The 72,089-nt window shown below is 41.6% G+C and overlaps 1 protein-coding gene and 1 pseudogene across 1 annotated transcript; one reads left to right on the top strand and one right to left on the bottom strand.

Annotated features, from left to right (window-relative positions):
• The first annotated feature begins 30,842 nt into the window (after nt 1–30,842).
• On the top strand, nt 30,843–42,981 carry LOC148778709 (uncharacterized; annotated as a pseudogene).
• A 10,737-nt stretch (nt 42,982–53,718) lies between these two features.
• Nucleotides 53,719–70,011, bottom strand: MRPL39 (mitochondrial ribosomal protein L39). The gene is made up of 10 exons (XM_055421865.2): nt 69,878–70,011; nt 68,911–69,117; nt 67,000–67,139; nt 65,198–65,297; nt 63,697–63,764; nt 60,432–60,544; nt 59,089–59,154; nt 58,047–58,200; nt 55,810–55,857; nt 53,719–53,821 (listed from the first exon to the last, which is right to left on the bottom strand). Exons 1-10 carry the CDS (start codon nt 69,939–69,941, stop codon nt 53,774–53,776), a joined length of 1,008 nt encoding a protein of 335 aa, XP_055277840.2. The 5' UTR covers nt 69,942–70,011; the 3' UTR covers nt 53,719–53,773.
• Nucleotides 70,012–72,089: the final 2,078 nt, after the last annotated feature.

Genomic DNA, 72,089 nt, shown 5'->3' with positions numbered 1-72,089 from the left:
AGGGCAAGTCGGTTTCCAAGCTCATCCAGGCTGTTGACAGAATTCAGTTATTTGGGCTGCTGACCTGAGGTCTCTGTTTCCTTGCTGGCTGTCGGCCAGGAGTCTCTCTCACCCTGAATTCCTGTCATGTTGCCCCCTCCACTTCAAAGCAGCAACTTCCTGTTAGGTCCTCCTCATGCTCTGAATCGCTCTGAGTTCTCTTTCTGCCTCATCCCTTCTGCCTCCAGCTGAAGAAAGTTCTCTCTCTTAAGGGTTAGTGGGATTAGATTGGTTCAAAGTAGTCACCCTGCTTTATGGTCAGTAACTCTAATTATATCTGCAAAGTCCCATGTGCTATGTAACATATTCATGGGTTCCAGAGATTAGCACATAGACATCTTCAGAGGCAGAAAGAGACCTTCCCCCATACCCCAGATCTCAAAGGAGCTAAGTGCAGAAAGGTAGAGGTCTTATTTTTCCCCTCTTATGATTCTGGTTGTTGTTGTTTAGTCGCTAAGTCATGTCTGCCTCTTTTGTGACTCCATGGAGTGTAGCCCACCAGGCTCTTCTGTCTGTGGGGATTCTGCAAGCAAGAATACTGGAGCAGGTTGCTATTTCCTTCTCCAGGGGATCTTCCCAACCCAGGGATAGGCAGGTGGATTCTTTACCACGGAGCCACCAGAGAAGCCTCTCTAACTCTAAAATACTACAAATGATTTGTAGAGAGAAACTGGTTTAAAAAAAAAAAAATCGAGGCAATAAGATCAAGAGTTACACATACCAAATTGGGGATTCCATCTAAAATGCAAAGACGTTGTCCCCCAGGAATGGACTATAATCCCCAACTAAGTAGAGTGGGTCTTGGAGTGGCTTCACTAGTTTACACAATCTTGGAAGAGACAACAGAGCTCAGGTCTTCCAATGACAATGGCACATCCCTTTACCCAAATTCTTCCTCTGGGGCACCACTGTGCTTTAGTGCTACAAAAAGTAGACGGATCACCAAAAATTCACCATTCAAGAGGGTGGGACAAATGGAAAGAGTAGCGTGGAAACTTATGCTAAGTTGCTTCGGTTGTGTCCAACTCTTTGCAATCCCATGGACTGTAGCCCAGCAGGCTCCTCTGTCCAAGGGATTCTCCAGGCAAGAATACTGGAGTGGGTTGCCGTGCCCTTCTCCAACATATACACTGCCATATGTAAAATAGATAGCCAGTGGGAATTTGCTGTATGATTGAGGGAGCTCAAACCGGTGCTCTGTGACAACCTAGAGGGGTGGGATGGGCTGGGAAGTGGGAGGGAGGTCCAAGACAGAGGGGACACAGGTATTCCTACAACTGATTCCTACTGATGTATGGCAGAAACCAACACAGTATTGTAAAGAAATTATCCTTTAATTAAAAATAAATACAATTTAAAAAATTTCAGCACTCAAACTGTGAAGCAGTGGAGTCAGGAAATAAGTCAAAGGTGTGGTGGAATGGAAGGTAAGAATCTTCCCACACTCAGATCATATAAAGTTTCCAGGCAGAGCCTCCAAGCATGAGTAAAGCTAGAAAAATGGAGTGACATGGAAAGAATGCAAGCTGTATGGAGACAGAAAGGACAAAAGGGAAGGAGGGAGGGAGGCAAGAAAGGACTGAGAGAAAGAAGGAAATATCCACAACCTAGGGCTGCCCAGGTGGCACTAATGGTAAAGAACCCATCTGCCAATGCAGGAGACGTGAGACGCGGGTTTGACTCATGGGTCGGGAAGATCGCCTGGAGGAGGGCATGGCAACCCACTCCAGTATTCTTTCCTGGAGAATCCTCAGACAGAGGAGCCTGGCGAGCTACAGTCCATAGGGTCACAAAGAGTCGGACACACCTGAAGCCACCTAAGACGCATGGCAAGCATGCAAGCTACATGGAGAAAGAAAGAAAGGGAAGGAGGGAGGAAGGAAAGAAAAGTGTGAGAAAGAGAAAGAAGAAAATATACACAACCTGAAGGGGGAAAATTCCCAAGTGCTTCAAATTATTTAGAACGATTTAAAAAAGGCTCAAACTTATTTTTAAAAGAATGGCATGAGAGGATTGCAGGTTTGAGGACCTAAACAGTATTATCAAAGAACTATTGGATGAAAAATTAGGAACCAGTAACGTAATACACGTGGCTGCAGACCGAATAAGTGTCATGGAGGAGAGAGCTAGTCACACTGAAGGCAGAAGAAAGAGATTAAAGCAAACGGAAAACAACTGAGTTGTTTTCAACTCAGTTTGAAAATGATGGAGTCTGGGTTAAAGAGAGACTGTCATAATTGAGATCTGAAGCAGAAAAACCTCCAAATAATGTTGGGGTAACCCTGTTAATGGAAAAAAATATTCAACAACACTTGTTAAAGGTGGTACTACAGACTTTCTTCAGGATCATTATAACAGGTGTAGGGACCACTGCCATGGAATTTTACAGCTGGAGAAAAGATTTGAGCTCAACTCTGAATACAGCATGGGCAGGTGGGAATTTATAGCCAAAGAGCAGGGTGAGGGTCAGTGGAAAGAAAATTACTAAGAGGAAACAATGGGAGTAAAGGGCATTTGGCCAAACTGACTGGACAGGATCCTTTGCTCAGGACACGATGAGAAAACATCACTGCAGGATTGGGTTGGGGGTGAGGAACCTAACCAGAGATTGAAGGGGATCAGGCATCAGGGATGCAGGGTTCTCGTCAAACTGACTTAGCTAAGTTCTTCCTAAAACTAGATTTTACAAGGAAGGGCATGGATGGACCTAGGCGGATGAGTAAAACTTGCTCAAGCAAAGAATTTACGTCACCCTTCTAACACTGACCCTTCCCAGGAGGCACACTGGTAAAGAATCCACCTGCCAATGCAGGAGAGACAGGTTTGATCCCTGGGTGGGGAAGATCCCCTGGAGAAGGAAATGGCAACACACTCCAATATTCTTGCCTGGAGAATCCCATGGACAGAGGAGCCAAACAGATTCCGGTTCATGGTTCTCAAAGACTTGGACATGACTGAGCACACACATACGTACATAACCCTAACCCTAACTCTGCTCATATTTCTACTGAAAGGAGGCAGGCTCTGCTCAATTCCCTGGGAGGAAAAAATATGGAACAACCATTTCATCTTGAATCTGTCCTTTCATTCTATTTTCCCTAAGGACCAATGGATTTACCAGGTGAATCTGTGACTTTTGGCCCCTGCATCGGACCTTCCTGTTCATGGAGGTCTCCAGCTAGCTCTCCATCTCAGGACTAGTTAGAGTTCTGATGGAGGGACCAGAGACATGGTAAGCAAATCTGTCTATTCAGGAGGAATATCAAAAATCTAGCCGGCCTCAGCTCTCCACACAGACCTTTCAGCTTTATTATAATAAAGATGATGATGATGTGTGTGTGTCTGTGTGTGTGTATGTTAGTCATTCAGTCATGTCTGACTCTTTGCGACCCCATGGACTGTAGCCCACCATGGGGACCCCTCTGTCTATCAGGATTCTCACGGAAAATACTGGAGTGGGTAGCCATTCCCTTCTCCAGGGTATCTTCCCAAGCCAGTACTCAAACCCATGTCTCCCACATGCAGGCAGAGTCTTTAAAGTCTGAACCACCAAAGAAGCCCAAAAATACTAGAGTGGGTAGCCTACCTTACTCCAGGGGATCTTAGTGACCTAGGAATCAAATTGGGGTCTCCTATATTGCAGGTGGAGAAGGCAATGGCAAGCCACTCCAGTACTCTTGCCTGGAAAATCCCATAGATGGAGGAGCCTGGTAGGCTGCATTCCATGGGGTCGCTAAGGGTCGGACATGACTGAGCGACTTCACTTTCACTTTTCACTTTCACACATTGGAGAAGGAAATGGCAACCCACTCCAGTGTTTGTGCCTGGAGAATCCCAGGGACGGGGGAGCCTGGTGGGCTTCCGTCTATGGGGTCACACAGAGTCGGACACGACTGAAGTGATTTAGCAGCAGCAGCAGCAGCATATTGCAGGTATGCGAGAGACGCCGGCCCCGGCGGCGCAGACACGAGATGCCCGCCCCTGCCCGGTGCAATGACCACGCTAAGAGGCGCGGCCCTGAGGAGCTACCCCACGCCTGAGGCCAGGGCCGGAGGCCGAGAGGAGCTATCCCACGTGCAATAGGTGGTGGCAGCGCGCCGAGAGGAGCTACTCCACGTTCAAGGTCGGGGGGGGGGGTGGGCCTTGAGGAGATAACCCTCGTCCAAGGTAAGGTGCAGCGGCTGCGCTTTCTTGGAGCAGCTGTGAAGAGATATCCCACACCCAAAGTAAGAGAAACCCAAATAAGATGGTAGGTATTGCGAGGGGGCATCAGAGGGCAGACAAACTGAAATCATAATCACAGGAAACTAGTCGATCTGATCACATGGACCACAGCCGAATGTGGTCCACTGGAGAAGGGAATGGCAAACCACTTCAGTACACTTGCCTTGAGAACCCCATGAACAGTAACAAAGGGCAAAATGATAGGATACAACATGAGGAATTCCCCAGGTCGGTAGGTGCCCAGTATGCTACTGGAGATCAGTGGAGAAGTAACTCTAGAAGGAATGAAGGGATGGAGCGAAAGCAAAAGCAATACCTAGTTGTGGATGTGACCGGTGAAAGAAGCAAGGTCCGGTGCTGTAAAGAGCAATATTGCATAGGAACCTGGAATGTTAGGTCCATGAATCAAGGCAAATTGGAAGTGGTCAAACACGAGATGGCAAGAGTGAACGTTGACATTCTAGGAATCAGTGAATTAAAATGGACTGGAATGGGTGAATTTAACTCAGATGACCATTATATCTACTACTGTGGGCAGGAATCCCTTAGAATAAATGGAGTAGCCATCATGGTCAACAAAAGAGTCCGAAATGCAGTACTTGGATGCAATCTTAAAAACAACAGAATGATTTCTGTTCGTTTCCAAGGCAAACCATTCAATATTACAGTAATCCAGGCCTATGCCCCAACCAGTAACGCTGAAGAAGCCAAAGTTGAACGGTTCTATGAAGACCTACAAGACCTTTTAGAACTAACACCCAAAAAAGATGTCCTTTTCATTATAGGGGACTGGAATGCAAAAGTAGGAAGTCAAGAAACACCTGGAGTAACAGGCAAATTTGGCCTTGGAGCATGGAATGAAGCAGGGCAAAGGCTAATAGAGTTTTGTCAAGAGAACGCACTGGTCATAGCAAACACCCTCTTCCAACAACACAAGAGAAGACTCTACACATGGACATCACTAGATGGTCAACACCGAAATCAGATTGATTATATTCTTTGCAGCCAAAGATGGAGAAGCTTTATACAGTTAGCAAAAACAAGACCAGGAGCTGACTGTGGCTCAGATCGTGAATTCCTTATTGCCAAATTCAGACTTAAATTGAAGAAAGTAGGGAAAACTACTAGACCATTCAGATATGACCTCAATCAAATCCCTTATGATTATACAGTGGAAGTGAGAAATAGATTTAAGGGACTAGATCAGATAGATAGAGTGCCTGATGAACTCTGGACGGAGGTTCGTGACATTGTACAGGAGACAGGGACCAAGACAATCCCCATGGAAAAGAAATGCAAAAAAGCGAAATGGCTGTCTGAGGAGGCCTTACAAATAGCTGTGAAAAGAAGAGAAGCGAAAAGCAAAGGAGAAAAGGAAAGATATAAGCATCTGAATGCAAAGTTCCAAAGAACAGCAAGGAGAGATAAGAAAGCCTTCCTCAGTGATCAATGCAAAGAAATAGAGGAAAACAACAGAATAGGAAAAACAAGAGACCTCTTCAAGAAAATTAGAGATTCCAAGGGAACATTTCATGCAAAGATGGGCTCGATAAAGGAGAGAAATGGTATGGACCTAACAGAAGCAGAAGATATTAAGAAGAGGTGGCAGGAATACACAGAAGAACTGTACAAAAAAGATCTTCACAACCAAGATAGTCACGATAACGTGATCACTGACCTAGAGCCAGACATCTTGGAATGTGAAGTCAAGTGGGCATTAGAAAGCATCACTACGAACAAAGCTAGTGGAGGTGATGGAATTTCAGTTGAGCTATTTCAAGTCTTGAAAGATGATGCTGTGAAAGTGCTGCACTCAATATGCCAGCAGATTTGGAAAACTCAGCAGTGGCCACAGGACTGGAAGAGGTCAGTCTTCATTCCAATCCCAAAGAAAGGCAATGCTAAAGAATGCTCATGTGAAGAAAGCTGATCGCCGAAGAATCGATGCTTTTGAACTGTGGTGTTGGAGAAGACTCTTGAGAGTCCCTTATACTGCAAGGAGATCCAACCAGTCCATTCTAAAGGAGATCAATCCTGGATGTTCATTGGAGGGACTGATGCTAAAGCTGAAACTCCAATACTTTGGCCACCTCATGAGACGAGCTGACTCACTGGAAAAGACTCTGATGCTGGGAAAGGTTGGGGGCGGGAGGAGAAGGGGACGACGGAGAATGAGATGGCTGGATGGCATCACCGACTCTGTGGACATGAGTTTGAGTGTACTCCGGGAGTTGGTGATGGACAGGGAGGCCTGGCGTGCTGTGATTCATGGGGTCGCGGAGAGTCGGACACGACTGAGCGACTGAACTGAACTGAACTGAACTGAAAGAATGCTCAAACTACTGCACAATTGCACTCATCTCACACGCTAGTAAAGTCATGCTCAAAATTCTCCAAGCCAGGCTTTAGCAGTATGTGAACCGTGAACTCCCAGATGTTCAAGCAGGTTTTAGAAAAGGCAGAGGCACCAGAGATCAAATTGCCAACATCCGCTGGATCATGGAGAAAGCAAGAGAGTTCCAGTAAACCATCTATTTCTGCTTCATTGACTATGCCAAAGCCTTTGACTGTGTGGATCACAACAAATTGTGGAAAATTCTGAAAGAAATGGGAATACCAGACCACTTGACCTGCCTCTTGAGAAACCTGTATGCAGGTCAGGAAGCAACAGTCAAACTGTACATGGGACAACAGACTGATTCCAAATAGGAAAAGGAGTACGTCAAGGTTGTATATTGTCACCTTGCTTATTAAACTTATATGCAGAGTACATCATGAGGAATGCTGGGCTGGAAGAAGCACAAGCTGGAATCAAGATTGCTGGGAGAAATATCAATAACCTCAGATATGCAGATGACACTACCCTTATGGCAGAAAGTGAAGACGAACTCAAAAGCCTCTTGATGAAAGTGAAAGAGGAGAGTGAAAATGTTGGCTTGAAGCTCAACATTCAGAAAACAAAGATCATGGCATCTGGTCCCATCACTTCATGGGAAATAGATGGGGAAACAGTGGAAACAGTGTCAGACTTTATTTTTTGGGGCTCCAAAATCACTGCAGATGCTGATTGCAGCCCTGAAATTAAAAGACGCTTACTCCTTGGAAGGAAAGTTATGCCCAACCTGGACAGCATATTAAAAAGCAGAGACATTACTTTGCCAACAAAGGTCCATCTAGTCAAGACTATGGTTTTTCCAGTAGTCATGTATGGATGTGAGAGTTGGACTACAAAGAAAGTTGAGCACCAAAGAATTGATGCTTTTGAACTGGGTGCTGGAGAAGACTCTTGAGAGTCCCTTGGACTGCAAGGAGATCCAACCAGTCTATCCTAAAGGAGATCAGTCCTGGGTGTTCATTGGAAGGACTGATGTTGAAGCTGAAAGTCAAACACTTTGGCCACCTGATGTAAAGAGCTGACTCATTGGAAAAAACCCTGATGCTGGGAAAGATTGAGGGCAGGAGGAGAAGGAGATCACAGAGAATGAGATGGCTGGATAGCATCACCGACTCGATGGACATGACTTTGAGTGAACTCCGGGAGTTGGTGATGGACTGGGAGGCGTGGCGTGCTGTGATTCATGGGGTCGCAAAGAGTCGAACACGACTGAGCGACTGAACTGAACTGAACTGATATTGCTGATGGATTCTTTACCAGCTGAGCTACCATGGAAGCCCTACACACCTGGAAGTAACCACTATCCTCAGTTTTGTGTATATTATCTCCTTATTTTTCAAATAATTTTTACATACCAGCATTTTTAATCAAATGCTGTTTATATTACTTATTTTTTAACTTTAGATGACTTTAGAATAATTTTGTCAAATCTACCCCTGAAACAATCTTACAATTTTAATTAAAATGCATTATATTCATAAGTGATTTGGGGGAGACACATTACCTTTATATCGCGAATTATATAATGCCTCTATGAAATATCATGAGTTAGTGGTTATGACCATTTTCATTTAAAATATCTGTCTCTCTTCTGTTGCTGTTTTAGTTTTTGTTGTTTTGCTTGAGTTTTGTCAGTAAATTATTCTTTCAATGAACTGTGTCTGGAATGTATATACTAGAATTTGGTTTTATTTTCATAATTTTCTGCTTTAATCTTTTTTGTTCTGTCCTACTAAGGTTCCCAGATTCCTCATGTAGCCCTCTTTTAACTTCTGATATTAACACTGCCAGTTTATGCTTTATATTGTCTAACTTAATAAAGCAAATGACATATTTAAAATTCATGAGTACAATCTTACTAGTCTGGTTGTCTTTCTATTCTAAATATCCTATCATTGCAATTTTGTTTCCCTCTAATTTTTTAAAATTTTGAAGTTATTTGGTTTTCAAATCAAGCTTATATTGTTAATTCCTATTTGTCCAATATTGTGTTCAGAGGTTGTGTTCTGTAATCTTTCTGCTTTTTTATAACGTGATGAGTTTATGTGTTCTAATACATTATCATATTTTAATGTTCTAGGAACATATTTTTGTGTATAGGATACAAAAATTGTTAACATCATCTATATAATTTAAATGGTTATTAGTGAAAGAGTATGATCAATGGAATATACTTAAAACACAACAGCAACAACTCACTAATGAAAATAGAGTTTACATAAAGGGGTAGAGATCAATGAAAAAAGGATATCAAAATGTCAGTTTATCCTTTATCAGTATAAGTTGGCAATGGTTTTGCTTTGGACACCAGCTTTCTTTTTGTTTATATTAACCAAATTTTTAGATGATTTCGCTCATTTCAGCATTCACTCTATTTTGTTGAATTTTTAAAATTCTCCATGAAACTATTATTCTTTCAGTGGAGAAGCTTAACTCATTTATAAATATGTTATAATTTATATATTTAATATTATATCTATCCTTTAAAGTTGTTTTTACCCATTTCTTGTTTATAATTTATAATATGACTCAATTATTTATGCTAGTATTTTTAAATTTTTATTTATAGTTACATTTATGTTTTTAAATCATTTTTTTTTATCATATGAAAGCTATTTTATTTTTTTTTATTTTTTTTGTTTTTTTTTGTTAAAAGTATTTTTATTAAAAAAGCACAAATGCAAAGAAATGAACAGAGGAAAATTTATGCGTCGAACCTGGACTGGTCACTTATGATAATATACATGCTACAATTCCATTCTCCCCAATCATTCCACCTTCACCCTCTCCCACAGAGTCCCAAAGACTGTTCTAAATGCCTATGTCTCTTTTGCAGTCTCTTATACAGGGTTCAGGTTACCATTTTTCTAAATTCCATATATATGCGTTAATATACAGTATTGATGTTCTTCTTTCTGGCTTACTTCACTCTGTATAATTGGCTCCAATTTCATCCACCTCATTAAAACTGATTCAAATGCATTCTTTAATTTATTATTTATTAAATGCATTTTTTAATTTATAAGTCCAAATTTCAAATTCAAGAATGAAACTCATATATTCAATCAACAAACACATATTGAACTATGACAACTGCTATAAACACATTTGAAAATCAAATGGCAAAAAATAAAAGATAAACCTAGCCCTTGTCCATGCAAAACTTAAGATCTATTGGAAAGATAAGCAAGTGAACAGGCAGTTACTACGCAGCATCACAAGGGCAGCTACAGGAAAATAAAATATGCTACGGAAACATGTAGGAGAGATGCCACCTTGACTAACATGTTCAGAGCACGTTTTACGGAGGAAGCAACATCTGAGCTACGACCTTGGATTGAGTGGGAGTCAGCTAAGACCTTTTAAGTTTTATTATTCAACTTCAGTTCAGTTCAGTCGCTCAGTCATGTCCGACTCCTTGCGACCCCATGAATCACAGCATGCCAGGCCTCCTTGTCCATCACCAACTACCGGAGTTCACTCAAACTCATGTCCACAGAGTCGGTGATGCCATCCAGCCATCTCATTCTCTGTCGTTCCCTTCTCCTCCCGCCCCCAACTTTTCCCAGCATCAGAGTCTTTTCCTGTGAGTCAACTCGTCTCATGAGGTGGCCAGAGTATTCCAGTTTCAGCTTTAGCATCAGTCCTTCCAATGAACACCCAGAACTGATCTCCTTTAGAATGGACTGGTTGGATCTCCTTGCAGTCCAAGGGACTCTCAAGAGTCTTCTCCAACACCACAGTTCAAAAGCATCAATTCTTCGGCGATTAGAACATGTTTAATTCTCTCCCCTACCATCACAACTTCTCAGTTGTTATTATCTTACGGTTTGTGCTTAGATATTTGCTATTAATTTACCACTTTGCATTTAGGAGAAAATTTTGACTTTTTCTCAGATTTTAACAAGATACGTTTGATGTATGTTTATTTCAACTAGTTTTAGTGTTCATATCCAGGTCAAGCCATTACCTTGCTATTTTTAGTTACCATTTTCCCTGAAAAATTCTGGCTAAATGTGTTTTCCGGAGCTAATTTTCCTAATCTCTGTATCTAATTTTTCCTCCATATCTTTAGGGATATTGCTAAATTAGCTATCCCTTCTTGACCATATATCTAGCTCCCACTCTTTCTCTTTTACTTCAGCATATAAATATCTTCGGTGGTGCTAGTGGTAAAGAACCCATCTGCCAAAGCATTAGATATAAGAGCTGCAGGTTCAATTCCTAGGTGGGGAAGATCTCCTGGAGGAGGGCATGGCAACCCACTCCAGTTTTCTTGCCTGGAGAATCACATGGACAGAGGAGCCTGGTGGGCTACAGTCCATAGGGTTGCACAGAGTCAGACATGACTGGAGTGACTTGGCAGCAGCAGCAGCGTAAATTCCATCATCACCTTTTCTGTCTGAAAAGTCTTGCTTTTTGACCCTTCTGTTTCTTATAGCTACAACCTTTCATCATTCTCTTCAATATCAAACTACTTACTACTTGAAAAAATTGTCTATTCTCACATCCAATTTATAAATACCCATAGGCTCTTCAAACCCCTGTGGCCAGCCAGTTTCTACACTCACCACTCTTCTGACCCTGCTCTCACCAACATTATCAGACTTTCCTGTTGCCAAAATCAAAGAAAATGTTCAAATTTTTATGACTTGACTACCCTGCCACACTAAATCTGTAGACATCTCCTTTGTCACAAAACTCTATCCTAATTTGGCTCTCAAGACTCTTCTGTGGTGTTCTTCCTTCCTTGTCCTTCTACTCTTCCCCCTTCCTTCTGTCATCGCTAAGTACTAAAGGTTTCAGACCTTGTGAGGTTGAAAAGACCTCTTTTCTCCTCTCTTCTCTTCCCACACTAATACTTTTCCTATCCGATACTGTATAAACTCCATGGCATCAAATAATGCCTACATGCTTCCAAACTATATTTATCTGGAACCAAACTGATGAGCTGGATTCCAGATCATTACACCTGATCGTGCATGTGGGTCTCCACTTGGATGGCCAATAAACATCTTAATTCTATGTGACCATCCTCACTCCAATACTCTTTTCCTATATTGCCTGTGTTTTGATCGCTTCTCTGAAACCAAAAACCTAAGAATTACCCCTGACTCATCCTTCCCCCTGACCCATGTGCTCAGGCATCAGTTACTACTATTTCTACCTTTCACGTGTACAGCTTCTCCTCTGATTCCTACTATTGACTTAATTCAAGTTCTCATAATTTACCAGTTGGATCATTGCCAAGGTCTTCCATTGCCTCCATTCTTGCTCCACTCTAATCCCTTAATTAGATTTATCACAGAATTATTTTCCTAAAATATGAATATGAGCATGCCACTTATACATTTCCATCTTTCGATACCTCTTGACTGCCTTGAAAAGAATTTTCAAATCACTAACCTGGTATACAGGGTAGTTTCTGATCTAGTCCCTTCTGTTAACTGCAGTCTGATCACTACCCCAACTCAGACACAGAGGTTCATGCAACCATTTTCCCTGACAAAGCACTTTATCCCTTTACTACACACATCAGTTCAGTTCAGTTCAGTTGCTCAATCATGTCCGACTCTTTGCGACCCCGTGAATCACAGCACGCCAGGCCTCCCTGTCCATCACCAACTCCCAGAGTTCACTCAAACTCATGTCCATCAAGTCGGTGATGCCATCCAGCCATCTCATTCTCTGTTGTCCCCTTCTCCTCCTGCCCCCAATCCTCCCAGCATAAGAGTCTTTCCCAGTGAGTCAACTCGTCGCATGAGGTGGCCAAAGTACTGGAGTTTCAGCTTTAGCATCAGTCCTTCCAATGAACACCCAGGACTGACCTCCTTTAGAATGGACTGGTTGGATCTCCTTGCAGTCCAAGGGACTCGCAAGAGTCTTCTCCAGCACCACAGTTTAAAAGCATCAATTCTTTGGCGATCAGCTTTCTTCACAGTCCAACTCTCACATCCATACATGACATGACCACGGGAAAAACCATAGCCTTGACTAGGCGGACCTTGATTGGCAAAGTAATGTCTCTGCTTTTTAATATGCTATCTAGGTTGGTCATAACTTTCCTTCCAAGGAGTAAGTGTCTTTTAATTTCATGGCTGCAATCAGCATCCACAGTGATTTTGGAGCCCAAAAAAATAAAGTCTGACACTGTTTCCACTGTTTTCCCATCTATTTCCCATGAAGTGATGGGACCAGATGGCATGATCTTAGTTTTCTGAATGTTGAGCTTTAAGACAATTTTTTCACTCTCCTCTTTCATTTTCATCAAGAGGCTTTTTAGTTCCTTTTCACTTTCTGCCATAAGGGTGGTGTCATCTGCATATTTGAGGTTATTGATATTTCTCCCGGCAATCTTGATTCCAGCTTGTGCTTCTTCCAGCCCAGCATTCCTCATGATGTACTCTGCATATAAGTTAAATAAGCAGGGTGACAATATAGCTACCTCTAACTGCAAATTTAAAAGCCGCCTTTCCTTCCTTACCCAATGGATTCTTGCTTATCCTTTTTGACAGCCCACGTGTTACCTCCTGTCCTCTATCAGTTTGCATCTGACAATTTTACCCCCCAATCTGGGTTACATATTTTTTCAAGTGTTTATATCACTCATAGTCATTTTTATCATAACATTTATAACATTCAAAATGACTGTCTCCCATATTCAATCAAGAATTCAATGAGGGCAGGAATCATGTCTTAGAAATACTTCTGTTCTGAGAGCCTATTACCAATGCCCTGTGATCAAGATAGAGATTTACAGATTTATATGAAGGAACAAGTAGTTCAGCATAGATGTATTCTGAGGACATACAGGAAAATGACCAGATCATGAAAAAAGCTTGTATGTCAGATAAGTCATCAAAGTCATTTTAACAGGAAATGATATGACCAAATGTACATGTTTAAAACCTCATCCTCGTGGCCATGTGGTGAATAGACCATAGAATAACAGAACTAGAGGAAGCAAGAGCTTTGAAATGGTTCAAGTGAACAATTATGAAAACCAAACTGATGACAGCAAGGATGGAGAGAGGGTGGCAGATATAAACAATACTTAGACAGTGAAGTGAATAGGAGTCAATAGCCAATTCAATATAGGGGTTAATGAGGCATTAAGAACCACAAGCATCTCTAAGACTTCTGGCTTGACTGACTAGGAAAATAGATTATTCATTTTGGAAATCATCAAGTCATATTAAGCTTATGCTCTAAACAAGCAATATACTAGGTGTTTGCTTAGACCACAAGATTAATAAACAAAACATGAGACAAATAAAACAGAGTCCCCGCTCTCCGTAGTGTGCAGTGAAAGAGATAAACACATAATAGAACTATAACCAAGGTTATTACAGATCTATAGGCAAGGTCTGTCTCTAGGAGAGCCTGTGGATTCAACTGATCACTGAATTCTGGAGGTCACGATGATGGTTCATTAGGAATGCGAAAGACTTATAGCAAGGGCAGAAAAACTGCTTTCAATGTCGTAACTTCCAGGATAATAGCCTGTACCAGTGGCATTTGAATCCAGTGAGTACAGGAGTTTCCCAATAACTGGGAAATTTTTGTGTATCTGGCAGAGATACACCTGACATCCAATCCAATATATCTCAGTACTTGATTCGGATGAAAAGAAGCTGCGGGACTGCCCTTCTGCTAGGCTTTCCCAGGCGCTGTAGGAATGAGAAAATCTCCTCTGGAGGTTTCTTAGAGGGGCAAGCCTCTAGATCCTCTAGCATCATGGTGGATGTCTCTGTTAGGTTTCTACATTGAGTCACTGTCAGGAACCTTCAAAGGAGGCCTTCAAAGAAAGACAAGTTTGAGACAATGTACAGATGTCCACTGCTTTTCCATGTCTCTGCGCAGACTTAGGGCTAAAGATACGGAATTCAGAATGCTCTTACGTAACAGATCCTTCAAACGAATTTCAGTTAAGAGTGTTCCAAGAGCCACATGGAATGGTTGGAGCGTAGGAAATGGGATGGATAAATGCCTGGGGTGATACGCCTGAGCCAATGTTCTTATTCAGCTTGGAATCAAACTATGGTCTTAGCAAGAAAGCTGTGGTTGGTCCCAAGAGTTTGTCTTCCTGTTCAGCCTGGTGTTTCTTCTTTCACATAAACATGTTGCTGCACCAGTGAAAATATCCTCCTTATAAAACTATTCCTATGCTTTCAGCCAATCTAACATTCCATGGAGACAATACATGTCATCTCAAAGTGGTGCTCTCACATTGTTTCCCTCTGTACGCAGGCCCTGGGTGCGGTTACAGTGGTAGGAGATATGTGCATTCCTACAAAGGGCCCAGTCATGGCAGAAGTTTCCAGCACATCCCTCGATGTCACTCTGACATCTTTCTCCCCTAAAACCTGAATCACACAGACAAAACAGTACCATCCAAACTGTCAAAACATGTTCCACCATTTTCACAGGGTTTATCTTCGCAGTATGGCCTAAGCTGGCACCTCTGACCAGTATATAATTGTCTACATTGGCAAACAAAGTCTGTTGTCCACAATGCATGTACCACCATAAAGGCATGGGTGGGAGGAACACAGGTTGATGCTCACCTCACAATATGCCCCTATGTCTAAGGCACTGTATTTGCAATAAGAACCTCCAATAGGTAAGGAATTGCAAATGCTTCCATCCTGGCAAGTATTACTTAAGAACTCTTCTATAGCTGCTCATAAGTACCCAAGAGATGATACATCCACTGATTATTCAATGTGTACCTAGCTTCTTGGTTTGCTACTGAAACGGATCGCCTACCCATTCAAATAAGTAGAATCCATACAACCCCTGAAATCATTACTAACTTAGGGGATCTTCCACGCCTTATGCCTTGCTGGCAGATATGACCACCAAAACACATATGGTTGACTCTCCAGGTTTAAGGTTTTCAGAGACCCTGGGTCTGTGCCTGTTGCAGGGTGAACTCGGTTTAGAACCAAAATGGTATAGTTTTCATTCACTTCAAGAGAAATGGCATACCACAGCCCATCAGACTTGAATGCTTTAAACAAACACAATTCCAGGGCCTTCCACAGTCACATTTGTGCTGCGGTCTTTCATTATGAATCTCCACGATGCCATAGTCAGTTCCTTGAGTATACATTATGACTGCAGGAGTAGAATATGCTCTAAGTCAGTTTCATCTCTAACTTGTTTTTGTTTTCAAGATTCCCATTTTAATAAGGACTTCCCCAGTGGCTCAGACAGTAAAGAATCTGCCTGTAATGCAGGAGACCCAGGTTCAATCCCTGGGTCGGGAAGATCTCTTGGAGAAGGGAATGTCAACCCACTCTGGTATTCTTGCCTGAAGAATTCCATGGACAAAGGAGCCAGGAGGGTTACAGTCCATGGAGTCACAAAGAGTCAGACACAACTGAGAGAATAACACTTTCGTTTTAATAGGTAGACTGAGCAAAGCAGATTGTACTCCCAAATATGGGTGGGGTTTGTGCAGTTAATAGAAGGCCAGACAAAAGACGGATCCTCCTGCACAGAAAGGGACTCCTTCTGCTTGACCGTCTTGGAGTAGGAACATTGTCCTTTTTCTTGCTTTCAAACTCAAACTGAAACACAGGCTTTTCCTGAGTCTCAGACCTGCCAGCTTTTGCAGTGGAACTGTGTCTTTGGCTCTCCTGGTTCTCAGGCCTTGGGACCCAGACTAGAATGAGATTCCTGGGTCTCCAGCTTGTCAGAACACTCTGCAGATCTAGAGTCTTGCCAGCTTCCATAATTGCATGAGCCAATTCTTTAAAATAAATCTCTTTATATTTTTATATCTTATTGGCTCCACTTCTCTAGGAGCATTAATATACTTGTCTTTTACCTGTTGATCTTATTGACTGTTTCCTACCAGAATGTAAACATCATGATTTTTCTGTCTTGGTCACCACTTGGTCACTTTTAGAGCCTAAAACATGTCTGGCCAATTGTATGCATTCAAAAAATCTCTTACAGGATTAATTCATGGATATATACAGATTTGAGAATAGTCAGCAAAATAACAGATTTTCCTTTCAGTTTAAATAGCATAATACACAGAATATTTCTTATAATTTCAGTGGCTTCTGGTTCACCTAAAATATCAGCGGTCTTTTGCAAAAGAGTCATGCAAGAGAAGAACTTAAAATAGAGTAAAATTTCAAAGAAAGATGGGAAGGTTTTGAATCATAAAGTATGAAGGAGTTAAATACTCAACCAAAAGAGGAAGGGACAGATAAAAATATATATCTTGTGAGAAGAAAATAAGTCAAAAATAGAATGTAATTGATAAGAAGTCCTAGATTATGCCTTCAGGATCAAATATTTTTAAAGAGAAGTTAACTAAGAACTTCTCTAAATGTGTGTTCATAATCACACTTTTAGGCTGGTTTTTCTGAAAGCTTTCAGATTTATAGGCTACAAGACTTTTATGAAAAAAGAAAAGGCTATTGAATTATATCATTTAAAAATTTTAAAGTTCTGCCTTCAAATTGAAGATGGTTGACTAAGCATACACATTTCCTTTTATCCCCACCACAAATCTCTCTGAAATTTATATTGAAATAACACAATATAAAAATATGAATTAATATAGACATGCAGGAAAATCAGGGCAGCTTGGACAGAAACAATGAGGATTTCTTGAAGACAGAAATGAGATAAAATGGATGCTGAATGTCTTTCAAAACAAGATATAAACAAATGAGGTTTTTGCTATAAAAGTGGGTTTTCTTTGAGAAGAAATACTGAAAAAAAAAATTCTAAAAGCATATGCAACTAAAGCTGACTCATCTACTAAACTATGGGTTGGGTGGTAAGGAGAGTAAAGCTTCATAAGGCTCTGGGTTCAAGGTGCAGTTGAGTACATTAATTTTCTCTGTCTCCTAAGGCCCTGTCTATTGTTTGCTGCTTAGTCACTAAATTGTGTCCAACTCTTTTTGCGAGCCCACAGACTATAGCCCAACAGGCTCCTCTGTCCATAGGATTTCCCAGGCAAGAATAGTGGAGTAGGTTACCATTTCCTTCTCCAGGGGATCTTCCTGACCCAGGGATCAAATCCATTTCTCCTGCACCAGGAGCACAGTAAACCCACAGTGGAGAGAACAGGAGGATGACTATCAGTAAATAAGGAATTCAATAACTCTCTGGAAGACACAGAGCATGAGAAGGAATATACTGATGATGCAGAACATAGGAAGGTGCAGCCTAAAACACACACACACAGAGACTGTACCAATGGGAGATGTCTTCTGGTCTGTTGGTAAGACTCAGAAATACTATACTTGATACAGTATATGGTAGACAGACACTAAAAACAAGAGGCTGAAGAGAAACAGTCAACCCTCTCCTGGAACCCAGGTGTTTCTCCCTGTCACCAGGGATGCCCTTGTGTGTCATAGGATAAGCAGTAAGGTTGATGTTGTTGAAAGCCAGGATACTTGGGGTGGAAGGGAAGAGATACAGTTGTGACATCAAAGTAAAGTAATACCACGTAGTTTTACATTTGAATTAGAAATATTAGTGAGAGGTAAGATAAGGGTTAACTTGTCCAAGAATGGCCACCTGCAAGGAGAAAGACCTGGCCTCTGTGAAGCTATGTGACAAGTGACTACAACCCAGACACCTAAGGCCATCAGTCCTGGCCAAGCATGATGCTTAGACCCAACAATTCCTTCTGTATTAGTTTCCTGTGATGTTGTAACAGACCCCCAGGATCTGAATGCCTTAAAACAATATAGATTGACTATTAGTGGTTCTGAAAAGCAGAATTGTAAAATGGGTCAGCGTTCCTTTAGAAAGCTCTAATGGAGAATCCTTTTTCCCACATTTTCCAACTTCTAGAAGTTGTTCACGTTCCTTGGCTCATGGCCTTTTTCCATATGCAAAGCCAGTGATGGCCAGTCTAGTCTTTTTCACATTGAGTTATACTCTGATACTAACTTTCTTGCTTCCCTTTTTTACATTAAAACAACCCTTGTGATCAAATTGGGTCCATCTGAAGAATTTAGTTTAATTTTACAGTCAACTGATTGGCAAACTTAATTATATCTACAACCTTAATTCTCAGGACTTCCGTGGTGGTCCAGCAGCTAAGACTCTGTGCTCCCAATGCAGGGGTGCCTGGGTTCAAACCCTGGGCAGAGAACTAGATCCTATATGCCACAACTAAGAGTTAGCATGCTGCAATTAAGATCCAATACAGACAAATAAATAACATAAATAAAAACTTAATTCTCACTCTTGAGAGTCTGGTGTACTGCAAGGAGATCAAACCAATCAATCCTAAAGAAAATCAACCCTGAATATTTATTGGAAGGACTAATGCTCAAGCTAAAAGCTCCAATACTTTGGCCAACTGATTTGAAGGGTCGACTCATTGGAAAAGCCCTTGATGCTGGAAAATATGCAGGGCAGGAGAAGTGGACGACAGAAGATGAGATAGTTGGATGGCATTACCAACACAACAGATGTGAGTTTGACCAAACTCTGGGAGATAGTGAAAGACAGGGAAACCTGGCATGTTGCAGTCCATGGGGTTGCAGAGAGCCCGAAATGTCTTAGTGACTGAACAATACCAACAATTCTCCCTTGCTGTGTAATGTAATCACAGGATGCGTGGATGAGAACAAGGACAATTCTGAGAAGGCCATTATTCAGCTGACTAAACCACCCTATCCAGGACCTGCCAGGAATACAGTACTAGCTTATTATATTGTATAGCTACAACCATAAGTTTGGGACCCTGGCCCCCTAACCACATCAGGAGAAAGGCAAGTACTTCCCTAATCATGATGCTTAAAGCCACATGGCCCAGGTGTCAGTTTCACTCTCCTAAAATCTAACATCTCGCCCAATCAGGTCGCTGTGACCTGCCTTAATAGTGTGAATAGCAGCAAGGAACCTTTACATCTGCTGCTGCCCACAGGCTCATGAATTTTCCCCAGTGAACACTAATCTAGAGGCTTTGGTGCTATTAAACTATTTTCTCCATGGAAAGGAAATACTGCTTAGAGTTTAAAACAAGAAATTATGGTCAACCAAAATGCTTGGAATCTGCTGCATTAAGATAATTTTGATATGAGCAAATGAAGTTCTTAACACCTCAGGGAATTAAAGCAAAAGTTTTGTGACAAAACGCACAAATGCAGTAATGCACAAGTGCATAGTAATGCGATAATGGGGGAAAAAAAAGAACACTGACAGGAAACCTACACTGCATCCAGAATTCACGTTCACACAACCTAGAGGGACAGGAACAGTGAAACTGAATGGATGAGTAGCTGCAGCAAGAGTGGGCCGCTTGTAGCTTCTCTCACTGAGATGACACAAAAATGATCTCATTACCCTCATGGTACTGGGCTTCTTAAATCTCAAAAAGCCTCATAATTAGTTACACAGGTAGCTATTTCTAGAGCTAAGTTTGCCTGTTGTATAACAGATTTCTTTTAAATTTAAAAATACACAGCATGAAAAAAAATTCACAGTGGACCTAAATGTAAAATGTAAAACTATACAACTCCGAGAAGAAGACCAAGAAGACCTCGGGTGTAGTGATGACTTTTTAGTTACAACACGTAGGCATGATCCATGAAAGAAATCATTGATAAGGTGAATGTCATTAAAATTAAAATCTCCTTTCCTGTGAAAGACAAACTCAAGAAAATGAGAAGACAAATCACAGACTGGGAGAAAGTATTTGCGAAAAAAGTATCTGCTGAAAAACTGTTATCCAAAATATACAAAGGACTATTAAAACTCAATGAAAAGAAATAAGCAACCTGATAATAAAGTGGGTCAAATAGCTATTAGATACCTCACAAAGAAAGCAGACAGATGGCAAGTAAGCATATCAAAAGATGCTCTGCATCATATGTCAGCAGGAAAATGCAAATTAAAACAACAATGAGAAACCACTGCAGTGAAAGTGTTAGTCACTCAGTTGTGTCCAACTCTTTGCAACCCCTGTGGCTATAGCCCCCCAGGCTCCTCTGTCCATGGGATTCTCCAGGCAAGAATACTGGAGTGGGCTGCCATTTCCTTCTCCAGGGGATCTTCCTGACCCAAGGATCTAACCTGGGTTTCCTGCACTGTGAGCAGATTCTTTACCATCTGAGCCACTGTACCACTACCCACATTAAAGTGTCCAAAATCGAGAACACTGACAACATCAAATGCTGAAGAGAATGTGGAGCAACATGAATTCTCATTCATTCCTGGGGGAATGGAAAATGGTACAGTCACTTTGGAAGGCAGTTTACAGTTTCTTACAAAATGAAGCATTCTTTTGCCATACAACCCGGAAATCAGGGTCCTCGATATCTACCTAAAAACTTAAAACCTAATTACTGGCCACACAAAAACCTACACATGGATGTTTATAGCAGCTTTATTCATAACTGTCAAACTTGGAAACAACCAAGGTATCCTTCAGTATGTCAATGAATAAACTGTGGTATACCCAGACATGCATGCGTGCATGTGTGCTGTCTCTCGGTTGGTCTGACTCTTTGTGACCCCATGGACAGCTTTCTAGGCTCCTCTGTCCATGGGATTCTTCAGGCAAGAATACTGGAGTGGGTTGTCATGCCCTTCTCCAGGGGAACTTCCCAACCCAGGGATCGAACCCACATCTCTTATGTCTCCTGCATTGGCAGGCGGGTTCTTCACCACTGAGCCACCTGGGAAGCAGTATGTCAAGACAATGGGACATTATTCAGAACTTAAAAGAAACGAGTTATCAAACCATGAAAAAACACAGAGAAACCTTAAGTGAATATTACTCAGAGAAAGTAGCCAATCTAAAAGGCTATTTTCTGTATAACATTCTGGAAAATCTAAAACCATAGGGACAGTAAAAAGATCAGTGGTTGCCAGGGGTTGGAATGTGAGGCAGGGATGAGTAGCCTAAACAGAGAATTACTAGGGCAATTAAAAAGTCTGAATGACACCATAATGGCAGATACATGTCTTTATATTCTTGTACAAACCCACAGAATGGAAAACACCAGCAGTGAGCTGAAAGGTAAATGATGGACATGGGGTGACTATGATGTGTCAATGCAGGTTCATCAATTGTAACAAATACACCACTGTGGTGGGGAGTGTTGATAGTGGGGGAGGCCAAAATCACTGCGGATGCTGACTGCAGCCAGGAAATTAAAAGACGCTTACTCCTTGGAAGGAAAGTTATGGCCAACCTAGATAGCATATTAAAAAGCAGAGACATTACTTTGCCAACAATGGTCCATCTAGTCAAGGCTATGGTTTTTCCCGTGGTCATGTATGGATGTGAGAGTTGGACTGTGAAGAAAGCTGATGGCCGAAGCATTGATGCTTTTGAACTGTGGTGCTGGAGAAGACTCTTGAGAGTCCCTTGGACTGCAGGGAGATCCAACCAGTCCATTATAAAGGAGATCAATCCTGGGTGTTCATTGGGACTGATGCTAAAGCTAAAACTGCAATACTTTGGCCACCTCATGCGACGAGTTGACTCACTGGAAAAGACTCTGATGCTCGGAGGGATTGGGGGTGGGAGGAGACGGGGACGACAGAGAATGAGATGGCTTGATGGCATCACCGACTCGATGGACATGAGTTTGAGTGAACTCCGGGAGGTGGTGATGGACAGGGAGGCCTGGCGTGCTGTGATTCATGGGGTCGCAAAGAGTCGGACATGACTGAGCGACTGAACTGAACTGAACAGAAGCATGTAGAGGGGCAGGTGGTATATGGAAAATCTCTGTACCTTCTCAATTTTGCTGTTTCACTAAAACTAGTCTTAAGCAAATAAAGTCTTTTTAAAAAAAGAATATGCAACTTGTCGTGACTTCTCTTGTTCATCTTCAGACACTAGCCTAGTAGCTGCATGATCCCAACATATTTAACTCCCTAAAAGATTGTATCAGTGTTTGCACACAATTTATTACCCCAAGGAGGCCAATGTCATTTACAGACTAAATATAAACACTTTTTTTCTCCATATGAGGTGGGAATCTTCTTTCTCTCTCTCTTTCTCTAGCCACCAAGTCATGTCCAACTCTTGCGATCTCATGAACTGCAGCCTGCCAGGCTCCTCTGTCCATGGGATTCTCCAGGCAAGAATACTGGAGTGGGTTGCTATTTCCTTCTCCAGGGGATCTTCCCAACCCAGGAAGGAATTGAACCAGGGTCTCCTGCACTGCAGGCAGATCCTTTAGTGAATGTTTTCTACAAATTGACCCAGCGGAGGTAGAACTTCTCAAATTTTTTACATTGCCTTTCATTATAATTTGTGAATACAATTTCCAGTAGAGTGGTAAAGACAGCATGTAAATGCAAAAGTAACCATTTAATGGTGAGAGGAAACAAGTATAGAACAAAGGACTTTAAGATTTAAGGCTGTCAGTCTCTTCAGTATGTGGTATTTGGAAAGCTGGACAGCCACATACAACTAAAGTCAGATGACTGCCTCACACCACACACAAAAATTAACTCAAAATGACTTAAAGACTTAAATATAAAACATAATACCATGAAACTCCTAGAAGAGAACATAAGAGAGGCAAAATATTCTGTGACATAAATCACAGCAAAGTTTTCTTAGATCAGTCTCCCAAGGCAATAAAAATAAAAGCAAAAATTAATGAATGGGACCAAATCAAATTTATGAGCTTTTTCACAGCAAAGGAAACCATAAGCAAAACAAAAAAGACAACCTACAGATTGGGAGAAAATACTTGCAAACAATGTGACCAACAAAGGCTTAATTTCCAAGATATACAAACAGTTCATACATCTCAGTAACAAAAAAAAAAAAACAACTCAATCAAAAAATGGGCAGAAGACCTAAATAGACATTTCTCCAAAGAAGACAGAGGGCCAATAGCACATGAAAAGATGATCAACATCTCTAATTATTAGAGAAATGCAAATCAAAACTACAATGAGGTATCATCTTACTCTGGTCAGGATGTCCATCATCAAAAAGTCTAATAAATGCTGAGAAGGGTGTGGAGAAAAGGAAACTCTCCTACACTGTTGGTGAGGATGTAAATTGGTCCAGACACTACGGAGAATAGTATGGAGGTTCCTTAAAAAACTAAAAATAGAGTTATCACACGATCCAACAATCCCATCCCTCTAGGTCATCACAGAGCTCCAGGTTTGTCTCCCTGTGTTTATAGAGCAGCTTCTCACCAGCTATCCATTTTAACCATGGGAGTGTATATCTGTCGATGCTCCTTTCTCCATTCATCCCACTCTCTCCTTCCCCCACTGTGTCCCCAAGACCATTCTCTACATCTCCATCTCCATTCCTCCCTTCAAATGGGTTCATTGATACCAGTTTTCTAGATTCCACATACATGCATTAATATACGATATTTGTTTTTCTCCTTTTGACTTGACACAGGCTCTAGTCTAGGTACAACCGCCTTACTAGAACTGATTATGGCAGCCCAAGCCAACTAAGTGAGCGCATCAAAGTACCACTGAGTTTGCAGGAAGGTTCCAGGGGCCTGGTTTGTACACCTTGGTCTTCGGGAAGAAATAAAACACAAGAACAGATAGTGCTGGTGCTCTATTAGATTGTCTCCCTGATCATTTCAGGGAAGAAGAAAGAAAGGGAAAAAAAGACAGTGGAGAGTGATTTACTGCGAGTGAGTCATCAACTCACCAACTGAAGCTGAGAATGCTGGGCCAGGCCAGCAGAGATAAGAGCACAGCTGGGGTCAGATACTGAGCGATGGGAGAGCCACGAGGGGTGGGAGGCGGCTGGCGGAGTCTTCTTTATATGTGGATGATAGTAGCCGGGAACAGAATGGTTCCCTGCCAGTGTTGTTCATAAACCAGAAGATTTTTCGAATTTCCATTCAACCCCAAGATCCTCACTCTTCCTCCATTACATGAAACTTTCCAACAGATGATGACAAAGAGCAAAACACAAAAAAAGGAGAAACTGGCCCAGAGCAGAAAGCCATTACTATAAAGTTTAAACATTAAGGTTATAAAATAAGTTATCTACAGAAGGCAGGCAGCAAACATGCAGACAAAAGGATTCTTATGAGGCCATCGGTGCATCCAAATGATTAACAATGAGGTTACAGCTAATTAGAGCCTGTAACTCTGCAATAAACATACTCTCTTATTTAGAGATCTGACTTCATTTCCTTGTGCTTTTGGAAAGGGGTAAATGGGAAAGATCAAGTTAAAAGGTTAATTATCTATAATCTGTAAACTTCATCTTTTTAACTTAAAGAGACATTTTTAAAAGAGAGAGAGATGCCTTTATCTTCTAAAGGGGAAGGCAGTCACCCCAACATTTAAGAAAATCATAAAACACTCTTAACCAGAAATCCATTTATGGAGGAAATGTGGGTGAGAAAATACAGACTACAGATTTGAACTTCCAAGACATTACAAACAGTGAAAGGAATAAAAGTTAAATTATCATAGGAAAAAAACTAACTTCTGTTGCTCCATGTATGAAAAATAAACATCATTTATTAAGTCTGAACATCTTATGGAGCAAGATTTTTAGCCTTGAGCGTTAATTATGGTTGCGCCACTGATGCAGTCTAGAGGAAGTCAGTTCAACTCATTTCATCCCCAGGGACAGAAAGCAGCCACAAGTTTATGGAGTAATGAATTATCTCCATTTTCCTATTCAACTGAAACCTTGTGCTACATTAAATAAACTGGCCAAGCCTGAAATGTTGGTCTATTTCTTCACCCACCATGTAAAAAGTATGATCCACTCTAACAAATCTCTCTCTTATACCCTTCTCAAGGGCTGAGCTTCAAGAGGAGTTTAACACTAAGCCTCCAGGAATTATTTTAAATTTTTTCCATCATTAATTTTTAAGGGGAGAGGTTGTAAGCTGGTTAATAATCATCCCTGCGATTATTGTGGTTTCTACAGAATTTCACGAACTCGTAGTGAGTTTTGCAAGCCTTCCCCACTGGTGTGTACTTGTGCCAGTTGTCATAATCTATTCATCATTATCTATAATAAGTAATATCAACAAGTACCACTGTGATCTGAGAGGTCATTGGTTTGCTCAGCCTCTGGTGGGCATGAGGAGTCATAAGAAGGGGCAAGGATGCCAGCCAGATAAGTCCTGGACACACAAAGGGATTATTCTGCCATAACATAGTAGCATAAATGAGGTGTCCTTGCTGAAAGGTTGCTGCTGAACCACGAAAGACATCTGGATTCTTGGCCTCTGGAGGAGAAGAATTCAAAGCGGGGCCAGAGACGAAGCTTGATTACTCAGAGCTTTTGTATAATAGAGTTTTATTAAAGTATAAAAGGGATAGAGAAAGCTTCTGACATAAACATCAGAAGAGGGCAGAAAGAGTACCCCCTCGCTAGTGTTAGCAATGAAGTTATATACTTTTTAATTACTTATTCAGTTCAGTTCAGTTCAGTCGCTCAGTCGTGTCCGATTTTTTGCAACCCCATGAACCGCAGCACACCAGGCCTCCCTGTCTATCACCAACTTCCGGAGTTTACACAAACTCATGTCCATTGAGTCGGTGATGCCATCCAGCCATCTCATCCTCTGTCGTCCCCTTCTCCTCCTTCCTTCAGTCTTTCCCAACATCAGAGTCTTTTCATATGAGTCAGCTCTTCCCATCAGGTGGCCAAAGGATTGGAGTTTCAGCTTCAACATCAGTCCTTCCAATGAACACTCAGGACTGATCTCCTTTAGGATGGACTGGTTGGATCTCCTTGCAGTCCAAGGGACTCTCAAGAGTCTTCTCCAACACCACAGTTCCAAAGTATCAATTCTTTGGTGCTCAGCTTTCTTTAAAGTCCAACTCTAACATCCATACATGACCACTGGAAAAACCATAGCCTTGACTAGATGGACCTTTGTTGACAAAGTAATGTCACTGCTTTTTGGTATGCTGTCTAGGTTGGCCATAACTTTCCTTCCAAGGAGTAAGCGTCTTTTAATTTCATGGCTGCAATCACCATCTGCATTGACTTTAGAGCCCCCAAAAATAAAGTCTGCCACTGTTTCCACTGTTTTCCGACCTATTTGCCATGAAGTGATGGGACCGGATGCCATGATCTTAGTTTTCTGAATGTTGATATTTGGCTTTTTCACTCTCCTCTTTCACTTTCATCAAGAGGCTCTTCAGTTCCTCTTCACTTTCTGCCATAAGGGTGGTGTCATCTGTGGGTTATTGATATTTCTCCTGGCATTCTTAATTCCAGTTTGTGCTTTCTCCAGTCCAGCGTTCCTCATGATGTACTCTGCATATAAGTTAAAAAAGCAGGGTGACAACATACAGCCTTGATGTACTCCTTTTCCTATTTGGAACCAATCTATTGTTCCATGTCCAGTTCTAACTGTTGCTTCCTGACCTGCATACAGGTTTCTCAAGAGGCAGGTCAGGTGGTTTGGTATTCCCATCTCTTTCAGAATTTTCCAAAGTTTATTGTGAGACTATAAAGACCTTACTAGACCCAGCCCCCGGGAACTTATGTAAACCTGGGGCAAATTCATATCAATGTATGGCAAAACCAACCAATATAATATTGTAAAATAATTTGCCTCCAATAAAAAAATAAATTAATTACCTAAAAAAAAAAATAATAATAAGATAACAGGATTAGCCAGAAGGTTTTTTCCAGAGACTGTCCTCAAGCAGGATACACTATTGTTATATAATCCTAAGGAATGTAAAGGGGAAAAAAAACTTTGTCCTTTCCTCCTCCTTGAGAATTCCAGACCTCTCTCTCCTTGGGGACCCCCGGACTTCTTATCAACCTGCCTAGGAATTGACTCTCTCACTCACCAACAGAACTTTATGGTTTAACACACTTCTGGAGGCAGGAGATCCAAAATGAAGGAACTGGCAGGGTTGGTTCCTTCCGCACATGAGAGAAGGATCAGATCTTGTCCAGTCCTCTGTCACTGGTGTGTAGATGGCCATATTCTTTCTGTGTCACTTTACATCATCTTCCATCTATGTGTATCATTTTCTGTATACATGCCAATTTTTTTTTAAAGACACTAGTCCTCTTGGACTAGGAGCCCAGCTTAAGACTTCATCTTAACTAACTACATTGCAACAGCCCTCTTTTTCCAAGTAAAGTCACATTCTACAGTACTGGGGGTTAGGATGTCAATGTACAAGTTCGGGGGAGACACAATTCAACCCATAACAATGTCCAGGAGACAACATTTGTGCCAGTAAGTGGCTCCTACTTTCTGAAGCTCTGGTTTAAAACACGCACTGCGTATCCATCGTCTTGAATCATTGTATCCCTGTCTTGATCTGCTAAGGCTGCCTTAACAAAATACCACAGGCATACATGTTCTCGGATCTGAGAGCTGGACAGCCCAAGGTCAATGTCAAGCAGGATCTGGTGTCTGGTGAGGACTCTTCCTGGCTTGTAGGTGGCCACCATCACGCTGTGTACGCCCATGACCTTTTCGTAGCATGAGTGTGGAAACACAGAGTTCTGGGGTCTCTTCCTCTTCTCATAAACACAGCCCTTTCAGATTATGATCCCACTCTGACGACCTCATTTAACTGTTATCACCTCCTCACAGGCCCTTCTTCCTAATACAGTCACATTAAGACTTAAAGATTCAACATATGGATCTGGGGCATGGTGGGGGACACACAGTTCATTCCATTTGTTGTTGCTGTGTTTAGTGGCTAAGTTGTGTCTGACCCTTTGCAACCCCATGGACTGTAGAAAACACCGAGGGAGGCACAACAGTGTCCACTGTTATTTACCATTAGCTGGTGTTTCCAAAAGGCTCCTGGTTCTCAGAAAATATTAACTTGAACTTACCCTGGTCTTTGACGAAATGGGCAAAGGAGAGAAACAAAACTTTTAGGATTAACAATGGACAAGGGCCCACTGAAGCCAGGTTGTTTAATGTTAGTCTCTCAGTCGTGTCTGACTCTTTTGTGACTCCATGGACTATAGGCCACCAAGATGCTCTGTTCATGGAGTTTCCCAGGCAAGAATACTGGAGCGGGTTGCCAGTTTCCTTCTCCAAGGGATCTTCCTGGCTCAGGGATGGAACCCGTGTCTCCTGCATTGCAGGCAGATTCTTTCACCACTGAGCCACCTGGGAAGCCCAATTCATTCTATAGCAATCCTTAATGGAAGACATTATCATCTTCATGTTACAGATGAATAAACTGAGGCACAGAGAAGTGAACTCCTAGCTCCCACAGCTAGAACCAGTGTAAAATGTCAGTCAGGCTGATTTCAAAATAAAGCATCCATCTGTCTACCGTTACTGTGCATCCCAAACTCGGACCTAATAAGAGAAAAGGGGATTTGGACAATCTTTGCAGACATCTACAACAAGCAGAGAGGCATGACCCACCCTGATGGAGGTCCTGATTTCTTTCCCCACCACACACTTTATGTCTCTTCTCCAGCTCCTGTACCAACTTGGATCTGTCAAGCAGGGAGACAGGATTGTGGAGACATACACCTGGGACAGAGCTGAGGTTGAATCTCTTTTTGACTTGTTACTGTGACTCAAGGCAAAGGGCGTAATTACTCTGTGCCTCAAGATCCCTCCCTCTTACGACCACAGTGAGGACTGGAAGAACTAATATGCATTTGGAGTTTTAGGACTGGGCCTGGCATATAGTGAATGCTTTATAAATGTTCTATTCAGTCGCTAAGTTGTGTCTGACCCTCTGCAACTCCATGGACTGCAACAAGCCAGACCTCCCTGTCCATCACCAACTCCTGGAGTTTACTCAAACTCATGTCCATTGAGTCGGTGATGCCATCCAACCATCTCGTCCCTTTCTCCTTTTGCCTTCAATCTTTCCCACATCAGGGTCTTTTCCAGTGAGTCATCTCTTCACATCAGGTGGCCAAAGTACTGGAGCTTCAGCTTCAGCGTCATTCCTACCTATGAATATTCAAGGTTGATTTCCTTTAGGATTAACTAGTTTGATCTCCTGGCTGCCAAGGGACTCTCAAGAGTCTTCTCCAACACCACAGTTCAAAAGTAACAATTCTTCAGCACTCAGCCTTCTTTATGGTCCAAATCTCACATCCGTTATTATTATAATCATTCTTTTCTGAATTACAAGAAATAGGGAAAATGCCTCAAGAACAGCCTTAAGAATAAGGCTCGAGAATAAGGTTTAAGAAAAAGCCTTAAGAATAGAGGTTTTGGGGGCCTTCCATGGCAGGCCAATCGGTTAAGATCCTACACTTCCATTACAGAGGGCACCGGTCTCAGGGAACTAAGATCCTGCATGTCTCACAGGGCAGCCAAAAAGATTTTTTTTAAAGACTAGAGGGTTTTAAAGTGCCCCCAAGTTCCTTAACCAAGCTGGGCCATCTGTAAATTAAGGACTATTTTATTTCTAGCTTCCACGTCATCAGGCACCCTACAGATTAACTTTCTAACATTAACTTAATACAAACTGTTCTAAAATGTCTCCTGCCCCACTCTGGGATAAAGATCCAACTATAGGAGACTTGCGCTGAAATCCAACCCTGGCTGCTGTCTTAGCCACAAAAAAGTATGAGTCACGTGTCTGGGTGGGTGGGGGGGGTAGTCCATCCCTGACTTTCCCCTCCTCCTCTCCACCTCCTCTCTCCCCCTCAGATTTCTTTCACCTTCCTTCTTAAGGTCGAAAAGTTCATTGAATCGAGGCTCAAAAATGAGTAACTTAACTAGGCTTTCCGTATACACGTGGCATGTGTTAGAATTGACTGTATTCATTTCCATCCAATGTGTCAAAAGACCTGCTCCAGGAAAATGCACCCCCGGCTCAACCATAGGATGGGAAAGAATGAAAGAGAGAGACAATGAAAGCAAAATTAAAAGTGAAGTTCCTTTGCCCCAGGAATGTGACCTTAGAGTGAAAGGGAGGTGGAGCCGGCAAGGAAAAAAATGTCGGTGAGGTCAAATTTAAAGAAGGTGGGGTATCCTGAAGTATATATACATGCTGGTACCGGGCAAGGCACGACTGTACTTAAACCCCAGGGGAACATTCCCAATCCCAAATCCTGAAGGGGAGGGGTCACACGCAGAAATCAGTTGACCCCTTCTTCCTGTTGGGGACCCGCTGGCCTCCAGGTGTTCTGTTGGGTAAGAGAAGTCTTCCACTTGCTCCCGCGTCTTTCTCATCTGCCAGGACAGCGTGCAAACAGCCAGGCCACCCAGCAACTTCCCCTCGGCCGCGGACTGAAGCGCTCATTTGAATGCGTTTCCTTTTCATTCAGAACAAAGGTTGGAGTCCAAGCCTTGCAGCGCCTGGGCCGGAAAGTACGCGACGTGTGTCGAGAGCAAACACACACACACACACACACACACACACACACACGCACACACACAGACAATGGCCCACGAGAAAGGGAAAGGGGAAAACACCAATCCCGCGCTGGGCTTTTTCGACTTTTCCTTTAAAAAGAAAAAAAGTTTTTCGCGCCGTAGGTTCCAAGAACAGGCGGGAGGGGGGCGAGGCGGGGAAGTGGGGGGGTTTACAGAAAAGGCGCCTGGTCGGTTATGAGTCACAAGTGGGTTATAAAAGGGTCGCACGTTCGCAGGCGCGGGCTTCCTGTGCGCGGCCGAGCCGGGGCGCAGCGCCGCGGGCCCGTCGGGCCGCCTCCGGCCTCGGGGACGCCGGCGCAGCCCAGCGCGGCGGCGATCACGCGGCGCGGGGAAGGAAGGAAGGTAACGCCGGCTTCGCCCCGGGCTGGGACGCGGCGGGCGGGCGGCGGCGGCGGCTCCCGGGTCCCCCCGCCGGGCGCCGGGGGCGGGGGCGGCGCGCACGTGGCCACCACCTGGCGCCCCGCCCGGGCCCGCGCGCCCGCCCGCGGCCGGCCGAGGGCCGCAGTCCCGGGGACCTCGCCCGGGTCATCGGGGGGCTGGGGATGGATTCCTGGTGGGGGGTAAGGGGCGAGGGGAAAGAGGGGTGCGAAAGACCCGGGCCTCGGCTTCTCTCCAAAGTTCCCTGAGTTGGTAGGAGAGATGCCGCCGGAGACGTGGCCCTGGGCGAGCTCAGCTAATGGGGCGGCCGGACAAGTGTGCAGGACAGGCTTGAGGGGCAGGGTGGCTTGGCTCAAAAGGGACTGCCTTCAAGACAGGCGCCTTTTCTATTTTCTCTTGAAAAATAACTACTAATATACCTTCATTTAAATGGCAACCCACTCCAGTGTTCTTGCCTGGAGAATCCCAGGGATGGGGAGCCTGGTGGGCTTCCGTCTATGGGGTCACACAGAGTCGGACACGACTGAAGTGACTTAGCAGTAGCAGTAGCAATACAAGTTCGAATCACAACGTCGGAGGTATCAGTGTCCTCATTTAATAGACGTGAGGACCGAGGAGAAGGCGTTTCAGGAGCTTGTTTTTTTTCTTTGCTTCCATCGTGGCAAAGTGCATGCACTTGGGCAGAGCACGTTGGTTAGCTTTCTTTATTCCTCCCAAAAAACAAAGAAACCCGTGTGTGTCCGCCCATTACAGCGCCCAAGGGTGACCAGGTCTGTGACTGTTCTGTCATCTAAAATTAGGCATATGGGGATGATTACGCATAAAATGTAACCTGGAAAATTACTGAAGTTGACCACTGACAAAGATATAAGCTAGAATCCAATCTTTCAAAAGGAGAGAACTGAGGACCAGAGAGGTGAAGTTACTTTTCCAACATTACACAGCAAATCCAGGATCCCAAGTGACTGGAAGAGGCTAAGGATATCTAATGATGCTCACAGTTTAGCTTATATTTTGTGTCAGATAGGTGAGGTTAAGTAGAGGCATACTTTTCATATGACCTCATGTAAAGTTGACATAAAGCTGAAGTTACTCTCTCTATTCATCCCTCTGATATATGGCTTTAACATGAGTCGTGTAACTGACTAGGGCAGCTAAACTTTTAATAAGCGTGGGACTGAGCTTTTAAAAATGGATATGTGTAAAGTATTTGTCTATCTGCAGGAAGAGTAATATGTTATAAAGTTGTCGAGGCAATTTCCTGTCTATTATCTAGTTTGATAAGTCACAGTGATAGGAATTCGGCCAGGTGGATGGTGGTGTTCCCACTTTGCCCATGAGGACTCGTGGATCTGAGAGTTTATGTTTTCTCTGGTAAGGTCACTAGGTCCTTAATGTAAAGATATAAAGCCTGTTTTCAGGTATGGATGTGGGATGTTGGCTGCAGGGGAGGCAGGGGAACCAGGAGAATTTTACCTCCATTTATGTTTAGGTCCCTTTTACTTGCTGTCTCCCTTTCAGGGGACCAAAGCATATTTAGGAATTAGTTCTACTGAATTGACTAGTCGGTGATGGCTGATAGTAACCAGGTTCCCTCATGCAGTGGGTCAGCTGCCCCAGCCACAGAACCAAGCTTTGTAACCACACCTCTTAAGGAGAAACCTGAGCACTGACTGATACCTACACTGTTTCAAGGCAGAACAGTGACATTTGCCCAAATTTCTAGTATGGTTTTTACCTAATTAATTATGTGTAAGAAGTGTAACTTTTTGGTCTTACAGAAAATCCCAAATCCCTGAATGCCACTGCTATGCATGCAATTCAACTGCAGTAACATAACTAGCTAGAATGTGCTGTGAATTTTGTCATTCTGGGCTTTCCAATCGCAAACATGGAAAATTAATAGCCTTCATCTTTCTGCTTCTGTCATCAGATCAGTCTTCTGTGAATCAAAAAAGCCACCCAAGAAAAAGTTCTAAGTTTAAATTTTGAAAAGTTTTTTCATCAGCTGTTTTATGTCATGACTAAGATCTACCGTTCAACTGAAAGGAAGTTTTTCATATCAAAGAAATAGTTCTTAAATTTTCTTTTTCCTGTGTCAAATCTCATGGAGGTTACAGATGCTTTTCCCAGATTTTTTTTTTTCAATGTGCATGCTCACACACAATTTTGCATTCAGTGTCAGGAGGTTCCGGGCATCCTTGAATCTCAGTCATGACCCTCCTGGAGGTGGGGTTTCATAGTCTCTTTTAGACCTAGCAGGACTAAATTTGAGTGATGGAGACTGGTAGGAGAACTCCTCCTTGCTCCTGGATTGAGCACCTGTCTTGACAAGTTGGCATCTCTACAGTTTTGCGAGGTCACTGGCTACTCTCTAGATGAAAGTATTGATTTTAACACCTTTGTTGCTTTGATATGAGGCCTTCTGCCTCACAGGGCAGAAACCTGGTATGGAAAGAGCACCAACCTGGGAATCACGGCAGGTTTCTAAGTCCCAGCTCTGTGCAAATTCCTATGCCTCATTCTTCTCATCTCTGTAATGGGTGGCTGGGATGAAAGTCATTTCCAGAGTCTCCTAAACCGATGAAATTCTCTGATTCCAGTGTGAATACCTTTTCACTTTCATATAGCTCCTAAAACACAGCTGGATTCAGTGAATTCATAGCCTCTATATCTAAAAAGAGTAAGTACCAGTGTAACTAACTAGAGAATGTGTGTTTGCCTTTCACTGATCTTACGTCTTCAAAACTGTCACATGTTGGCTGAAATTGGATAGAATAAGAAAATCGTCAAACATTTCTTTCTCAAGGAAAAATATTAAAACTTTAAAAGCCTCTCTTTATCCTACCTTTTCACTACATTCTATATATGTCTGTATTGGGTTCCCCAGGCGATGCAATGGTAAAGAATCTGCCTGTCAATGCAGAAGATCCCCTGGAGTAGGAAATAGCAACCTACTCCAGTATTTTTGCCTGGAAATTCCATGGACAGAGGAGCCTGGTGGGCTACAGTCCATGGGACCACAAAGAGACACAACTGAGCACACACATATATATGTATTACTTTATTCTTTATATATATATATTGCTTTATCTCTGACTCTTAAGGAAACGCAGCATTTTAATTTGACCTCTGCTATATAATTCTCTCCTGCCATGAAGCACTTAGGCTGTGTCCATCAGTCTTGTCTTTGGCCTTACAGCACTCAGGGCTTCAAGCAAAACCGTTCCAAAAGTGCATCTCTCCTCAAGTGAACACACCACACAGCTGAACAGTTCGGCCTCCTCACTCAAAACTCCAGGACTCACAGCAGTGTAGAAAAGCACTCTGAACCAAAAGGCACAGTTCCCTTAGGCAAGATGACACACTAGCCAGAAAATGAGGCTTAACATCAGTCAGGGGGCATAGGCTGTGAATACATCTATTTTAATCCTGAAAAATTAGCATGGGTCCATGAGGTTAAAGAACTGGCAGAAGGAAAGATTACTGAAGTCTATCAAACAGCTAATTTTATGACACTGTGAAGCTGATGCTTGAACAAAGACAATGACAGATAATGATGTTTCTGTCATGACTTCATAAATGAGAATGTTTTATACACAGTATAGGTTCCTAGCTGTCTTAACAGGTTTTTCGATAACCTCTAATTTGTATAATGATTCTGGTATACAGTAGTAAATGTATCTTGACTTGTACTTTTAAAACAAGTGCAACATGTAATAAATGTAGAGAGACTTACGGGCACTCAGCAAGTATTCATGACTGATGTTGTTAGTACCGTGGCTCTCGCATCCGTTGTGATTATGAGCCTAGCACCCGACAAATGCTTTACGTTCATCCTGTCACTTCATCTACACAGCAGCTAAAACTTAAAGCTCAGTTCAACTACCAGGGACCATACAGCTAGTCACATTGCTGGGGCTAGGGATGGAACCCCAGGCTGGTTGGAAATATCAGACCTTTCACTTAGATTCAGTCATGGTTGGCCTCTGCCACGTCTGCTCCATTTCTCTCTGTCCCTCTCCGCCTCTCTATGTCTGCATCTATAAGCAGACCTAGCATCTCACTTCTAAATGTTTTGGCATGTTATCTCCTAAGAATGAGGTAAATAAAACAAGATTATAGCATCCAAGTGTGGTTCAAAAAAAAAAAAAACAGGAATAGAACCTAATTTTTATCTACAACTTCAGATGATCATATCTGGTAGAATTCTCCAGCTTTATCCATTAATGGTTATACTTTGTAGACTGAGCTCCAAGCCTAGGATCTTCTCAATGTAAATGGTCCTTTGTTGTTCAGGCACTCAGTCGTGTCCAACTCTTTGCAACCCCATGGACTGCAGCACACCAGGCTTCTCTGTCTTCACCATCTCCCAGAGCTTGCTCAAACTCGTGTCCATTGAGTTGGTGATGCCATTCAACCCTCTCGTCCTCTGATGTCCCCTTCTCCTGCCTTCAGTCTTCCCCAGCATCAGGTTTTTTTCCAGTGAGTCGGCTCTTCGCATCAGGTGGCCAAAGTATTGGAGCTGTGGTCCTTACTCATCTGGAAAACCAACAAACCTCACTGATCTATTTTCACATTTATAAGCTTCTTCTACCCTAACTCTCCAAGAACCTGCTTATTAGTTAGATCTTACTGAAACGCTCCCATGTCACAGCCAAGCCAGATGGGCAGACTGAAATGCCTTTGGAGGGTTCAGACTGAGCCTTTAAAGCAGTTACTGAGTCCTGGTAGCATATCAGGCCCCAAAGGAAGAGCCAGTCCCTGCCCTCAGGCGCACTCAGCACCAGGGAATGAAATAATCACCATGGTGCAATGTGATGAGTGCTCTCTCTGAGCATGCAGAGAGGACTGACAGCCTTGGGGTAGACAGCAGGGAGGGTCACAGCCAAAGACACGGAGAACCCAGCCTCCAGGAGTTTCTGCGCGGCCAGAGAAAGAAGGCAAGGTGGATGAATCTATCATTGAGTGATTGGAATGGGGCTGTCTGGAGCCTGAGAGTATGTATGAGGGTGTGTCTCGAGATGACTCGTGTGGAGCAGCACACGCAGCACACTCGCTTGGTGTAAGGCTCTGAGTAAAATGCTGTGAGTGTAGAAGGAACTGGTATGGTGTTTGCCTTGTAACCCAGGGTATCCTATACGTGTCGCATCTTAACAAAAATACATTTTTAAACGGGCAAAACTAAACAGTTCCCAGGACTTACTCAGTTTGTCTCACAAAGTGAGACAAATTGTAGCTTCTCAGTACACAAAATTTTCCTTGCCCTGATGGGTGTATAGAGATAGAAATTTATGAACTGTGGCTTGTAGGAATAGAAAAGCTGATTTTTTCTATAATGGCAGACCTAGGGGACCCTGTACATACAACTAACAAACAGGTTACCCATAGGAAGTGTTAAAGGAGGCGTTTTGTTGAAATTCATTGTTGACCATAAGCCCTGCGAACGCAAATGCACAGAGGAGGCCGTCTGGAAAAGGTGACCCCAAAAGGATGGCAAACATCCAGTGCTGATAACCACCATGCCCCTTTTCTTTTCCCTGAGCTGGGGGAGGTGGAGGGAAGGAAAGAGAAAAGATGTTGAAAATTAGCTATAAGTGAAAAAGAGAAAATTATGATTCAGATTCTCTTCTGGACATAGGATCCTTTAAAGTTGAAGTTGTTAGGTATGCAGAAAACCTTGTGTGCCCATAGGAAGAAAGGATTCAGGGCTGTGATTTTCAGCAGTAGAATGCATCCTCGCTGAGTTCTCTCCTTCTCACCCCTGGTCTTTATCCGTGTTGGTTTGATAACATTTTCGGGAAGTTTCAGCCCTGAAGCTGAGCCAGCGTGAGGTCAGGGCATGGAGGAAGCCCCCTCTGTGAACACTCAACCTACCCCTCCTGCTTCCTCCACAGAATGACTCTGGGGGCAAATATACCTAGTCGTTTTTTTTTCCCCCCACCATCTTATCTGAAGATATTAATCACTGTCCATAATAGAACTACTGGAAAGGTTACTTAGCCTGTAAGTAAGTTCCAAAGGAGTTTCAGTGAAAATTTCCTGGTTTTAAAGTTGGGAAAAGCATAATAATATGCTGTATTCAGCATATAATAATATGCTGAATAATACTCTAAGGCTAGTATTCTTCCTTGTATGCACATTCACAACTAAATGGTCCCTAAGTATAATGTTTCCATGGTGATTCTGTGTATCCACCTTGGCTTTCTTCTGAGACATTCAAAAGTATGAATTACTTAGTTTTATGTGTTAAAATCATTATTGCCATATATCTTTAAAAACACTCATTTTCTGAATTTCAAAAGACACATAGGTATGTTCTAGAAAAGCTGTTTCATGTACAAACCAGTCTTTTTAGTCAAGAGCTCTTAATTTAGAAAAAGCAGGTATTTTCATTAAAGAATTCTTAATTAGAACTCAAGAAAAGTGATGTTAGATTTTTATAGAAGTAAATGAAAGAAAATATCATGACATAGTTTATAATTGTTTCCAAGCAATGGCTTATACAGGGAATTTTCCTTAAATGTAAACTTAATGATATGAAAAGTAATTTTATTATTCATCAAGAGGTAAGGATATGAGTTATTTCTGCAGAACAGTCCATTTTACTTTTAGAAGATACATTTGTGTGCTTTATTAAGCATGTCCCCAGTTAGATACCATGTCAATCAGTAGCATGTCACATCATCAATTCCTCTTAACTTTAAGATTTTCTTTTGTAACTTTTTTTAAACAGAGAAAGCAACATACTCCCTGGGCATCATCCCTCTTTAATGATGGAATGCATGCGAACTCAAGGGGAACATAATCCTCTTTGCCCCATTTCCTGACACCACAGAAGTTGACTTAACTCTAAAATCAGTTACTGAAATGTAACACAGTATACTCATTTTCTACAGAAAGTGATTTAAAAAAAAAAAAAAAACTTCACACAAAGATACACACTTTAGAAAGCCAGTCACTTGAACATTTCTTTTTGTCACCAAATTTTGAAGGTTTTTATGAAGAATTATTGAGAAATCAAACACTTTTTTGCAGTTTTATAATACACAGAGGTTGAAACACAGAGGACTGAAATCTCAGGTGATACTGTTTTCAATACTGAATCTGTGACTCTTTTAGGCTGGACTTGAAAAGGAGGAGCTCTCAGATAATTGGGGGTATATCTTTCCTCTACATCACTCTTTATCCCATTGAAACTACCCACCCTGGACCTCCCTCTGTCCTTGATCTCTGCCTTCAGAGATGACTAGCTAACTAACCTAATAAGCAAGTCTATGTTGAGGTGTCCTTGCAGGGGCTTCAACGCCACCTTTCTCCTCCTTCTCCAAATAACTGACTTGCATTTCAAGGACTTTTTAACTGAAACTTTACCTGCCATCTTTGTTCTCCTACCAAAGGCAATGGTTCTCATGGTAAGAAATTCAGACAAAGTAAAAGGGAAGGGAAACACGATGATGTAGAATCTTTAGAGGGCAGGTCCTTGGAGCATCATGAGTGCAAGCACCCTAAGTCAAAAGTTAATCAAGAAATTATTCTTCCAAAGATAAACCATGATAAGTACAGACTTTCTTGGGATCTTGATTTTTAACATACTTCACCACTTAGTTTTATGACCTAAATCAAAACAGTGACTTCAAAACATAGGGTAAGTTCTGGTGGGAAAGAAAAGATATGCTTTCTTATGCAGTTATAGGCTAGGTGCTTTCTTATGCACTTAGATGCTAGTCACTTTCAGTGAGTAGATCCAAATAAGAATCAACGTTGAATTTCATTTTAATGGTTGTTTTTTACTGGTATATAAGAAAATTAAATAAAAATGGGGAAATAGTTAAAGGAAGTTATCTAAACTTAATCATTTTAATTTTCAAAAGTGTAATTTCATTATTTTTCACCTATTAAAATGGTCGTGGAGCTAGAATTTGTATGACTACCTCAATATAGGATCATGCCTTTTAGTAGAAATAAGTGTATATTCACTTTGTAACAGCAAATTAATAGTATAAAAATATCTGTACCTTTCATGCTGAGTAAAGTGAGAGCTGTCCCTGATGGCTTGGTTATGAGAGTCAATCACTGTGACTTTTCTTTTTAAAGAAAACGTTATAGCATGCAGTTGTTTTGGTATGCAAATATTAAGTGGTTGGTGCTGAAAATAAGCAAAATAAGAAAACGCAGAGATATATGAAATTGTGGAAGGATCTAACTTATAATTCATGTGTGAAGAGATCCTTAGTGACAAGTCTAAACATATTCTACTCTGAATATACAGCTAGTGTCATTCTTGGCAAATCACTAAGGTAAGAATAAAAGGACATGTTGAAATCATATGCTCCCCTTAAAAAAAAAATGAAACTATCCTTCAGTAAAGCATAACTTACGGGAAATTTCCCCAGAGTGCTGTCTTCAGGTTAGATCTACCTACCAGAGGAAGAACAGGTCTGTCACATAATGAAGGATGTCCGCTGTATTTATCTAATGCAGGTGGTGCTTCATGTTGGTAGAGTTTAATTCAAGATAAGGAGGAGTGGTTTTGACACTCAATTACTAAATAATAAATATGTCAGGTACTATATTTAACTTGGAACCTATCTTTGACAGTGGTAAAAAACCCACCTGCCAATGCAGGAGATATAAGAGACTGCAGGCCCAATTCCTGGGTCAGGAAGATCCCCTGGAGGAGGAAAAGGCAGCCCACTCCAGTATTCTTCCCTGGAAAAGCCCATGGATAGAGGAGCTTGGCGGGTTACAGTTCATGGTGTCTGTCGCAGAGTCAGTCACGACTGAAGCAACTTAGCATCCAGGCATCTTCAGCTCCTGAAAAGAACTGTGCTATAGTCAGGTTTATACTCCTAATGGACATTTCATACCGTAGGCCTGTAAGTACTGTGGAGCAAGGGGTCTGAAGTAGATCTTTAGAAGAACCCCAGTCAAGCCCTTCACTCTAATTCATATTGTGTAACCCATATGAATTTCTCGGTGTTGATCTATACTGCACGTCACACTGGTTACAGTCTTATCAAGTGGTTAGCCTCTGTAGCTATTGATTGCTGGGTCTGTAATTCTTCCTCTGCCATTCTACCAGCTGGGTGGCTATTCTAATTCCAGAATAACACCACTTTGTTTTTTAATACCTCCTGACATCATCCTGTGCCCAGTGCCTTGACTAACTGACTAGGCTTTGTTGTCTGTGATCACTAATTTCCACTCAGACGCATAGCAGTTCTGTCATTGGCTTGGGTTCTCCTTGCAAGCCTAGGCAAAAACAGTGAAAGAGGGCAGTTTCAACACTGCTGGGTGAGTGACCTGCTGGTCACTCTAACATCTCAAAGTCTGCTGACTATACTTTTAAAAATACTATTCTGGGATAATTTCTTCTGTATTTGGCTTATTGGGATTAATGCTTTTCATCTCTCATTATGTGTTAAGTGATATTTAAAATTGTGTAGCATATTTGGGTGCTTCCTTGGCAGCTCAGACAGTAAAGAATCGGTCTACAATGCAGGGGACTTGGGTTCGATCCCTGGGTCGGGAAGATCCCCTGGAGGAAGGCAGGGCAACCCATTCCAGTATTCTTGCCTTGAGAATCCCATGGACAGAGGAGCCTGAAGGGCTACAGTCCATGGGGTCACAAAGAGTCAGACACGACTGAAGCAACACAGCACAGCACAGTATATGTGGACAAACCGCGCAGTTTTAGGAATTCACCATGCCTGAGGGGTCTGTCTAGATAACACAGTACCACAGTTTCCGTCTGTGTACTGAGAACAAAAGCAGACCCCTGTGACACTTATTTAAGCATACCTTTAGTGCTTGAACCAATAAAAAAAAATGCAAGTCGTTAGAGGACTTCCCTGGTGGTCCAGTGGTTAAGACGCCACACTTCCTTCCCACTGCAGGGTGCATGGATTGGATCCCTGGTCAGAGAACTAAGGTGCCATATGCTATGCTATGTGGTAAAAAAAAAAAAAAAATGCTATTAGAATTTTTAATACAGTATTGTGAAAACCACTGCCACTTTTCTGAACACTCACATCAGGCAATTGTGAAACAAGATGAAAGAAAAAAAGATTCTGATTATTATACTAAATATATTTCGTTTCATACCTATGCTTAGATGTCATTTTAAAGACCAGGAGTAAAATTTATGGGAAGAACAGTATGCAAGCAGTTCACCTTAAAAACAAATTAGACACAGTTCTTTAAAAGAAGGTTGAATTGTATTGGCTGGAGGAAGTAACGTTGGGATATTAATGTACATTTATTGAGCATTTACTGAGTCCAAGGCTCTGTGAAGGGGGGAAAAAAGTCCTTATCTTTACAACCTTTATTGACTGAAAATCTGTAAAACAATAAATAAAATCCTGAACTGACATCACTGAATTCGAAGTTTTTCATCATTAATTCATCTCAGAAAACAGCAAAGTTCAAGAGAAAAAAGAACTATCAGTAAGAATGACAAATTTCCTTGGTCTGGAAATTTCCAAACCACGATATTCTGCCCTGTCAAAATATATTCATTGGGGAATTTTTAGCTTTATACACTTCTTTTGAACTTAATCACAATTTCACATCTAGCTGGTTTCATGATTAAATAAAAGAGAAGGTGATTCCCCTCTTGTGCTGAAGGCAACCACACACTTGAATGATACTCTAACTTCTAGGTTCTGCTGTAGTAACACTGAAACCAGAAGCTTGTGGGAGAAATGTCACTGTATCTGAGAGAGTAAAATCAGGCCCTAACAGGAAGTAGCAAATTCATCTTTTTCTTTTTTTAATCCACTCTGCTGAAGGCAAGTAGCCTGAAACCCAGCACTCTGTAAGTCATACTTCCTTTACGTAGATCAAAACCAAAACCACTGGTAGTGCTTTCCCCTAAGGAATCTCTAAACAGAAGAGGGGGCCATCTTATGATGAATTCATTTGTAGACAACACTTCCACTGCCTGTATCATATCTCCTGAAACAAAAAAGAGGTAAAACCACAACTATTTATTACAGAATGAAAATCTAGCCTGAAATCTACCTCTATAAAACAAGTTAACTCGGTTTTAATCTTTATAAATCACTGAGTACTATTTTTAATATTTGGCCTTTTACTTAAATTACCCACTTCCTAGGAGAGATATAAATCAGAAAAGATAGTACTACGTCAGGATGCAAGGTCTCCCCTTTGCATTTCAGCATTTTGGACTTTGAAGAGTGCTTTCGCTTTTGTTATAAAGAAGATGTTACGTACCTGTGAATACTTCAAAACTACATTAGAATTTAAAACAAATTTTAAGATAGTCTTCAAATACACTTAAAGGTAAAAATATCATCCTTTAGTTGCCAATTTCTCTACCCTTTTCCACAAATGACTAACTAGGATTTAATGAACTCTTTCCCTTAAAAAAAAAAAAAAAAACTTTTTACTTTCAGATTTCTATTCTGAAACTCCAGCTTTATAACTGCATGTGTGTCCACGATCATTTTTCTCTCTCTTGCAGGTGGCGCAAACCAGGAAGGGGAAATCTGTGGTTTACGTTCTCTATGCCTCATCCTCCGAGTGCTGGAGGCTTGCTGTGGGCTGTGTGCTGTTAATGCTAATCGTGATAGGGGTTTTTACCTCGGACTGACTCCTACATGTTAGCATTAACAGGGCACAGGGCCTGTTACTAGCGTTCACATGGAACAAACTGCTGCTGTGGGAGGGTGACAAAGAAGCATAAGTCACCCTGCTGGATCAACTCCGACTGCAGGCTTTACTATTTTCTGTTAATCTTTATCTGGTCACTAGGATGTTCCACCGTAAATTAAGTTGTAAGGGTAACATCATTTTAAAGACTTATCAGCCACAGCCTGAATGCCAATAATTTTACTTTAATCCTCAGGCCCACATCTGTATCTTCAGTGGAAAATGTATTCGTGTCATTTTAAATTCAAAGTTATGGTTTGTTCATTCTGGTTATGAAACTGTTTATAAACACTTTAAACAATTCAACTGGAAGAAATATGAACTAAACACATTCTGAAACAACCTTCCAGAATATCTTTATAATTGAAAATTAGGACTACTACTATCCACTAGTTACGTCATGGATTGTCCAGAAATGTGTTTTAAAGATTTAGAAATCGATGTTTTCTCCCATGTAATAACTCTATTAGATTACTTTAGTGTAAAATGGATATTTTGAATCTTAAGGGGGAACTGAAAGGCTATGACAATTTGTTTTTTAAAAATGAAATAGTTTTTAAAAATTAGTATGGTAAATGACATCTGAGAGTAACCTGTTTTTTTCCCTACAAGACATAAAGATTTAATCAAAACCTTCATATGTGAAATTAAGTCCCAAATCTAGCTTCAAATTCAACAGCTCGGTCACATAATAACATTGTGGGGTAAGAGAATCCACTTTTCCTCTCAGCCTGTTTCTCCTTCCACAGAACTGGGCTAATACTTCATCATGTTGGTATGAGGCTTACATGAGACAGAGAACTCATCTGTAAAATACAGAGTATAAAATATAGAGTACATTAACGTAATAAAATTAATCCAAGAACTACTCCCCCTGTTAGTGAGAAGCTAATGATTTGATTTACAGAATTTCTCAGGTTCAGGCTCCTCTGCAACCTTTCTCCATAATTACAGGACTACATCTCTTACATATATGTAGCTAATTATAATTGTCAGCATATTTAATGTGTATTTGTATTAAGCAACTCTTTTCAACATTTTTGTCAAATGGGTTATGCACTCTAACCAAATAAACCTCTTGAGTCTTCAGTTGATTTAATTTTGTTATAGTCTTTTTTTCTTTTGCAAAGTACAAACTGTAATTTCAGAAGCTATTTACACAAGAAAGACAATGGGAAAAAATTACGAGAATACTAAGGGGAACATTCCTGCCTCCTAGGACACAGTATTCTCATCTGAGGGCATCCCCTTGGACTGTCCCCCATTTCTGTTGAAGCTATGTCTACTGACAAGATAAATTTCTCCTCTTAACCCTTGGAGTGAACATTGGACTCCATGGAGCCCCCACATAGGTAGGTCACACTGAAGGGTGTTTCCTGGGACTGTTCATCTCATCTGCACTCTTAGCTACAAAAGGAGTCCTTGTTTTGATTCCCAGTTCTTCAAAACCCCGCTTACCACCTACAGCCACCGAGACCCGGAGTATTAAGGCCTGGAATAAACTAAGCTAGTATTACCTTTCTGCTGTTATGATGAAACACTATGAACATCAAAAAGGCAGATTTAAAAACCATGCTGTGAAATGCTTCATTTGAAAAGCACTAGAGTAGATGAAACTAAGGGGAGTGACTTAATCTAAGCTTCAGCCTCCTCATCAGTAAAATGACAACTGCATTTCACAAGGATGACAGGCTTAAATGAAAGTGTTTGTTATGATGTCTGCTATGCATGAAGTGTTAAATACACACTAGCTTTAAGACATTTAAATTTCAGTCTCTAAAGGGAGTGATCTACCATCCCAGATCTCCCCAAGGACAGAGTAACTTCAGTTTAACTGTAACCCTATGGTGACCACTCAGAGAACCTAAATACTGCAAGGGCCACTGGGTTTTCTCTTACCCTAACCTCTGGCAGAAGTAAAGGAGGGTTCTGGAAAAGGGTGTGTCTGTGTGTGTGTGTGTGTGTGTCTGTGTGTGTGTGTGTGTGTGTGTGTGACAAACCAAAAAGGGTGTGTGTGTGTTAAAGCGACAAACCAAAAGTGGCAGAAGTAAAGGAGGGTTCTGGAAAAGGGTGTGTGTGTGTGTAAGTGACAAACCAAATGTGGCAGAAGTAAAGGAGGGTTCTGGAAAAGGGTGTGTCTGTGTGTGTGTGTAAGTGTGTGTCTGTGTGTGTGTGTGTGTGACAAACCAAAAAGGGTGTGTGTGTGTTAAAGCGACAAACCAAAAGTGGCAGAAGTAAAGGAGGGTTCTGGAAAAGGGTGTGTGTGTGTGTAAGTGACAAACCAAATGTGGCAGAAGGAAGGTTCTGGAAAAGGGTGTGTGTGTGTGTGTGTGTGTGTTAAAGTGACAAACCAAATGTGGCAGAAGTAAAGGAGGGTTCTGGAAAAGGGTGTGTCTGTGTGTGTGTAAGTGTGTAAGTGTGTGTCTGTGTGTGTGTGTGTGTGACAAACCAAAAAGGGTGTGTGTGTGTGTAAGTGACAAACCAAATGTGGCAGAAGTAAAGGAAGGTTCTGGAAAAGGGTGTGTGTGTGTGTGTGTGTGTGTTAAAGCGACAAACCAAAAGTGGCAGAAGTAAAGGAGGGTTCTGGAAAAACGAAGGCCAAGGGAAAAGGAACCCAATTTTGTACACAGAATAATTGAACTGAATGAAGCACGACATTACGCAAGAACTGATTTATTTTAAAACACTGAAGTATGTCAAGAGGGTTGTCTAGGATCTGACTCTCTTTTCCAGAAACTTGCTAAATTAAAGACCAGTCCTTTCCTATTCACTGTTGGCAGCCAGATAGACCCAACAGATTAAAAAAAAGGGAAAAATGTAGACGAATTAAGAAGAAAAGTGAATTTAACTAACCCAAGTCTTCCAGTGTTAGTCTTCAGCTGGCTAACACACGCGTGCATGGTAAGTCGCTTCAGTCCTATCTATTTGTGACCCTATGGACCACAGTCCCCCAGGCTCCTCTGTCCATGAGATTTCTCCAGGCAAGAATACTGGAGTGGGTTGCCCTGCTTTCCTTCAGGGGATCTTCCCGACCTAGGGATCGAATTCACCTCTCCTAACTTCTCCTGCATTTGCAGGCGGGTTCTTTACCACTAGCGCCACCTGGGTTAACACATATATATTCCTAACCATTTAAGTAACGATTTTGTTAGGTGCATTTCTCAACTATCATCCCAATGATGTCTTGTCTATCTTGGATCACTCTTCCACCCTTCTTTGCAAAGCTCAGGGGTTTCCTGGATCACCAGCACTTAACACACTGAATCCTAATTTGTTCTGGTGTGTGCATGGATGATTGCACTAGAGGAAGCGGTACCCCTGATGGCCCATCTGCCACCTTGCATTTCCATATCCTGCTGTTTACTGACTTAATTACACCATCATTCCAAGTCCAACTGTGAAAACAGAAACTAGTGTAAACACAGTGAACATTTCACTTTATACTGATAGGCTCAAAGAGGTGATTTGCGGTAAATAAAAGTTCATTACAGCAAACAAATGACTGGGAAGTTCTATATATAACTGAAGAGCTACCGCAGTGATCCTTAACTGGGAAACTTATCAAGGGGTAGGTTCCCAGGTGCACCCACCCCCTCCCCACTGCAAAAAAAAAAAAAATCTGATTCTGTAACTACTTTTCTCCCAAGCTAACCAAGTGATCCAGATACAAATGGTTCATAAACTAACTCTAAAGAACAGTGGTTTATATCCAGGAGTACTGCTGACATGCATGCATGCTAAGTCACTTCAGTCATGTCCCACTCTTTGAGACCCTATGGACTATAGCCCACCAAGCTCCTCTGTCCATGGGATGCTCCAGACAAGAATACTGGAACAGGTTGCCATGCCCCTCTCCATGTGATCTTCCCAACCCAGGGATCAAACCCAAGTGTCTTACGTCTCCTACGTTGGCAGGCAGGTTCTTTACCAGTTAGTGCCACCTGGGAAGCTTGTTGTTGACATGGCAACTAGGAATGGTGGTCAGCAGAAATCCTGCAACATACAGGTGTAATGTCTGTTTACAAACATTATGGCTGTGTAACCAGAAGTTCTGCCATGAGGGCTGAGTGGTAAGATGTCTTATCCTTGACCCATTTGAGGGATAAGCAGCAATTAAATTTCAGGTCCCATTATCCTTCCCTGCTCAAAACACCCTAACCATCTCCAACAAACCCACCTGTCTTGAAAGCTGCCCACTAAAACCAGTTGCCACCAACTGTAACCAATCAATGACCTTGTGTTGACACTATCCAGGCCTAAGCGAACAGCTTATAACAGTAGTTAGGGAGGGTCAAGAAGGAACTAGGTGCAGTCCCTGCCAAAAGGGTGGGCTGGCTAAAGAAACAAGTGTGCAGTGTCGCTGCCATCCTATCTCATTCTCACACTGCTAAGTTGTCAAGGCTTCACCAATCTTCATACCCAGTCTCCACTTAGGAAAATCCTACCCTTTTCCAAATGCTGACAGCTCAGCAATTTCTGACCCGCCTGCCCATGCTGAGAACACAGGAAAAGAGCCCTGAAGAGGGCGGAACCCAAAAGGGATCCTTCTCCCCCGTTCTCCCAAAAGACAGTTTGTAGCTCTCCTGTCAAGGAGCATCCCACTGTGCCCTGCGTTGTCCTCATTTCGTACAGTCCTCTCCTCTAGATCGTAAGCTCCTGCAGGGAAGAAATGCCACTGTAAACTTTTCTGTATTCCACTCAACCCCGGGCCTTGCTCACAGTTGCTTAAGTGGAATGGGAAAACGTATCCAAGTCTCCACTGACTCTGGAAATACAGCTTGTTCTGATGCTGGAGACTGTCTGTACCTGGCATATCTGTATTCTCAGACCTGAGGGACTGTTTTTCAATAAACGTGCATGGACTCAACTCGAGCATCAGTTTGGCTCTTCCTAAATTCTGCAGCTGAAGAGGGCAATCTCCATATTCGTTTTAAGAAATTCCATCACCAAAACTATATATACAAAAATTTGTCCTTTTTCTGCCTCCATGCAAGCTTGATGTAACACCCAACTTTGACATCCCTTAGAAGCAACATTGCAGTAGTAGCTTCCCCTAAAAACACGCATTTTACTTTAATATATTTGTCAAATCTAAAATCTAACTGAATAAATTTATCTTCAAAAGGATGTTACCTATATTAAACCTTAAAATACACATAACCCTTTGACCTATAGGATCACCTGTAAGAATTTATATTATAGAACTACCAGCACATGGGGAGTATCATATGTACAAGGTTATCAGTTGAACCATTATTTTAAAAGCAAAAATGTAAAGTCAACCATCAACAGGGTTCTAACTTAACAATGGTACACCTTTATTGAACAAAATGGGATATTTAGTACAAATAGAATTCTATAGGCTGAAAGAATGGAAACAGAATATGTAAATTCTAAAATAGGAAGAAAAGTCTATTCTGTTTCCCCATCGCTGCCCTGTAAATAAATCCTTCAGTACCATTTTTCTAGATTCCATATATGTGCATTAGAATATGATATCTATCTTTCTCTAACTCACTTCACCCTGTATGATAGGTTCTAGGTTCATCCACCTCATCAGAACTGACTCAAATGCATTCCTTTTTATGGCTGAGTAACATTCCATATTACTTGGGAGGGAGGTTCAAAATGGGGGGGAATATATGTATACATATTGATGATTCATGTTGAGGTTTGACAAAAAACAACAAAATTCTGTAAAGTAATTATCCTTAAATAAAAAATAAATTAAAAAAATAAAATAGGAAGAGAAAAAAAGGAAACTGGATCAAAATCCAGTGTTTAGCAAGAAAAGAAAGAAAAGAATGCAACGTAGTAACCACAAGAAGGTGTACATGCATTGAAACATACTTCTCAAAAGGACAGTAACGCCAAGACTGGATTTTAAAAGAAAGTTCAATGATATTATGCTATTTATGAAAAACAGACTTAAAACATAACAACATTTTTAAAAAGTTGAAAAGGGACAGAAAAATGTATTCTATATAAACACTAACAAAAATGTAATGTGAAAATAGAACCAGATTAAAGAAAAAATAGATTGAGGAAACCAGATTTCGGGGAGAAAGCATTACTAGGGATACAGAGGATCTTTTTCTAGTGATAAAAAGGAAACAATTTGCCACCAAGTTATAAAAATTCCAAATTGGAATACACAGTGTTAACAAACAGTCTCTAAATAGGCAAATATAAAATGTCAAATCCACAATCACTGTAGGAGAATGGATTTAAGACAGAAGAAAAGATTCCTATATGCTTTTTTAAAGAGAAAACCTAAAACATAATGACATAAAAAGTTAAAAGGAATGAAAAGTATTTACCACTAACCTAAAGAAGCTCATGTAGAGATATCTGTAGAAAAGTTGTTGTTATCAGAAAAACAGCTTTTCACACTAGTCACTCAGAAGTTGACAAGCTGATCCAATAATCATGAAAATTTTGGAAAAAAAAAAAAAGAACTCACCATACCATAAATCCAAACATGTCACAAAGTCATAATTAAAACCGCGTGACAGTAGAACAGAGACAGACAAACGGATCAGGGAGGATGCGGGCGCGCAAGGAATCCGATACATCACGTGGCAACCTCTGAAGAGGAGGGAGGAAATGACCATGCAGAGTACGGATGGCCCACGTGGGGTCAGAAAGGGTTCAAAACTAGATCCCTTCCCTCACTCTAAATGCAAAATCAAACGTCAAATAAATGATGCAATACGAAAACCCTTTAAAATATTAAAAAATACCTTATAACCTTCTTATAAGAAGAATGCCTTATTAACTTCAAGTTAGGGAAGGCTTTTTTAAAATTTCCAAAACACATATAAATCATAAAGGAAAAGATGAGTAATTCTGACCACGTAAGATATAGTATCAACGAAGTAAGTCAGACTAGAGATTTGCAATGACAAAGGTTTAACTTTCTGAACATATAAACTCTTATTAAAAGGACCAAGGATCCAATAAAAATAAATAAATAATGGGTAAAGTCTGTAAACTGATAACTCACAGAAGTCTTATTAGCTACGAAACTAATGAAGAGACGTCCATTGTCACTACGTGCTCAGTATTAGATCATGTGTATCCAACTGACCAAATATTTGACTGTCTGACAATGACAAGTGTTTGTGAGGGAGTGGGGAAACAGGGGCTATCAGACTGCTGGTAGCAAGTAAACTGGTGCCACTGCTGCGGTGGCTGACATATTTAGTAGCTGAAGATGCACACTCCACCCCAGATACTGTCAAATGTATACACAAAGAAACATAAGCAGAGTATTTTCTGCAGTACTGTTTATAATACTAAAAACTCAAGACAATCCTCGATGGTCATCAATAAGAAAATGAATTAATCGTGGGATTAATCATACAGTGGGATACTATACACACCTACATGCATTAACCAGCTCAGCACACACACTAGCTCTACATGTATCAACATGTTAAATGTGAATACACAATGCTGAGCAAGGGAAGCAAATTTCAAAAGAACATGCGTATCATGAAACCAATTATGTTCAGTATAATATACAAAGAACAATATACACTGCACATCATGAATGGTAAGGATATGCACAAAAGGACAGTAGTTCTTAGAAAGAAATAATATGAGGAAAGTTTTCAATGGATAGGAAGCTTTCCCATGATTTAAAAACAAAAGGATCTGATAAGGGAAAAGATTAATGATGGTTAACTTGGGTGGTGGCTATAGGTTAAAATTATTGGTTGCAAACAGGATCTACTCATTTAAGCAAAAAACAAATGGTTCACAAGACTCAGGCTCAGAGACCAGGTTACAGGACCCAAAGAAATGCCCAATGTTACACCGCAGGGCAGCTGCAGGGGAAAACTACTGGGCTCAGTCCAACATCTTCCACCACACGAGACCTCTGCCGCCGTTCTTGCCGCCACCTTGAAAGTCACCTCACCGCTTCCCCAAGCAAAACGAAACTCACGTGCCATTGCCTTCACAGCACTGCTTTCAAACTTCAGACAGGTGTGTCTCATCAGTGAGCCCAAGACACTGGTCTGGGCTCTTATTGCAAGGAACGCTTAGAGACTAAGTTTTACTCTCCACCAGGTAAGACAGGATACATAAAGGGTGAAGTCACCAAAGAGTAGATGTGCAAGAGGACGAGGTGCCCCAAAAGCATGAAAAATGTCCATCCAAATAAGGGTGTATTAAGTTATATTTTGTAAGCTGAAAATATTTCACAATTTTTTAAAAGAATTCAAAGCATAAACCCACAAACAACGGGTATGAGAAAGGAAAGCAGCAGCAGACAAGAAATCTCGCCCAGTTGCTAAAAGATGGACAGTGAAGTGACCAGTGCAACGGGGGAGGATGTCACCACCCACAATATGCAGGGGTGTCCAGCAGAAGACGGAACCGACCTGCCCAGCTGGCCAGAGAACCTCAAAGATGGTGGAAGACAGAAGAGGGACAGAAAAGAATGGGCTCAGCAAAGGCCTGTATACAAAGGCCTACATATAAACCAGTTGTTCTCTGCCCCCACCCACTACTGCCAAACACAGCAAGGCCTGAGTCTAACATTGGCCCACAGGTAAAACATCAGAGGGATCTCATAAAGTAAGTTAAAGAAGAGTAGAGACAGAATCAGAAGAGTCACCATAGAAACTAGTCATCAAAACTGACAAGTTCATTTTAGCACTAGAAAATCCCCAACCTAACAGCCAGCTTCACCTACTCATCCTTGGAGAAGCCAAACCTCACCCATACCACAGAGCTACCACTCAATCTCCTTCCCTACAGCCGCATTCTCAACAACCAACAGTCTCTAGATTTGGGGGTGGGGAATGGTTAGGGGGAACCCAAAACATGAAAGATTGAGATGAGCAAAAAATCTGACTTCAGAGGACGATCTTTCACGGACTAGGATATAAATGAACAAACAAATGAATACATAACTCTATCAGTATCTTCTGAAAGATTCACAAATTCATATGCACCTGTTAACCATGAACAACATAGTACATAAGATGTAAGGACATGGGGGTGAAAGCACCTGGATCCAATTTCCAGCTTTGCTATTAATACTTGCCAGCTTCCAGTTTCCTCACTCGCAAACTGGAAACACCTTATTAACAGGCTGCTGTGAGAATTAAATAAGAGATTCCATATGAAAAGCTCAGCACAATGACCGGTTTATGGGAAACACTCACTCAGTAGTAGGTTCATCTCAGTTCAGTTGCTCAGTTGTGTCCAACCCACTGCGACCCCACGAACCGCAGCACGCCAGGCCTCCCTGACCATCACCAACTCTCAGAGTTCACTCAAACGCATGTCCACAGAGTCGGTGATGCCATCCAGCCATCTCATTCTCTGTCGTCCCCTTCTCCTCCCACCCCCAATCGCTCCCAGCATCAGAGTCTTTTCCAATGAGTCAACTCGTCACATGAGGTGGCCAAAGTATTGCAGTTTCAGCTTTAGCATCAGTCCTTCCAATGAACACCCAGGACTGATCTCCTTTAGGATGGACTGGTTGGATCTCCTTGCAGTCCAAGGGACTCTCAAGAGTCTTCTTCAACACCACAGTTCAAAAGCATCAATTCTTCAGCGATCAGCTTTCTTCACAGTCCAACTCTCACATCCATACATGACCAATGGAAAAACCACAGCCTTGACTCAGTTCAGTTCAGTTCAGTCGCTCAGTCGTGTCCGACTCTCCGCGACCCCATGAATCACAGCACGCCAGGCCTCCCTGTCCATCACCAACTCCCGGAGTACACTCAAACTCATGTCCACAGAGTCGGTGATGCCATCCAGCCATCTCATTCTCCGTCGTCCCCTTCTCCTCCCGCCCCCAACCTTTCCCAGCATCAGAGTCTTTTCCAGTGAGTCAACTCGTCTCATGAGGTGGCCAAAGTATTGGAGTTTCAGCTTTAGCATCAGTCCCTCCAATGAACATCCAGGATTGATCTCCTTTAGAATGGACTGGTTGGATCTCCTTGCAGTATAAGGGACTCTCAAGCCTTGACTAGACGGACCTTTGTTGGCAAAGTAACGTCTCTGCTTTTAAATATGCTATCTAGGTTGGTCATAATTTTCCTTCCAAGGAGCAAGCGTCTTTTAATTTCATGGCCACAATCACCATCTGCAGTGATTTTGGAGCCCCAAAAAATAAAGTCTGACACTATCCACAAAATGCATGCCATGTTGCACAAAGATGTTTACTGCATCACTGTTTAAAACAGTGAAAAATGGAAACTAGTACGATCCTATTTATGTTTGTAAAAGATTAACTTTGTATTTGTGCATATATGTTTATGGGGCTTCCCTGGTGCTGAGCAGTGAAGAAGCCACCTGCCAATGCAGGAGATCCAGGTTCAACCCCTGGGTCAGGAAGATCCCCTGAAGGATGGCACGGCAACCCACTCCAGGATTCTCGCCTGGGAAATCCCATGGACAGAGGAGCCTGGCAGCTACAGTCCACGGGGCCAAAAGAATCGGTTACGACCTAACAACTAAACAACAACATATATGTTTATGTTTATGTATGTACAAAAAAGCCCTGAAAATAGAAAACATGAAAAAATGTTGCATCCAGATAGTAGAAGGGGGAAGGTTTGTTTCTATGTAAAATCCTTACTGTTTTACCCTTCAGAGAAAGGAAAGTAAACCAGTATAAATCTCAGGGAGAAAAAGACAGTTCATTTTATAAGCACGTACAAACACTACATAGCAAACTTTTATTTTAATTTACTATACATATTTAAATTTGAGGAAGTTACTAGGTAGATGCACTCTTCTCTGTAGGCTTAGTCTGATCTTCAGTTACCTGTAAAAACATAAATAGCTTTACTTTTCTAATAAACACTTTTACCCTTCACTCACCATTTAAAATCACTGTAGTCTTTTTTTTCTAATAATCCTTTGCCTTTTTTTTCAATAGTAATTATTATAGAAAGTTAAACAGAAAGAGAAGAAAACTTATAGAACCAAATTTCCAATATAAATTATCAAATAAAATATGATTTCACTAAAAATATAATCTGAGACATATATCTAGGCTTCTCAAGTCTGCCATTGTATTTTCCATCTATAAAATGAAATTAACAAAGTATTTTAAATCAATCTTGTTGAAAAAATCAGTAATTCTGTTTTGAACACAGTAAACTATAGGTTTAGCAGAATAGGTATCTGTATGCTAATATTTGTTACGTGTCACTCAGGAAACAAACAGAGCTAAACGGCACTCCTCATCACCCTACAACCTGCTCTGCTTCCTGCGTTATCTGTCTCAGTGAAGTGCCCCACTCAGACGCCCGAGCCGGGCATGAGAGAATCCACATTCTCTCACCTGCATATGTGATCAACAGTCCTGCTGCTTCCACCTACGTAACTCTCACAGCCATTCTCACTGCCCTGCTTGAACTTCAGGGTCTTGTCATCTGCTACCCCTTAGAGGGCTGCTGGCTTAAGTCACAGTTATCTTCCATGCTGGCCCCAGAATAAGCTTGTAAACAGGAAGCGTTTATCAATAGGTCACTTCCTTACTCAAATTCTCCAGTTACCTCCAATCGTCTTCAGGAGGGGCATGCAAATCCCACATCACAGAAGACAAGCCCCTCATACTCTACTGCCACCAGACTCATCACCCACCCCCCACGTGAGTGCGCCTCCAGATTCTTCTTACGCTCACCATGCACTCCATTCCACCAGCCTCTGAGGCAAGCAGCTTCCTCTGGGATAAAACCATCCGCAAGCAAATTATATGCCTGGCCCACTTCCATTCACCCTTTAAAACCAATTTAAGAAATAACGATTGGGAACGCTCCTTAACCAACCAGTGGTTTGGCTTGGGCCCTTTTCTTTATGCCAGAGCCCCACATGTACACCTGAATTGTCTGCTTACAGGACTAGTTATGCTTTTCAAGTAACTTCCTTGAGGACAGCAAACAGATCTTGTCATTACTGAACCTACAGTCCCTGGCACATAACAAGGCTATGCAGTTAAATCAATGAACTATATGTTTAAGCTACTCCCTTTGTACAAGCAAAATAAACAGTGGAAGAAGGAAAGTGAACCAAAATAAATATTGTAAAAACAGCTACTCACTGATTTCCACTAGACACTCTAGGCTACTGTCTCTACTACTTTCTACATTTCTTATATATTCATTTCTTCTCTAGTATCTTAATCTAAAATGGTCAATATTACCAACCACAGAGACAAAGTTATTCCATCTATTCAAAAACACTTTCTTCTCATGAGAAAAAGAAAATTACATCATCTGTGCACAAGAACATTATAGCTAAGTGCCTAAATAGCAAATTATACCTGTAAAGTCATTACTAAAGGCTAGGTACACACATTATCATGCAAAATAATAAATATTTAATTGCATAATGGTTCTTCAGGACATTTATATATTAAAGTGTCTACTGTCAAGGCAGCTTTAAAACATACCTGGCAAACCTTAAATATTCACAAAGTTCACAAAAAAATATGGCATAGACCTAATTAAAACCATTACAGCCATAAAGAACTGTTACTGCTATACAGTAGTAAGTTTTATTTTTCTTCAAGTTCCTACAGTATCACTCGCATGTTATTAGCAAATAAAAACAGAATTGCCAAATAACAACTTTTCTTTTGCCAAAATACTAACGAGGTCAACAACCACAATACTGCTTTAGCTAATGAGACAACCAATTTCTTTCCTTCTCTTTTTATTATTTTGTTGTTGTGGTGGTGGTGGTTGCTTCACTTCAAGGAAAATTTCTTCATAGAAAAGTACTCACAATGCTGTCAAATACACTTACCACTTTCCGAGACCTTTCCAATAATTTATTCCATATCGTAAAATGTGCCTTGAAAAGAAAAGATTTACTATGAATTAAATAAAGCAGCAAAGTTAAAATCAAAGAGGCTGAGTCTTTATATAGGTTTTAAACAAAACAAACACATGGAAAGTTAGGCAGCACTAATGAGGCTCTGAGGTCACAAAAGCGAGTCTGTGTAGGGAAAAAGGTACACACTATACAGGACAGCTGCTTTGCTCAGCATTTGAGAGAGAGAGACTTGAGGACTGAACATGCCGTTCTTTGTCCTTCTTAATCAGTACCACCATAGAAAGCATTCCTTCTAATGGGAAGCAAAACTAACCCCTAATTCTTTCCTTAAATAGAAAATTTCAACATGCTACTGGTCACTGTTCAAATCATAAGCAATTATAAGGAAAGGTTCATTAAGAATTCTCCTCAGTTCTGTGTAATGAACTCTATTGTATGGGAAAAGAATCTTTAAAGGAGTGGATATATGTGTATGTATAACTGATACACTTTGCTATACAGCAGAAACTAACACAACACTGTAAATCAACTATACTCTAATAAAAATTTAACACACACACACACACAAAGAACCAATTGTGACATCTCACATCGGAAGAGCAGACCTGGAAGATGCAGCAGATTACAGAACAAAGTAAAAACTGACTAAGACAATAGTAATGTTATAGAACCAATTTCCTTAATACTTAACAATCATATGCAGCAGAGAATTTTCAGAATGCATAAATGAAAACTGAAAAGTGCAAAATGACCACATCAGTGTTTACTAAATCAGCTGAAGGTGATACTGAGGGATGTGGGTGGGTCAGGGAATATTTCAAACTGGATGAGCTGGTAAAATCAATGATAAAAGGAAAATTACTAAATACATACACGTAAACCCTTCTGGAAGAAGAGCAAAGAGCGGTATATTTCAGGGAAAACCATACCTGGCTCAAGCAGAAGGAGCTACAGTGAGAGACTTCAAGGTCTGAGTGGAATATAACGGGTGCTGGAGAAAGTGGTATGAGATGAAGTCAGAGAAAGGCAGAAGTCTCACAGTGTAGGGCTTCGTGACACAGGGCGAAGGGTCAAATCTGTTCACGAGAAGCCACTGGAAAGTTTGGGGCACAAGAATTACATGATCTGCTGTGTATACTAAAAGGATCACTTTAGCTACTCATTAGAGAATGTGCTTTGGAGGCAAGAATGAAAAGCAAGGAAGGAGAATGGGGAGAAAGAAGGACAGGATGTGGGGAGCGGTGGTAGAGCTGCTGGCAGTGGATGCATTCACGATGTGTTTTAGTGAAGGGTCAACTCCCAGATGGACGGGATGGGGTAATCAAGGTTTACCTCAAACAGCCAGGGAGCTGACAGTTCATTTACTGAAATGGAGAGAGCTAGGAAAGGAAGGCATGTGGGAAAAAATCAAACACATAAAGGACATGTATGGTAAAAATTACAAAATGCTGATGAAAGAAGACTTAAATAAATGAAAAGATATACTGTGTACCCCAAGACCCTGATGCTGGGAAAGACTGAGGGCAGAAGGAGAATGGGGCGACACAGATCCTCAAAATTAGGAAGAAGAACAGGCCAAATGTAAGGCCACAGGGCACTCCAGAAGGCCCCATCAATACGTGCCCCACTGCTCCCCACTGCACCCTCTTCTATTTTGTTTTTTTTGACTCTGCCCTGGAGCCCCAGGATCCATGTCCGCCCTTGGGAGCTGGCATGTACAGTTCCCTGGGAGGAATATTCTCAGTCAGTGCTAAAAACACAGAGGACAGTGATGGAAGTGAGGGCAACAGCCACATCAATAAGATGGAGCGGATGCTCTTTAAAAAATGAACATAAAATCTAGTTATTTCCTGGCTAGGAGCAAGAAGGGGGAATAGAATCTCACAATCAGCCCCACCTACATAGCTGTGTGGCTAGGTGGATGACAGTTATTAAAGCCAAGGCGATTCATTCTTCTAAATGAATTTGAAACATTAAAAATACTATCTCAATTTGAGTTAATTTTTTCAACTAATATTTCTTTTGTAAATTATGTGTTTACATCCTGATTAAAATTATTTTTAATCATGAGCCCACACTGATGAAATATTAGTGTTACACAATTTAATGAAAATTAAAACATACGTCCTTCCAATTGGTTTAAAAATCAAGACTGGAATCACACTCACACCCAAACTGAATAACCTGAAACTTTCGGCTTTACTTACTCTTAAGTGCGCAGGCAGAGACAGACCCTGGAATCTTCGCACAAGACTCGACTGGGTGGCCTGAAGATTGTGAACCGCTGACACTTCATACTGGAAACAAATACTTGTTCTTGGAATAAGAGGGCCCTCACTCACATCAATGAAGTCACCAAATCTGATTTGATTTTAAAAATAAACAAATTAGATCATAAAATCACATCACTTACAATAGTCTGGAAAACAAAGTCTATTCATTCTATTTGCTGCTACATCCCTAATCAAGAACAATGCCTATGGATCAATTCGGTCTGGAGTAGACCCTGACACAGCCATCTCAAGTGAAGAGACTAAAATTTTGAAAATTAAAATTGGTGAAACTTTTTCTTCCTACAATTTTGAAGATTTTTAAGATCACTGAACATATTATGTCATCAAATGGATCCAATGACTAAATCTGATAACCTATATCCTTGTAACAACTAATGCAACAGAATTTAGAGTTTTACTATGTAGGTCAGATTGTGCCCTAAGAGCAGCTTCCTAGAGGAAAAAAGTTGAGTCTGAGTCAAGAAAACATTAAGTTGAAAAAACAGATACAGACCAAGAAGTCATTTCTGCTAATGCCCTGCCTTACCTCTCTCATCTCAGGATCAGAAAGCACACTGTGATATGACTTCCTTACATGTAACACACGTAGTAACTACTATACACGTATATGAATACAGACTTCATATGAATTATGATCAATTCATAACAAAGAATATTTCACCCATTTCCAAAATTAACTCTAAAAATTACATTTTTTAACAATGCTTTCCAACTCGTAAAATACAAATATAAAAGTAACAAACAGCCAAATGAGGAACAGAAACCACTGCCCTTCCTGCAGACAACAGGGCTTCCGATCACCACCATATCAAACAACTAAGCAAAGCAACAGAAAACAAGACAGTAAGAACAAATAAAGGCACAAACTCATTCAGTTATACACCAGTCAGGTGACAATAAAAGTAAACCTTCCATTCAGTTAGCATAGAGGTCAATTTTTTACATTTTTATTTACCTGTGTAGCTTGACTATTCTCTCAGGGTTCTGAGATGCCTTCTCTTCTATGAAATCCACTTTGTACCTAAAGAGCAGCAAAAAAAAAAGCTCTAATTCTAAATGTACAAAAGGGTCTTAAAGACACTTCTTCAGCCACAGTGCTTGAAAGGGAGGCTAGACCAGGAGCCTCCCCTCCCGCCTCCCTTTCGCATCTCGCCTCTTTCGGCCTGGCCACGGCCTCGCAACTCCGCCATAGTGCTCTCACGGAACCCACAGGTGCCTCCGTGCTGCCAGTCTAGGTCATATCCACTGCTCCCTCCACGTCTCAGGGTGTTCTCGCCCACCGGCTCCCAGGGTATTCCCTACTGCTGCTACTGCAACTCTCTGGTCACCCTTCTCTTTCCCTGCCCTGCACGTTCTGTCCCTCGGCTCTCTTCACTTGAAGCATCCTCTCTGGGCCGGTTCCTTGATCCGCACAGCTTTAATTTCCACTTCTGTGCTTATACCTTCTGCACCTCTGCTTCTCATCCACATACTTCTTCTGAGCCCTTAACTGTATATGCAAAACACTCTGGACTTCACCAGGGTGTTCGACAAGCATCTTACATTCCCAAACACGCAACTGAACAAAAACGTACCACCTCTTTTCTCACCAAATTCATTCCTGAATCCCCTGGCTTAGTAAATGACAACATCAACCACTGACATGTCCAAGTGAAAAATTCTGAGATTTCCTTTTCTAATGGATTCTAGTTAGATTAATATTAAAATTTAGCTTATGTTCTCATAATTAGCAGGAGATAAATTGGAGGTTTTCTGAGTGAGAAAGGGAATTGAGAAGGCAGGCACAATTAAAAATGTTGGCAAAGAAAATCCAGCAAATGAATAATTCCCACAGGGAAGACTAAGATCTGGCCATGTGAACATTTTCCTTCAGCTGTTAGCCGCTTCTGAACAGCTGGCATTCGCTGTCTTACCCTTTCATTTGAAAAGTGGAAAGATGGGAAGGAAAGGTTGCCAAATGCAATACAGTTTAAATAAATTTAAGTTTAAATTCAAAATAATACAGTTTAACACAGGTTACCCCCTTCACAATGAAAGGAAACAAGGGGAACACACCGCAATGGTTAACATAGAGAGAACTGGCAGAAAAAAAAAAGACAGTAAAACAAACAAAGAAAAGAATCAAAAGCTGAGGAGGGGGTCGCTTCTTCTCAGGGAATAGTGAGCTGAACAAAAGTAAAAGCTAAAGTAAAAGCTGTCTTACGCACATCAAATATCAAAGCTCTTAAGAGTTGAATTTTCTTCATTATATACAACTTTGAGAGGTTTAATTTTGTTTTAGAGGAAGCCAACACTTACTTATTATGCTGAAATATTTCTAATGCCACTTTTGCTTCAACTTCCAAGGTTTCAAATGGAAGATCTTTATAAATTAAAGCACGAGCATCTTTTGTGAAAGAACGCAGGTTCTCCTTAAAAATGAAAAAAAAAAGTCCTAATCTTTTGTAACAATTTACTTAAAAACATTTCTCTATAAGGCAGATAAAATTGTATGATTAATATTATAAATCCAACTACAACAAAAAGCAAAAGCCAACTGGCTAGGAAAGGAAGCATTAATTTGCAACAACTGAATACTTGAACCATGAGATATATGATTAGCAATTTCTCCCAACTCTACAAACTATAAAACTTGTAATTAACTTGTAACTAAATATCAGCCTGTATTAGAAATAATTATTAAGGATAATCCTACAAAGAAATTTTAATGAACATTTCATCTATATAGCCTTGTAAATGTTTATTAAAATAATGGTGCAAGAAGTAGAAATGCTAATAAGTAAATAGTAAGATACAAAAATTTGTTTACACTATGAGTAAAACTAAGTTTTTAAAATAAGTCCATGAGGATAAACTTATTGTTTATGTGATTCAGAAAGTTTCAATAGGAAATGTCATCACTGGCCATGTCCAAAACATAGCGTAAAATTCAATGCTAGAAACTTCTGTTTAATGAAAACATCTATTTAATACAATTAAAATGATTAATAATACACATTAACAATGTTTATGAGATTTTTAGTAAAAACTATAATTGAGTTTTCACACTATAAATCATAACTAATACAGAAAAGATCAAGCACTATTACGCAAATAATTTTTGTAATAAAATTCTTTCCACAAACGTCCTATTAAACTGTTTTGAATGAAATGACTCTTCTCATTCTTAAAGAGATAATTTCCTGCAAATACACATTCATGGTTTAATATAGCTGTTCAGTTCAGTTCAGTCGCTCAGTCGTGTCCGACTCTCTGCGACCCCATGAATCACAGCACGCCAGGCCTCCCTCTCCATCACCAACTCCCGGAGTTCACTCAAACTCATGTCCACAGAGTCGGTGATGCCATCCAGCCATCTCATTCTAGGTCGTCCCCTTCTCCTCCCGTCCCCAACCCTTCCCAGCATCAGAATCTTTTCCAGTGAGTCAACTCGTCGCATGAGGTGGCCAAAATATTGCAGTTTCAGCTTTAGCATCAGTCCTTCCAATGAACACCCAGGATCGATTTCCCTTAGAATGGACTGGTTGGATCTCCTTGCGGTACAAGGGACTCTCAAGAGTCTTCTCCAACACCACAGTTCAAAAGCATCAGTTCTTCGGCGATATAGCTGTTACTTGAATGTAACTCTCCCCCACTTTCTCAAAGCCTTCCACCAAACCTCACAGTGCCTCCAATGAACAAGTACATTTCTTTTTTAAAGTTTTATCTTGGAAAAAAGTGGTAGCAAGTTTCACAGACAACAAGAGTTAAATTTTGACCGCCTTAGTTTTTACTTAACTTCAGTAAAGGAAGAATCTTGACAGACTTGGAAAAAAGAAATATACTGACACGAGTCCACAGATGAAGAAGAAACCGTTCTTACCCCTCCCTGACCCTCTCCCCACCTCTCCCAACACCTCTCTTCCCTCTTTCTTTCTTCCTTCCTGTTTCCCTCCTCTCTCCCTTCTGATATTAAGCCATAAGGGCAAGATTATTTAAGAAATAACTTTCAAAGCCAACATTTGGAGTCAGCAACTCTGAAATTCTTGCTTTTAGAAACTATTCCACTAAATGTCAGATGCACCCTTGAGAAAAGACATTACCAGTGATAATCATAAGATGCTATCTACTGTTAAGCCACATTTGCTCCAGAGAATTACAGTGAGTGAAAAAAGTCAATCCCCCAGTACTACATACTGAACGACTTCATTTACATAACATTCTTGAATTGATAAGATTATACAAATAAAGAACAGATAAGTGGTTGCCACTGTTTAAGGATGGGGAGGATAGAAACTAAACAGAAATTCTGGCAGTGACAGAAATGTTCTGCATCATGGCTGTATCAATGCCAATATCCTGGTCATGATCACCTGGTACTGCGGTCTGCAAGATGACACGCTGGGGAAAAGGGAGTAAAAGGAACATGGAACTTCCATATACCTACAACTCCACTGTTGCTGTGCTTAGTCGCTCAGTCGTGTCCGACTCCTTGTGACTCCATGGACTGTAGCCCACCAGGACCCACCAGGCTCCTCTGTCCATGGGGATTCTCCAGGCAAGAATACTGGAGTGGGTTGCCAGGCCCTGCTCCAGGGGATCTTCCCAACCCAGGGATCGAATCTACGTCTCCCACATTGCAGGCGGATTCTTTACTATCTGAGCGACCAGGGAAGCCCAAGAATATCTGAGTGGGTAGCCTATCTCGTCTCCAGGAGAACTTTCCCACCAAGAAATTGAACCGGGGTCTCCTGTATTGCTTTGTATTTACCAGCTGGGCTACCAGCAACTCCACAGGTATCTATAATTTTCTTCAACTAAAAAGTTTAAGAAAAGTTATAGAAACAAACAAAAGACATATTTGTTTCAGAGCTATTAAAATGTGAAAAAAAATGGACACAGTGAAATTGACAAAATGGTACACTACACTGCTTCCCCTTTCCTGACTTCCAAACTTCCAATGTAGGACACACAGGTTTGCTTAATTAGGCATTTGCCCATTCTCCCCAATCATAACTACGTCACTAGGTTTAACTTTCAAAAGCCATCAGCACCCGATACTTATACAGCATCCAACGTTGATCCACTTTTGTTAGCCAGGCTCCTGCCACTACCCTAGTCCCAGAGCAACAAGGAGCGCCCTCATTAAGAAGGCAGACCATTCCAGAACAGGCTAGTTTGTTGCTATGTAGTCTGCTGCTTTTTGGGTAGCTTTGTCCAAGTCTGATGTTTTTTAATTCACAGCCACTCCCCAACCACCACCACCATTCTCAATGTAATTCTTGTTCATTGGAAGAACTCAGCATGCAATAGACTTTAAACCAGTTTAGAGTAGTGATTTTCAAAGTGTGCTCTGGGGATCCAAGATAGTTTTTCTTCTATATTTTATATTCTGGGCACCACGCTGCAGTAAAGACCCTCAACCATATACCTCTGTGTTAAATACACACACACGAAAAAAGACTGCATGACTGATTCTTTTAGATATTCTCAACACGGAGTATCATTCAACAATACCAACACAGGAATAATTCTAACAAAGAAAGGCAGACTCTAAAATTAATACTCTAAAGAGCAGGCTTACTTTTGTTGGCATCCACTCATCAAGTCTCTTATCCAAAACAACGTCATAGCAGAAGGCTCCAGCAATTACTGTAAAGCCAACCAAAATAAAAAAGCAAAGTTAAATCTGTTAGGGGATGAAGTTACTAATTTAACACAAATGAATATTTAGACCCTAACGTGAAGAGTGAACAATCTCTCTCAATGCTACAAATTATAAAACCGTTACCATCACTCCAGCTTCCTGTCAGACCTCTACCAACTCTCAGATCAAATTATCTCACCTTTTGTTAACCCAACATCACCAATAATTGTTAACCATTCACATTTTCCTCAGGAATATTATCACCACAGAGATTTCTCTGATGATCATAACAGTTACTAGATATAAAAATTCTTAAAGAATAAAATATTTAACAACTAGGCAAATAACTAAATGGACATGACATGTTTCTTAGTACCTTCTAATAAAGATTAGTTTTTTGCTGCTTTGTTTTCCTTAGAATCATTTACTGCCAAATCAAATATTTTTTGGCATATAAACTTCTACCTTTAAAAAAAAAAATACAAATGTGATCCTACTACACATACTGTTGTAAAATCCTAGTTTTAGAAAGAATGTGAACTCTTCCACCTCCCAAAAATGGTGTTCCTCTCCAGTGTTAGGGTCATTTCTGGTGAAATGGTACCACCTAAACACAGGTTTCTATAGAAGTCTATTTATACTCACATCTCCTCCTCCTCCACACATTGTTTGGAAATAAATACTTTAAATGATAATAAATAAACACTGACACAGTATAGTTACATGAAATGCATATTCAAGAGAAACAATCTTCCCTAGTTCTGTTAATGACTGACTTCTAATAATCAAATGGAATATGACAGCAATAAGATGAATCCTTATTATTATAAGAATTATAATTATTATAATTATATTATTATATTCTCGTTACCTATAATGAATGGAATGTACGTATGATGGCAATTTACATTAGACTAAATTCGAAAAAATGAGAAGTGTCAGTTGCTCAATCATGTCCAACTCTGTGACCCTACGAAATGTGGCCAACCAGGTTCCTCTGTCCGTGGAATTCTCCAGCAAGAATACTGGAGTAGGTTGCCATTTCCTTCTCCAGAGGATCTTCCTGACCCAGGGATCAAACCTGGTCTCCTGCATTGCAGGATTATCATCTGAGCCACCACGGAATCCCAGATTAAATTAGAAGTGAGTTCTATGCGACAGGCTTCCCTGGTGGCTCAGTGGTAAAAGCCTCTGCATACAATGCAGGAGACCCGGGTTTGATCCCTGGGTCAGGAAGATCCCCTGGAGAAGGAAATGGCAACCCACTCCAGTATTTTTGCCTGGAAAATTCCGTGGGCTACAATCACAATCTATGGGGTTACAAAGAGTCGGACACGACTAAGCGTCACTTTCTATATGACATCAAACATAGGTACCAAAATATTGAGATACAGAAAGTAGACCTGTATGTGTTTACTTGCTTATATGTATACATCACCTGGTACTTCTGGGGCTCTGACCAAACGGACCACATATTCATCTTTGAACGCCCTGTCTATCACACAGCCCATTATCATGGCACAAGAACGCCAATAAGCCTAGAAAAATAAAATACACACAAACATAATAAATACTAAGATTTACTAATATTTCTTCAAAATCACCGTCGCAGAGTTGGAAACAGAGACACAAGTATTGCAGCCAGCCTGCCCATCTGAGGCTCTGCATAACCGGGCACATGGCCTTCCTGAGCTCTTCACATCTGAGGACAAGGGTGGGCTCACTTGGTTGTGTGTGACAGAGACTCCAGAATGTGCTCTACACAATCACAGAGATACACTAAAAAGACGCAAATCCAGGCCTTGAAGGCCAGCAAGATGCACTTTTTCATCTACCTGAGTTTATTGTTTCTAATGTCTGAGGAATTCAGAATCAAAGCCTAGGTTCAAATCCAGGCTCAGCCACTACCTAAACTAGTAACCTTGGTCAAGCTACTACATCTCTCTTTGCCTTAGTTTATTTATCTGTAAAATGGGGATAATAGTACATTTTATGGGGTTTTTTTTTAATGAGGATTAAATGAGTTAATACCTGTGAATCACCTAAAACAGTGTCTGATAGACAACAAATGTTTGATGTTAGTTACTTTAATTATCATGCTCATCATTTCCTTCTTTAAATATTTCATTTCAACAAATACTTGTTAAACATCTACTGGATATAAGTCAAGAACAAGATACAAATCATGATCCCTGTCTTTACAAAGCCAAGAATCCAATGTATTCAACAGCTCATTTTACAAAGGAAAATCAAAATACTGTGTCGAGAGACAGCAACCAATTGTTTTGAGACCCAGAAGAGGGATTCATCTGATAAGAAGACACTGAGAAGGTTCCACAGAGCAGATTACATTTTAACTTAACTATAAAAGATAAACAGGATTTTAACAGGGAGGAAAGAGAATACTCAAAGAAAGGAGGACAACAGAGCAGAAACCATTACTGACCAGGTCCTCCAGTGTGGCTGGAGCAGAGAGGAAGTGGAAAGATGCTGTGGAAACTAAAGTTCAAAGAGCAGGTGGGGGTCAGAGAAGTGTACACACACACAAGGCCAGGAAAGTTACATGAAAGGTTATCAGGTAGGCAAGAGCTTTAGGGATCAGTCACATCATCCAACAAAACTTGTGCAAGACTATTAAGGAAGACTTTCAGATAAAAAAAAGGTGGGGGGGTGGAGGGGAGAGAAGTTAAAAAGTTATTGAAATAATATAGAAGAGATGGTCAAAGGCAAGAAAGAAATTACTGCAATATACAGGGTGACTAATAAAAGCAAGATGAACAAAGATATGAATGTGAAAGACACATCATATAGTTTTCTCAAACCAAAATACAGACATGAATGCCACTGAGAATTTTTGAACTATGAAAATGCCTTATCTACCAATTAAAACCCTGGTTAGTACTGTACAACATTTGACTTTGACCATATTTGTATAACTCTATAGGGGCTTCCCCAGTGGTTCATCAGTAAAGAATCCGCCAGCAAGGCAAGAGATTTGGGTTTGATCCCTGGGTCAGGAAGAGTCCCTGGAAAAGGGCATAGCAACCCACTCCACTACTCTTGCCTGGAGAATCCTGTGGACAGAGGAGCCTGGTGGGCTACAGTCCATGGGGTCGCACAGAGTCGGGCACGACTGAAGCAATGTAGCACAGCACAGCATGCTCCAAAGTAAACAGGTTTTCATAAAAGGTGGAAGAAAAACTGGAGGGAGGAGGACGAAAGAGTGCAGAGGCAGAATACCTTATTGACTTCTCCTGGATCATCATCTTTGAAAGTTAGAAATTTAATTTCACAGGACTTGGTCAAAGGTTTATACATGTCCCAAGGCTGTCCGTCCACAAGGGCCAGAATAGACTTCCTGCAGTACCACTCACTTAAATCTAGGAATTCAGAACAGATTGAAGATTTAACTCTAACAAAACCCAAGTGAAAAGTTACATGTTTAAGTGCTACATTAAGAAATAAAAAAAGAAAGGCAAGATTTGGGAAGTTGTCTTTTATGAGGGGAAAAAATATTTGAGCTAATAAAAAATAATTTCCAACACACTCAGCGTATTGTTAGTTATTAACAAAATTACCCAAACAAAAATCCTTAAGGCTAAGTCTAATCTGAAATTAATCTATTAATAAAATAATCTCCCAAGAGCTACGCTTAGATATTGAGAGAGCAGCATCATGGGTACATCTGGATATGTGCACACACAACTCAGAGAGAAAATAAAAACACACATCCACACTAAGTCTGTTCTAGAGGGGCTTGGGGCCTTCTTTCCAATCACCTCTTACTTCCCTAACATGGACTCTCAAGTTAAATACAATAGTTATTAGTTTTTAGTAATCAGTGTGAATTCACACATAAGCAGATCAGCTCTGGTCTGTTGTATGACTCCAGAATGCAACTTCATCCCTGATTAGATGTTTTTTGAGTTCAAAGATATTCAAAGAAGTGGTCCAACCATAGGGTCTAAATAAGCTCCCTAAGGCAGGGATTATGCCTATTTTTGCTCACTCAATTTATCTAAAGCCTAGCACCAGACCTGAAATATAACAGGTAGTCAATAAAGAAGAAAAAAAAAAAGATTAAAAAAAAAAACAGGTACTGAACTTCTGACAGTATGAGAAGCAAGTCTGAGGGCAGGGGTTATGCTGGGAGTGTTCAGAGGCTCCATCTCTACATGGGAAATGTGTAAAACCGCTTAAGGGCCTGTCTTAGCCTCCTCTGTGTTCCTAATACCTATCCTACAGCAGAGGTTCAAGAAATGCTCGCCAAACAAGGAAGCAACTGTAAGTACTAATTCAAGTGCCAAAGTAAAGGAAGATTGAGAGTACACCCTCTGCAGGTCACCTTAAGCTTTTAACTAACGTTAATTACTCAAATGGGATCATCACTAAGTTTTCCAAAAGCCTGAACAATGCAGCTAGTCATATTCGAATGAGCATACAAGACTCACAAATCCACTTTGTGTTCTTTCGGAATTTAAACATTACCAGTTCTATCAAAGTTACTACAAAAGAATTTTGATTGAAAATAATACAGAGGCCCTGCTCCCTTCATTTCCAAACCAGATCACACACAAGGCATTATTATCTTCTTTAATATATGAACATAAGAAGTATTTTTACCCCAATTACACTCACGCCATGCACTCACACATTTACTACAAATAAACAAAGACACAACACACACACAAGGCAAGCACTGAGCAGATAAAAGGGTTAAGTTTGATATAAAAGAGCAGAAAAGGGGAAGAAGGCCAAAAAAACAGCTGATCATGTGAGGTCAGGGCAGTCCCTCTGTCTCAAAATCCTCTAACGGGACTCACATGGGGACTACCCCCATTACACCAAGACTGTCTCTAAAAAGGGCAAGCCCAAGAGCAGTTACACTTTCAGGTCTGCCTTCTTCAGGAAACTATGACAGCGCTCTTAGCTCAGCCAAATTCAAGCAAGTCCCAGGACAACCTGTGGGTGACAATACCCACCTTACCCGACCGCCTAGTATTCTCAACCGCTAATCAACGGTGAACACACGGGAAGATGCTAGATACTGGGGAGTTCAGGGAGCAATTACAACATCTTGTCTCCTCTGCACCAGTTTTTCCCCTTTCTTATTTAAAAATCATCAAAATGGGACCCTGATCCGTTACTTACGCATGGCACAGCTATAAGGAGTGGAAACGTTTTTATTCAACACAAAGATCGTGCCAGGGTCAGTTTTCCCAACGTGTTTCACTTCGATCTTCTCAGTTCGGGGAGTTAGTGACAGTTGCCTGTTTTTCTCTTTGTTAAAGAGATCATTCTGCATTTCTATCAGTTCGGCCGGTGACAGCTGAGAAGCAGGTGATGTGGCCACAGACCCTGTGAAGAAGTTACAAAAAACGTGAATACTGACAAAAGAGATGAACATCCTGCAGCCACCCTGTTCCACTCCCGCCATCGCCCTCCTCCAGCCGGGAAAGTAGAGGAGGCAAGGGAGTTTTCAACGCTTTTCGCCGAAATGAGCTCAGAGATCCACTTTCTAACATTAAATTAAAACGCCAACGGAAGAGAATCGCCGCCTGCCCACATCCGCCTTTACTTCCACCTTCCTTTGACCATTAGATCTCTACTTCGCAACAGTTTTCTCCGTCTTATTCCAACCTGTGCTTTACAATAAAGGGCAAAAAAAAAAAAAAAGGTAACCAGGAAGTGGAGTCAAAAACCAGACTAGTCAAGGCAAAGTTGAGCAAAGTTTGTCGCTCTGAAAGCCCCAAGCGACTGAAGGTCCCACGCCAAGTCGCTCCATATCTAGAGGGAGAAATGCTAAGTTTGTTTGTTTGTTTTTCCGAAACCCCAAATCAGAGGATTTGGCAAGGCGAGCGCGAGTTCAACGGGAAAACAAGGACACTTCTGCACCAGGACGTGGCCTCCCTCTCGGGGGCGCCCCAAGCTTCCCCCGCGGCCCTTCCCCTGGGCTCCCCGAGATCTGGCCCCAAGGCCGTGAAGGCCGGCAGAGTGAAACACCCGCCTCCGCGCCCCAGCCCCGCGGCACTCCCCGCAGGACCCGCTTGGGGCCCAGTCTGAACAGACACCGTCCTCTAAGCCTCCCTCCTCGTCCCCACGGCCGCTGATAACTCACTCCAGGCAGCCCCGCCGCTGGGGGCGGCACGCCAGAGCCTCAGCCCCCAGACCGCCACCGCCATTGCCTCCTCCGCGGCGGCGGGAAGCTCCGCGCGCAGGTCCTTTCCCGTCCTCTTCCCCGGAAACTCCGAGCGCGCACTCTGGGTTCCGCCCGACAGTTTCGTTCCGGGCCCGGCTGTCGGACGACACCCGCCGCGAGGGGGCGCGCTCAAGCCTCGCTGAGAGTCAGCCGCCGGAGGTCCGGCGTCTGGATCCGTGTTTGTTCCTGGAGCGCGGAGGGTGATCCGAGGGCCCTGGGCTCCGTAGACGTCTCGTTTGGAGCCGCAGAGCCTGACACGTGCTGCCACCCTCTGTCTACCGCGGGTTCGAGCCTGGCTGGCAGGCGAAACCCTTGGTGCTCACAAAACATGTTTCTCGGAAGAAAAATCGAGGAAAGGTGGCTTCTGTTTACTCTTACTTTCATGCAGCCTGGCCGACCAAGCCGATGGCATCCTCTGCTGTGGCTTAACTCTCGGTTTTGCAAGGCTTAGTTTTTAGGGTGATTTGAGTGGGTCTGGAAGCAACAGAACTGGACATGGAACAACAGACTGGTTCCAAATAGGAAAAGGTGTACGTCGAGGTTGTATATTGTCACCTTGCTTATTTAACTTATATGCAGAGTACATCATGAGGAACGCTGGGCTGGAAGAAGCACAAGCTGGAATCAAGATTGCTGGGAGAAATATCAATAACCTCAGATATGCAGATGACACTACCCTTATGGCAGAAAGTGAAGACGAACTCAAAAGCCTCTTGATGAAAGTGAAAGAGGAGAGTGAAAAGGTTGGCTTGAAGCTCAACATTCAGAAAACAAAGATCATGGCATCTGATCCCATCACTTCATGGGAAATAGATGGAAAAACAGTGGAAACAGTGTCAGACTTTATTTTTTTGGGCTCCAAAATCACTGCAGATGCTGATTGCAGCCATGAAATTAAAAGACGCTTGCTCCTTGGAAGGAAAGTTATGACCAACCTTGATAGTATATTAAAAAGCAGAGACATTACTTTGCCAACCAAGGTCCATCTAGTCAAGGCAATGGTTTTTCCCGTGGTCATGTATGGATGTGAGAGTTGGACTGTGAAGAAAGCTGATCGCCGAAGAATCGATGCTTTTGAACTGTGGTGCTGGAGAAGACTCTTGAGAGTCCCTTATACTGCAAGGAGATCCAACCAGTCCATTCTGAGGGAGATCAATCCTGGATGTTCATTGGAGGGACTGATGCTGAAGCTGAAACTGCAATACTTTGGCCACCTCATGCGGCGAGTTGACTCACTGGAAAAGACTCTGATGCTGGGAAAGGTTGGGGGCGGGAGGAGAAGGGGACGACGGAGAATGAGATGGCTGGATGGCATCACCGACTCTGTGGACATGAGTTTGAGTGTACTCCGGGAGTTGGTGAGGGACAGGGAGGCCTGGCGTGCTGTGATTCATGGGGTCGCGGAGAGTCGGACACGACTGAGTGATTGAACTGAACTGAACTGAACTGAAAAGCCTCTTGATGAAAGTGAAAGAGGAGAGTGAAAAGGTTGGCTTGAAGCTCAACATTCAGAAAACGAAGATCATGGCATCTGGTCCCATCACTTCGTGGGAAATAGACGTGGAAACAGTGTCAGACTTCATTTTTGGGGGCTCCAAAATCACTGCAGATGCTGATTGCAACCATGAAATTAAAAGACGCTTACTCCTTGGAAGGAAAGTTATGACCAACCTAGATAGCATATTAAAAAGCAGAGACATTACTTTGCCGACCAAGGTCCGTCTAGTCAAGGCTATGGTTTTTCCCATGGTCATGTATGGATGTGAGAGTTGGACTGTGAAGAAAGCTGAGCGCCGAAGAATGATGCTTTTGAACTGTGGTGCTGGAAAAGACTCTTGAGAGTCCCTTGGACTGCAAGGAGATCCAACCCAGTCCATTCTAAAGGAGCTCAGTACTGGGTGTTCATTGGAAGGACTGATACTAAAGCTGAAACTGCAATACTTTGGCCACCTCATGCGACGAGTTGACTCACTGGAAAAGACTCTGATGCTGGGAGGGATTGGGGCCAGGAGGAAAAGGGGACGACAGAGAATGAGAGGGCAGGATGGCATCACTGACTCGATGGACATAAGTTTGAGCGAACTCCGGGAGTTGGTGATGGACAGGGAGGCCTGGCGTGCTGATTCATGGG

The sequence above is a fragment of the Moschus berezovskii genome, chromosome 1, assembly GCF_049115385.1.
Source record: "Moschus berezovskii isolate FMDL1 chromosome 1, NW_MosBer_1.0, whole genome shotgun sequence".
In the NCBI taxonomy this organism is placed as follows: Eukaryota; Metazoa; Chordata; class Mammalia; order Artiodactyla; family Moschidae; genus Moschus; species Moschus berezovskii.
Note: the sequence above shows the minus strand (reverse complement) of the source record. Positions and strands in the feature narration are given on the sequence as shown.

Bases quoted from the DNA above. Each gene is read 5' to 3' on its own strand.
- MRPL39 (XM_055421865.2), bottom strand. From the start codon at position 69,941: ATGGCGGTGGCGGTCTGGGGGCTGAGGCTCTGGCGTGCCGCCCCCAGC. The intron at 67,140-68,910 runs GTAAGTAACGGA...CTGAATTCCTAG, and splicing joins TCCTTATAGCTGTGCCATGC to ATTTAAGTGAGTGGTACTGC. The intron at 59,155-60,431 runs GTAAGTGTTGGC...GCTGCTCTTTAG, and splicing joins GAAATATTTCAGCATAATAA to GTACAAAGTGGATTTCATAG.